Source organism: Apium graveolens, chromosome 2 (genome assembly GCF_009905375.1).
Source record: "Apium graveolens cultivar Ventura chromosome 2, ASM990537v1, whole genome shotgun sequence".
In the NCBI taxonomy this organism is placed as follows: Eukaryota; Viridiplantae; Streptophyta; class Magnoliopsida; order Apiales; family Apiaceae; genus Apium; species Apium graveolens.
Window position 1 is genome coordinate 313,979,673 of NC_133648.1, and position 70,510 is coordinate 314,050,182.

At 35.0% G+C, this 70,510-nt stretch overlaps 3 protein-coding genes across 6 annotated transcripts; 2 read left to right on the forward strand and 1 right to left on the reverse strand.

Annotated features, from left to right (window-relative positions):
• The first annotated feature begins 25,158 nt into the window (after positions 1–25,158).
• LOC141703746 (uncharacterized) lies at positions 25,159–25,605 on the forward strand. The gene has a single exon (XM_074507178.1). It carries the CDS (start codon positions 25,159–25,161, stop codon positions 25,603–25,605), a length of 447 nt encoding a protein of 148 aa, XP_074363279.1.
• An 18,555-nt stretch (positions 25,606–44,160) lies between these two features.
• LOC141708786 (protein SUPPRESSOR OF MAX2 1A-like) lies at positions 44,161–48,851 on the forward strand. Its single transcript, XM_074512564.1, has 3 exons — positions 44,161–45,874; positions 46,501–46,801; positions 46,902–48,851. The coding sequence occupies exons 1-3, from the start codon at positions 44,682–44,684 to the stop codon at positions 48,597–48,599; spliced, it is 3,192 nt and encodes a 1,063-aa protein (XP_074368665.1). The 5' UTR covers positions 44,161–44,681; the 3' UTR covers positions 48,600–48,851.
• A 16,461-nt stretch (positions 48,852–65,312) lies between these two features.
• LOC141708787 (putative alpha,alpha-trehalose-phosphate synthase [UDP-forming] 11) lies at positions 65,313–69,539 on the reverse strand. Of its 4 annotated transcripts, none has more exons than XR_012569666.1 (4): positions 67,428–69,539; positions 67,045–67,318; positions 66,421–66,807; positions 65,313–65,704 (listed from the first exon to the last, which is right to left on the reverse strand). XR_012569666.1 is itself a non-coding variant. In XM_074512566.1 (4 exons), exons 1-3 carry the CDS (start codon positions 69,362–69,364, stop codon positions 66,487–66,489), a joined length of 2,532 nt encoding a protein of 843 aa, XP_074368667.1. In that variant the 5' UTR covers positions 69,365–69,539; the 3' UTR covers positions 65,313–65,704; positions 66,483–66,486. The 4 variants fall into 4 exon arrangements, 2 of the variants coding, with proteins under 2 accessions (XP_074368667.1, XP_074368666.1); XR_012569665.1 differs by having other exon boundaries at positions 66,300–66,807; positions 67,428–69,538; XM_074512566.1 differs by having other exon boundaries at positions 66,483–66,807.
• Between the last annotated feature and the right edge of the window lie 971 nt (positions 69,540–70,510).

Sequence of the window (70,510 nt, forward strand, 5' to 3'; positions counted from 1 at the left end):
GTGACAAAAGAAAAGCAACCAAATTTTTAATATTTCGTCTTTTAATATAATAGTATATATGCACGTATATATATATATGTATGTATCCATGTATATACGTGAAAGAAATTAGGTTATAATTTTCATAATTCATAAAATATATGATCATAATTGTTTATATTAGTGTTTTGTTGTGTCGTCAGAGCGTGAAATAAAGAATCGACTGAAACTAATATTTTTTATAATGATATTTTTCTGTATCGAATATAATCTGAATGCACCAAACATGTTCAATAATGTGTATATGTTAATATTGTAATTGTACGAGGGAGGGAAACAAATACTAAGATTGTGAATATAAAGTGAAGAAACCTTAAATTTAAATAACAATTATAAATAAAATTATATGTGAACAAATTACTATATTATGCAGTAACTCAGTTAATCACAAATATATCTATAATAATCTCCATGAATCGTCTTTAACGGTGGATAACAAAACTGACATTACAAACCTCTTCGTCAAATGTCGAAAAAACCTATTTACACCAATGTCGTCACACCTGAAAGTCTACTCATGTACATAAACAAATATGTTATAGTTCGGAGGGAGGATTATGTGAAATATTATCAATAAGTGCAACTAAAATAACATCAATTTATACAATTTAGGAAATATTAGTGCATTGCACGGATTATAAAGATAGTTTTATCATATATTATAACATATTATATGTAATATCCGGAAAAATTATGTAAATATTATGTGTTAAATAAATAAATATTATGTGTTTGATAGATTTAAAGTGATTATTGTCATGATATTAGATGGTATAGCTGTTATGTGTATTTCTGTGCGGGCCAGAATTTTTTTTCGATTGATTAAAATGTGTTTAAACTGCAATTATATGAATCGATATGCAAATCGAAGCCGTATTTATTTGCATATTTATTAAGGTACTCGTTTTATTTCATTTTACGCGTGTTTCGATGCATTTTATGTGTTATCGGGTTTTTCTGGTAATTTAAGGATCGTTGCTGTTTTTCAAAAAATCATCGAACCGGGACCCCACCGGGATGACAAACCCCACAAAATTCGTGTTTTTATTTTTATAAAATTATTCGTATTTCAAATACCCTTTATTTTTGTATTCTTAAATTATTCGCAATTTTCGGGGGAATTTGACATTAATTTTGTATTTCATCGTTTTTAAAATTATTCCCCGTAATTATTATTTTGGGGCACTAATTATTATAATTAGGAGATAAAAATACCCTAATTTGATTTTAGGGATATAATTTTAGGTTAATATAAATAGCTGATTAAAATCAGTTTAATTCATTTTATTTTAATAAAATTTCAGAAAATAAGTTTATTCAAGAACAAGGTTATTGGGGTGAAATTCAATTCTTGAACTTTATCTTGTGATTCCAAGAGCGTTTATGATCCGTTTTGAGCGATCTACATACCGATTTGAAGCTCTCAACGAGCCCAATCTATTGGTACCAAATTCATTAACTAAGATGTAGTATTTTGTGATTTCGATTTTTGGTAGTTATGGTCTAAATTCGTTCTTGATCTTGGAGGTATTGTTTGATGATTTGGTTGTGTTATACTCGTTCCTGAGATTGTAAGGAGTAGTTTAGCACTTTGTTTCGTTAGTTTTGATTACGATTTATGTTAGTTCGAGTTCTTAATTTTCTTGATTTTTTCTATTTAATTTATGAGATTATCGTGATGTTCTTGATGATTGTGATGCTAAGAATAGCTTTATATTGATCCGGGCTTTAATTCGAGGGTTAAATCGATGATTTTGGTGCTGTTTTTGATTAAATCCGAGTTCGCCGAATTCTGGAACTTGTGGCCGGCTTCCATGGTTGTTCCAGCCGGAATCAACGAACTCCGGTTCGTTTCTGAGAGTTGTTCTGCTGTTCGAGTTACTGGGCTTGTGTTGTACAAATTCGGGGGGAGAAAAGAGCAAAACGAGTGCTAAATGGGGGGGTTTGAGTCGCCGGAAACTTCCGATGTGGCCGGAAGTTGTGGCCGAAATCTGGGCTCACAAGAACTCCGGTGGATGTTCTTGATTACCCAGAAACCCGACCCGTTTATTTTTATTAAAACCCGGGTTCAATCTGTTTTTCCCCAATTCCAAATTCCTGAAAGGGTTTCTTAAAATCTGATTTTAAAAATAAAACAAAATTCATTTTCTATTTTTTTGAAAATCATTTATTTTAATTTCAAAAATCATTTAATAATTATTTTAAATTCTAAAAATTATGTATTTAATTATTTTAAATTACAGAAATTATTTTCTTTAACTATTTTTAAAAATACAATTTGATTTAATTATTTATAATTTATTTTAGTTAATTATTTATGAATTTAATTAATTTATTAAAATCATTTAATCAATTGATTTTATTTATAAATAGTTAAATAAATATAGATTATTTATATTTAATTCAAATAATTTCTAAAAATTATTTTTAAGGTTTTAAAAACTATACTTGGATATTTAAAAATTTTATTAATATTATTATTAATTGATTTAATTCCATTTATTTCTTATTTTATTCATAATAAATAAACCGTTCGTCCGTTTAATACGAAACGAACGCGTATAGACTCAGAAAAATATTGCGCTTTCAATAAAAATACGTTTGAGTCCTAATTTCTTTTGTAGTGCAATGTCATTTGATTTTTGCATCAGTTTGAGTCGGTATTTGATCGGTAAATATTATTAATGACCTGGTTTTCATTCTGAACGCACTGAGACCTACCTTTTAACGATCTGACTTATATGTTACATGAAATATGTGATTACATGTTATACGAATACCATGATTACATGCTATCTGTTTACGGTTTTAAAATTCCATGCTTGATTATAAACGAGCGGGTAGTTGTCAAGACGTATAGTTACGTCGATTGAGTTTGGTTCTGTCAATTAAGATAGTCCTTTTGTTTATAGAATCAAGTAGCAAGGAGTGCAGTCAAGTGCTAGACGGAGATAGTAGCCAGCAGATATAGGCAGAGTCATAGTAAGAGATTATCGAGCATACCAGGCAAGTATTCTCCCCTATTCCAAATTCAGAATAGCTTATTATTTTACATATTCAAATATAAAAACTGTTCATAAATACTCGGATAGCACATTGAATATCAATACTCCTATATTTATTGACATCCTCTTATTCTAGCAATCTTTCTGCTAGAACCAGTCTTTTGATTCGATAGATAGTGAATAACTATACTATCCAGATATACTCTATACAGTGTAACTTTGAATTGAGATTAGCGAATAACTAATTGGTCTGGTTATTTCGCCATCAGTTGTTGAGATAACTCCGGACCACGTGACATGGGGAGTCGAAGGGATAAGGATGTTATTGATCCGACTCCTTTAATCAAAATTATTTTTTGAATTGTTTCTTGGTTAGCGTAAGAGGCCGAGGCACCGGTCCAACGTGAGCTATTTTACAAAAGTGTAATATCTTGTTAGGCGAGTATATGCCTTTTTATGGATATCCAATAGGTACGGTATGGCTGCGGGATATCGATACATATATTTACGGTATGGCTGTGGGATACCGGTGTTGTTTCGTGACTGATCATCAGGAACAACATAGTGCATAATTGTGTTTGATTAAAATGTCGCTTAAACCTTAAAGTTTAAAGCAACTTTGATTTTACTCGGATATTGTTATTGTTGTTCACTTACAAACTTTATATTACTTGTTGAGCATCTCTTCGCTCATACTTGTTTATTAATCTAATCTTTCAGCTAAACCGGAGCAGGCTTGAGTTCCAGGTTTGATTAGAGGTCAAGTGCTTGTAAATAGTTTGGTGTATTTTCCAGTTAGATAGTTTGGGACGCTTGAATAGTATAATGGTTTATAATAAAATTTGAATAAGTTGTAAAACTAATTAGACTTATGGTTTGTAATAACAGTTGGTTTGTATTAGTGCATGTTCCATACTATAACCTGTGATCGATCCAGTGCATTCAAGGGGTCTTATTTATTATATTATCCCGCTGTGATAATTTTATTATAATTTGTGAAATAGATATGTCCTAAGTCCAATCGTGTATGAGGATTTAGGAATAAATTTTATGTAATCTGTTTTGATTTCATTGATATTAATAAAAGACTTGTTTTATTTTTTACTGCGGGCTCTATCTATTTTAAGTGTTTAAATAAGATATACCACAGTTTAGAGTAAAACTTTTTATGGATTGTGATGAGATCATAATAATGAGACCTAAAAGATGATAACTCTAAACTTAAAAAGTTCCTGGTCGTAGGATTACTAACTGGTAATTAATAATCCGCAAAGATCGGTATATACTATGCTTGCTTCATTATGAAGGATGTCTGTTCTCATAGACATTTGTGTGGTGACACTATAGCTAGTATGTAGGTGCTTATTATAGAATAAGTTCACTGAACATGACTCACACAGCTGAACAACTGATGGAGTTCACTCACGTGTCAGCAGTTGTTCACATAGTGATAGTTGTATAAGTATCCTTAGACTTGAGGTCATCATAGTCATCTTGTGTACACTGAACTATGTTTTGGTTTAGTTCTTAGTCTTCAGGGACAATTATAAGGGCTCTACTGGGTATAAGAATTTGTACACGAAGATAGTGTATGATCAAAAAGGATCTACCCCTTCTAGTGAAGGAAGAGAATGTTCAATGCTGATCCACTTATACTAGTTCAAGAATCTCTAGCCAGAGTGAATGAAATTAGAAAGAAGTTTCTAATTAAATTAAATAGAACTAAGCATAGTGAATGGGAAAGCAAGTGATTAAATAAGATATGCTTGACACAAGTTTCATGCCCTGTATTTAATCGTGACATTGTAGGGTAGAAGGAATTAATTGTACGGTAATTATTCACTGAATAGGTTCTTGGTATTCTAACTAGTGAATTCGTATTATCCGGATAGTCGCGATATGCTGAAAAGTATCCCTCACGATGTAGAATAATTATGATTAATTAATTAATCATATTTAATGAATTAGAGAATTTATATAAATAATGATAAAATAGTTTTATTATTATTTATTTCTACTACCGGCTTAATATTGAACCTACAGGGTCACACCATAAAAGAGAATGATTTAATGGTGGAGAAATTAATTAATAATGACTGATAATTATTTATTTATTAAATAAATAATTAATTAGCAAATTTAATAATTAATTAAATGAGATTTAATTGATTATAAATTAATTAAGAAAACAGTTCTTAATATTATTAATGAAGAATATAATTTTTGGAAATTAAATCAAGTGAGAGAATTATTTCTAAAGTGTTTAGAAAAATGATTAATAATTAAAAGGTGTTTTAATTATTAGTGAGAATAATAAAGGGTTAATAATAATAATATTTTACGGGAATATTTTCAGCTGAAAATTTTGCCTATAAATATACTATTATAAACTCTATTTTTGTCTCAACCCAAAAGATTGAAAAACCTTAATTCTCTCCACCTCCTCCTCCTTCATTACATCGTTTTTCTTGGTGGATACCGGTGGAGTGCTTCACACTTGAGGAGCAACTGCTAAGGATCTCCGCTCGTTGTTCTTGGATCGATTTTAAAGGTTAGAAATCGATCCCTCGATTTTATTTACGATCTGTATGCATATTATATGGATTTTATATGTGTAAAATTGTTTTATCATGATTGCGTGATGATTAAAATCCAACAATTTAGTGGCAAGTGACCCCCAAATCTAGACTCGAGGTTTGGAGGGCGTCACATTATATCATGATAAATTGATAATCTTATATTACATATAAAAATATGAATTTTTCGTGTATTCACACTAGATTCCCTGCTCGCTCAGAGTTACACCTATATATTATTATTGTTGTAGATTGGAATGTCCAAAATATTGCTTATAGATTTTTTTTTTAAAATCATTAAAGAGAAAGTATTTAAGGCTTTAATTAGGATTAATATTTTAGTTTTTGTTCATACAAGAATATATATTATGTATCCAATAAATAGATTGGAAAACTGGTTTTCGAAGATTTAATGTAATAAATATATAATTTACATGGACTTATTTGGACTACACAAATACATGTTTTAAGGTTGAGAATTACCCCAATAAAATTATTAGGCTTCGAAAGGTTGAATTTATGTGTTAGCACTTAGCTCCGATTGTTAGCAAAAAATCGGCTTTAACAGTTTTCAATTTATCATTTATGTGTTTGTTTTGTACTGTTTGGTTCACTTTATCTAGAAGTCCAGACTTCAATTATTGTCAAAAAGTGGGAAATCAAATGTTCGTTTACTATATTGATAATTAGTGATCTCATTCTCAGCCATGTCATAGAACTGTGATTTCTCGTTTCCTATTGGCTAGCCAGTTGCTGCTTATAAGTAGTAATTTATATATTACCTTATAAAATACGAATTACTTAAAGATATGATTACCAAGCAGATGTATATGATTTGTTTAAACGAGGCAATCACATGAAGGTTGATCACCGAGATTTTTATTCGAGCCGTGACGAAGACAGCACAGCTAAAAACACGTAAGCTGCCTTCTTTTTATTCTCTCAACAAAAACAAAGCTGCACGAATAACCTCTAAAAGTGCTATTAGCTACCACTTGTTTAACAATTTAATTATTATAATGATGATTACATCACAGATGAATAAACTGTACACAATAACACTTAACTCCTATTATCCTTGTCCCATTAAATTTTATACTTTATTTTTGGTATATTTTTTAATATTCTTTTATAACATAATTTTATAATATATTTTTTTGAATACAAATTTTATGTTTAAATTTTTATTTTAAAAAATACTATGAAATTATATTTTATAAAAGTCTCACAATACATGCAAATAGTAAACCTATAGAACTCAACGAAATGAAAGGAGTATAAATTTAATATATATTGATTAATATTTAATAATAAATATTGATGGAATGCAAACTTGCAATATTTTATAATGCACTTACAATATTTTATTGTGTTTAGTATATAATTATATCAATTTGTATTTAAAAACAAGCTTATATGTTTGATTTTATATTGAATGTTTCTGCATACGCACTACTTAAATCAAACTGACATTACTTTCAAAAATAAATAAATAGAATTGAATGTGACAGTATATTCAAAGCAACAAATGTACAAGCATTTGTCAAAGACGCAGCTTCTTTCTCGTTCTAGAATTAATAATGCGAGGTCATGTTGTTAAGCAATGCCGGCCTTGGTCTTTAACACATATCGAAAAACAGGTGAAATTGTACGTGTAATAATAATTATAAGGATACGAAGTAGCTAGGAACCAGTCGGGGGGAATGATTTACAAGTCGGCTATGTATTTATTACTAATGTTTATAATCCAAAATGATTTTGAAAATATGGAGGGCGTTGGATCTTAAAAGCAAGGTCTTGTCTTTTTCTTTGAATTGTACATAGCTCTCTGCCATTCAATTTGAACCAATTGCGATGAACTACATTTTGAATTAAATTTCTCTAAAGTAAAATGTATATCAGATAATTTTGGACACGACACAATTTATATGACACGAAATAATAAAAAATTTAGTATTCGTGTTTATATTTTTAGTATACAAACACGAAAATACATTATCTAGATTTAATGTCGGTATTGTGTTTTACGTTCGATTACACGACACGACATGAAATATACGACATAACTAAATATTATAATTAAATATTAATATTTATAAAGAATATATGTATATTTATAATAAATATATGTATATTTATTTTTAAAATAATTACTTAATTTTATAATATGTTATTAAAAGTGATCTAACTATATATTTTTAATATATTTCGTAAATTTTTTACCTAAAATCTTAAACAAGATACGAAACAAAAGTACACGGACATTAAAGTACACGAATCCTAAATAATAAAAACCTTCAAATACACTAAACACAGAAATATATAACACTAAAGTATGCGGCCCAAACTAATTGCATGTCTAATGTACATGTTTCACCGCTTAAAGTATGCACTTTGTCTTTAATTGATATTTAGCATTTTGTATATTTAGGATTATCATATAATGCATATAGTGTAATTTCGTTAAAAAAAAGTTAACAACGTACATACTTTACATGATTTCGGAGGTTAATTTGTTCATTTAACATATAAAGGTCACTATTTTTTACATAATTATATTGTATATAACTTTATAAAATTATGATATTCAATTAAAGTATTTTAAGTTACGTAATTTAAAAAGAAAACTAAAGAGTTGTTTTTTTTTCTGATTACAAATATTTTTTATTTTTTTTAACAAATAATTAAAAACAACAATAAATGCACCATGAAATTAAAAATTATCAAAAGAATTAAAAAATTTGTTTGCGTAAATCCCTTTTTTTTAATTATTTTCATTCTTATAAAGATCAAATACAGCATTTCACATGATCCGACGAATGACTTTTCATAAAAGAACTCATGCATACAAATTTATTGATTTATTTGATATGTTTTCTTCCATATATAATAAATATTTTTCAAAATTAGCTGTTATTAATAAACTAAATTTTAATCTTAACTTTCAATAATAAATTGTGATATATTTGTAAACATTTCAGTATGATATTTTTACAATTATAATTTAAATATAAGTATATGAGTTGTTTTAAATGATCAAGTTAATTTTTTAAATTATGCAAAATTTAAGGATGTTAACTTTTTAAGCCGAGTACAGTACTTGCAATCTGCATTGATTTTGTAACTTTTAACTTTTAAGTACACAAAGTACTAAATATAATTTGAGGTAGACAAAGTGCAAAAGTAGTTAACTAATACACAATATGTAATTTATTCTAAATTTTATAGTTAAACATTTTGTCTTGGACCAATTGTAATTATTCGGGTGTTTATGTAATGAAACATTTAATATGAATAGACAAAGTAAATTCTGATTTTAAATTCTTTCGTATTTGTTTAATTAAAATTTTAGCTCTTGATTAGTAAAATAATTTTCTCTTAAAAAATCCCAGCCATAGTCTTCCGTCTGCAGAAACATGGTGTTTTGTCTTTACATTATTGGTCAATTATACCTCCGATTTTCATAATGTACTAACAAGGTTTTGTAATTTTACCTAGGCTTTGTCTCCACTTTTAATATTGATTCCAGAGGGCACTGATTCATCATACAACTTTATTTCTTGTGTTTGATACTCTTAAATTTTAATGGTGGAAAATTCAATGATATCTTATGCGTAAAGTCTCCAATATATAAGTATAGAAGTGAGAATCAAACTACCAGGCATTAGGGAATCAAAAGCACTTAACTTTTTCCTTTGTATGTTCCATCTCAATTATGAGTTGGACATTTTATATTAAGTGTCTTAATCAAGGATACTTAAGAGCACTAAGTGAATATCCAAGAGAAGAATATATTGCAACAATGCGTATCCGCGGTGATTAATTTTAGAGTAACATTAGAGGTTAAAAAAATATATAAAAAATTGTAATAAAATAATGTGACAGAATCAAATAATTTAATATATATTTTTAATGTAAATGCAGATAACTCATTTTTATTTAACAAATAAAAGCATACGTGATAATTTGTAATTATTTTGGTAATTAATTTTATATCCCTAATATTTTTCTTAATTTTATGTTAACTCTTAGCACAAGCGATGTCGGAGATTGTTCGTTAACTTAATTGTTTACTTGAAAATTAAAATGATATCAAGTTATATCATATGATATTTGAATTTAACATGATATCAAAGTTCGATTTCCACGAAATTTTAAGATTTTAGAACGAAAAGATATTTTGCAAAGTTAACGTTTGAGGAGAGATGAATATGAAATCAAACAAGTTAAAGACATTAAAACCCATATGCAAAGGACAAATTAGTAACATGCATATTGTCAATCTAATCAACCCGTGTAGTTAACTAGTTAATTAACCTGATCAATTGTTGCTCCGATTACCCGTATCCACCTTATAAGATACTATCAAATCAACTAAAAAGGAGATTAAAAATGCTTAACAACAACTTACTCAAATAAAACTAGATAAGAATCCAAGGGGAACGGTCAAAAAAGTGAAAGTTGCTTTGAGTGCAAGAACAAGAAACTAGAGTAACCTTTATTTGTGTTGTGGGGGTTAATGATACATAATAATGTGTATATAGCCACTCGCACAGCTGTGAACAATTGCACTTGTCTGTTTGCTTAAAGTATGAACATGATGATATGATTCAAAATTTATAAAGGCGTGGTGGGTCTTGTTGCTGTTTGTATTGCCTTGGTGAAAAGACAGTGGATGGGGTCTCGTAGAATCGTTATATACCATGAATTTAGATTTGGGAGGAGCTTGAGTTTTGATTTTATTGTAGAATTAGGGCATCAAACCATGATATAAACATATATAAATAGACAATTTGAAGGTTGAACATGTGGGAAGGGGCCAACGAGGCCTTGTTTGTGTTGGTCCTCACTTGGGAGGAAAAATGGAAAGGGCAGTTTACTTGCTCTTCCCAATCACTTTTCAATTATATTAGATCAACTTATATTTCATTTTAATCGAGGGATTTCAAATGAAAGTGTTTAAGTTGTCATTTCAAATTCTCATATTAAAACTAATATTTGAATTAAATCCAAATCTAAATTCTCAAAAGACTTGTTTTATCAAATTTAGAATTTCAAATTAAATTTAATTTTTCAAACGGGCCATTAATGACTTAATCAAAAATGTAAATTTTTATATTTAAACTTAATTAAAATTTTATATTATCTAAATTTATTAAAACAAACAATACACGTTCACAAATAATTTAAATTTAACTAATATTAGAACAAGTAACAACTTTGTTTTCACTCTATACACACGGTTGGTTCTATATAAAGAGAGACTCGATTACAGATATGTAGAAATCGTGCTAGCTGGGCAGGTTGACGAGGGGCACTTTGCCCTTTGAGTGGAAGATTTATTAAGCTATTATATACATTTGCTTTGTGATGTGGCTATATGTTTTGGGACAGAAGCAAAGTTGAATCATGGTAGTACCTTTTGAACACCAACTGATCAATAGACTATAGCAGGCAGTGATAACTCCGGTGAGCGGGCGGCTCCGTCCGACGGCGTTCCTGGATCTTCTGCGCGTGAGAGAGGTGTAGCTGCAGGTTGGGCGCCTGCAAAACAACACCGGAAGGGGGGTTTGGCTCCCACGGCGCCTCCGGTGTAAGAATAAGAACATGCTTTGGAGAAGATGAAGGTATATATATATATATATTTATGTAATTTAGAGGCTGCTCTGTATGTGTTTATATGTGATGGCTGCTGTATGTTTTGAGTGTATGTGAGTGTGTGAGTGCAAAAGAAATTATTTTCCAACCCCTAAACCCTTCAGTCTTGGGGGTATATATAGCCCCAAGGTAGGGTTTAGGGGTAGTTACCTCTAAATCTGGGCCGTTGGATCTTGGGAGCGGAGGACGCCTGACTTGGGCAGATTGCTTACACGTGTCCAGGGGAGGACCACCTCCAGAGTGTCCTAACGGCCTCTGACACGCGCCGTGCTTGTCTGGTGTGTTGGTTGTTGATAGCTGTCATAGTCACGTGCCCACGTACCCCTCCTTGGCGGGTTGTGGAATGTGATGCGTCTGCTGAGACCTCTCTAACTGTGGTTTTGGCCCCGATCCGGATCCAGGTAGGCAGGCGGATCCGGATCCGGGAGGTAGGATATACCCGGGCCTGGGCTCCTATGCTTGATTGGCCTGGGAGACGGGGGTCTTAGCAGATCGGTTGAGCATGTCTCCCTTTAGTCCAGGTCGACGCCTATCCGGGTATCTTGTACCCTATCATTTGCCCCCCACTCCCTTATGCAGAATTTCTGGATGAGGGAGTAGAGTTGGGTTGCATGTTTGGCTTAGTAAAGAAAAATTTCCGCTCCTGGTTGCCACCCAATCCGGATCTGGTGTAGTGGATACCAATCCGGATTTAGGTAGAAAAGTTGCTTCAGAAAATTTCCGCTCCTGGTTGCCCCCCAATCCGGATCTGGTGTAGTGGATACCAATCCGGATTTAGGTAGAAAAGTTGCTTCAGAAAAATTTCCGCTTCTGGTTGCCCCCCAATCCGGATCTGGTGTAGTAGATGCCAATCCAGATTGAGGTAGAATAGTTGCTTCAGAAAAATTGGTGCTCCTGGTTGCCCCCCAATCCGGATCTGGTGTAATGGATGCCAATCCGGATTAAGGTAGAATAGTAGAATAATCCTGGTTGGTAATGATCCGGATTTTTGCTATTGATCCGGGTACTAGGCTGTGGAATTCGAAAGGTTTGGGATTTGTAACGTCTTTCAGTTTATTCCCTCCCACGAATTTAAATTTTTGGGCAGTTATTTCCTAAAAACTCGGCCCATAATCATTATGGGTTTAATTTGCATTTATATGTGTGTAATTAAACGTATATATGTATAAAAAAAATTTTGTAACTGCTTTTGGAACCAGTAGGATCCTGCCACGTGGCAGGGGTAGTTCTCCTCATTTATGCCTATAAAAGGCCGACCCCCTTTCTTCCTCTTTTCTTTTTTATTCACCATCAGGAGGAATATCAACAGTCATTTAGTTCTCTCTTCATTTTTCTCATTTTTCTACGAAGTGTCGTGCTCTTGGTTGATTCTTGCCGCCGCGTGTCGTTGGTTTCTCCGTCCATTTTCAATCGACTTGTAAGATCTCTTCTTTCTTGTTTTTTCTATTTGTTCTCCGATTTTGGTTTTTGAATTTTGATGTTGCATGCTTGAGATTCGGTTATATTTCTTCGAAATGGAGATTGAGGTTTTTGGTTGTTTTTGTTGCTTGGCCTTTTGTTTATTTGTAGATCTGTATATGTCTCTGTGTTTTAGGCTCGATCTTTGTTGATTTGTATGGTTTTTCATTTGACTTTTCTGGGTTTTTTCCACCGCTGTTCTTCGTGTTCTTGGGTGAAATATATGTGTGTATAGGTAAAAAGGGTAGATTTTGCTGTTTGATTCTTTGGTTGACTGTTTGTGGGTTAGGGTTTTGATTTTGATCCGGGTTGGGGTGTAGGGTCCGGATTTGGGGGAGGTTTATGGTAGGATTGCATAACTTAGGTTTTTTGATCTGTTCTTGGTTGCTTTTGATCCGGGCGTGGTTGTTTGTCGTTGGGATCTGGGTATAGGGGCTTTGCTTTAAGTTTTTTGTTGTTATGGATCCGGATCTGGGTATTTGCCATGAAGATCCGGGTCCATGGTGGTTTGCTTTTGTGGATTGTAGTTAACATGATCCGGATCGTTGATGTTTTTACGGGTTGGACTTGCATTGGTGGTCCGGATCATTAGGTTGCGATAAAATAACGTACCTGATCCGGACCACTTAGAAGACAAATAAAATCTGTAGGGCCCAGACTAACTGACCTTCATTTTAATAGGTATATGGTCCGGATCAAAGAGCGAGCTATGAAAGTATACAACTGATATCCCAACTTTTCTGACGAGGAGAGTGATCCGGATTCGTCTGGTAGAGAACAGATCCGGGGTGAGATGGTTAGAAAGGGGTCCGGGTCCGTGGGAACAATTACCAGCTTCCGGTTGAAGAGGCTTCCAGAAAACTCTGTTATTTTCACCCCGGATGGCCGCTGGTCCGATATTAAATATCACTTTGTTAGAAAGCCACCCGAGTTTGAAGACAGCATATACTATACCCGAGTCAGATACGAGAGGCACGAGGATGGCCACCCGGGCCTTTATGATCAGGGCGCCCTGGAGGCAGCTTTTGCCTCATTTGGGATCAGCCGAGATCATTACCAGCTGAAGGATTTTTATGCTGAAGCTGAACCGGGTGATATGGACAAGGCAATTCGGGCTGCTTTTCAGTTGACTCCTGATATCGCTTGGAGGTGGCCCGAGCCGTATGAGAGGATCTTTCATCATCCTGCGGATGGTTATGTCCCGGTCTGGCTGGAGCATTTAAGGTCCGGGTGGAGTCCACGCTGCCATATTTTTCTCAAGCACCTGTGTAAGTATGTCTATAGGATATCCCCCATACAGATAACTCCAAATGGAATAAAGTCTATGACTTGGTTCATAGCTTGCTGCAACAAGGTCGGGCTCATGCCTACCTTCAAGTTGTTCCACCAGATATTTTATCTTTCTAGGTCAAGCCAGAAACCTTTTTACGAGCTGAGATTCCAGGCAGCAGAGTGTGGATTTGGTCCGGGTAGGTCCAAACCGGTTATGCACCAGACTTCTTTGAAATATTGGAATGGGGAGATATTGATGTTGAAGGGGTACGATTTGGAGTATCTTCCTTATTTCACAGCTGGGGAGGTTAAGACGAAGTTCAACCCAGAGATCTTAGAGGGGGAGGCTGTAGACCAAATTAGAAAATTTTGTGGTAGTCTCGGGTTCCAGCCAACCCGGGATACGTTTATGAACCATAAACTCCTGTTCCAACTTGGCTGTAAGTTTTTCTTTAATCTGTTCTGTCAGTGATCCGGGTTCTCGTCCATACTCGGGAATCCGGATTACGTTCCCCTTTCTTTTTGCTTGTTTTAGGGAACTCTTTGTTATTTGATCCGGGTCTCTCTGATTTCCCTTATGATCCGGATCCTCGTATATTTTGCTTTTTTACTTTTCGCTTGTTTGCATAAATCGTCTTCCCATGATCCGGGCATGCTGCAGTATTTTACTCCCGGATTTGGGAGTACTTGCATTTTTATCAATCCTGTGCTTATAGTTTTCCTTTTCCATTTTTCAGGTTTGCCGCATTACAACCCTGCATCCCGGGCCATAATGTATTCTTCAGCTTATGCAGCAGCTTTTAACTTATTAGGACTGGCATATAAGACAACAAAAGGGGCTTCTGGGACTGGATCCGGGTCTGCTGACGCAGAGGGTGGAGCCGAGTCTTCGGCACCCCAGAATGTTCAAGATCCGGGCAATGCGCCCTTGGGCAAGGACCCGGACGTCCAGGACATATCTGACGAGGAGCCTCCTTCCAAGAAGAGGAAGTCCGTCCCGGGAAAGCCTCCTCGCGGAAAGGCTGTTGTTGCTGACCGGGTCATATGTGATTCGGAAGGGAAGGGACCGGATGGGGCCCCTATCCGGATAGGGACAAAGAGCCTTATCGATCTGGCTGGGTTCATGTCCAGTATCCCCTCCGAGGAAGATTAGGAGGAGGTTGAGGGCTACAACATGGCTGCTGCCTTGAAGAGGGTCACAGGCCAATGGGGGCAGGTAACTTCTGAATTTTTAAGCCCGTAGTTCCGGATTATGCCCCCCAATCCACTTTTCCCTTGTAATAATATTCTTCTTCTTTTTTTTTGTTTCTCAACTTGGGAGTGCGATATCCATCTGCTCCGATGTTGCCTTCACTGAGCTCAAGGAGGCTAAAAATCGGACTAAGGCTGAGAAGATGCTTTCTGATTCCCTGAGGGGTGAGCTGGAGGAGGCCCGGGAGGGGTTCCGGGTGGTGGAGGCCGGGTTGAATGAGAAGTTGAAGAACTCCGAAACCCGGGCTGAGGGGCTGGCCCAGGAAGTTGAGAGGCTCAAGGCCGAGCTTGCTGCTAAAGAGAATCTGAATAAGGAGGCCATCATTGCTGAGTTTAAGGCTAGCGATGTTTATGACTTCGAGGTTGCTCAGGCCGGGGTTCCCGAGGTGCGCAGGTCCTGGATTGTTGCCGAGCGCCATATAAAGACTGACCCCTTAGCTTCCTGGGAAAGCTTTATTCAAGAGTTCCTTGCTGCAAAGGCTGCGGTTGAGCAGGGTCAAGGAGAACCAGAACCCTATGATGGTCCGAGCCCCAGCTTCCTCTAGATCCGGACCAGCTTTGCAAAGCTTCTCGGGCCCCGCCCATGTAATTTCATTTCTAGGATTTCTTGATTTCGTACTTTGATTTGAACTATATGTAATATTTGGATTTGTTCCGGATCGATGGCGATCCGGATCCTGCTTTGAACCTTTCTTCCATCGTAGAAAATATTTGCTTTTCTTTCATCTGTTGTTTTTATTTTTATGAGCAATCTGGATCCTGGCTATATTGCGCAAATGATCCTGATTCAGGTTGTGGCAATGCCCCCCGATCCGGATGGGCTTGATATCCGGATTATTCCGGGTATAAATTTGTATCCGGATTTGCTGTTGAAATTGTTTTCGATCCGGGTATGATACCCACCTGGGTTGAATTATTATTTTTTGCTTTATGTACTTGGGGAAATACAAGTGCATAATGGTTGTTTGCAACCTGGATTTGAGTGCTAATCCGGGCTGTTTTTTGCTTTTAAATTTGCTTTCAATCCGGGTATATGAACCACCCGGGTTGATGTTTGTTTTTTTTTTGCTTTATGTACTTAAGAAATATGTGTATAATGGTTGCTTGCAACCCGGATCTGAATGCTTATCCGGGTTGTTGTTTGCTCTTTTGCTTTACATGATTGTTGTTTTCAACCCGGATTCGGATTGTTATCCGGGTTGGTGTTTGCTTTTTTGCTTTATGTACTTGGAGGGTTACCTAAGTACATAATGGTTGTTTGCAACCTGGATTTGAGTGCTAATCCGGGTTATTTTTTGCTCTTAACTTTGATTTCAATCCGGGTATGATTAATCCGGATTGGTGATTGCTCCATTTACTTAGAAATTTTCTAAGCAAATAGTGGTTGCCTTTGTTTTGTGCTTCCAACCCGGGTATAAAAACGTACCCGGGTTGTTTTTTGCTTCCATGACTAGTAATTTAAAAGTAATAACTTTCTAAGAAAGGAAAATTCTTTTCATTGATTTGCAAATTTTTTCATACAAAATGCATTGTCATACATTGGTTGCTTGACATAGGCTACAAGTTCTGGTTGCTTTTGTTTGCTTTTTTTTTTACTGGTAAAACTTTCTGAGCCTGAGTCCATGCCATGTATTTGGTACTTCAGACTCATCCATGTTCATGAGCTTGTATGTTCCTGGCCTTAGAACTTCCTTGACTTTGTATGGGCCTTCCCACTTTGGCATTAGCTTTCCAGTGTTGGTGGGGTCTGAAGCTTCCGTGTCTCGAAGGACCAGGTCTCCAACTTGAAAGTTTTTGACCCGGGACTTCTTGCTGAAGTGCTCTCTTGTTTTCTGTTTATACTTTTTCATTTTTGCCACTGCCTGGTCTCGAACTTCATCAATTAGCTCAATATTCGTTCTGAGCCCCTCCTCGTTTGGTATTTCATCAAAGTTGATTGCTCGATGGGAGGGGGATCCTACTTCGATTGGTAGCATGGCTTCAGTTCCATAAGCCAGCTTGAAGGGGGTTTCTCCTGTGCTTGTTCTGGGGCTTGTTCTGTATGCCCAGAGTACATTAGGCAATTCTTCTGGCCATTTTGTTTTGCTTTCCCTGAGTCTCTTCTCTATCCCCCTGAGAAGTATTCGATTAGTTACCTCAACTTGGCCATTTCCTTGAGGGTAGGCTACAGATGACTTCTTGTGTCGGATGCCCCTTTCTTGAAGGTAGGATTCAAATTCTGAACCGATGAACTGCGGGCCATTATCTGAGACAAGTACTCTCGGGATTCCAAACCTCATCAATATGTTGTCCATGAACTTGATACAGTCTTGTTGGTTTATTGTTCTCATTGCCTTTGCCTCTACCCATTTTGTCATATAGTCAATTGAGACTAGTAAGTACCTGAGGTCTCCTCTGGCTCTGGGAAAGGGTCCCATGATGTCAATCCCCCATACGGCAAATGGGATTGGTGATAAGACTGAGGAGGGTAGTACTGGGCTCATCCGTGTCACATTGCTGAAGAGTTGGCATTCCTTGCATTTTTTCACAAACTCTATTGAATCCTGGTGGATAGTAGGCCAGTAGTACCCCTGCCTTATGATTTTGTGAGCTAGTGCTTTTGCAGACATGTGGTCCCCGTAGATTCCTTCGTGAACTTCCATGAGGGAGTATTGTGCCTCTCCTGGGCCTATGCACTTGAGGATTGGGGAGGAAAAGGTCCGGCGATAGAGTATTCCCTCTTCCATGAAGAATTTCGAAGATTTTGCCTTTAACCTTTGAGCCTTGCCTTTATCCTCCGGGAGCTCTCCCTTCTCCAAGTAGTTAATGAATGGAGTCATCCAATTCGGACTGTTTTCTATCTCCATGACTTCCTCAGATTCTGTGCTTGGTTTCTGCAATTCTTCGAAGTAGACGGAGCAATCCAGGTCTGACGAATTTTGAACAAGTTTAGACAATGCATCAGCTTCTGAATTCTCCTCTCTGCTGATTTGGATGACTTGGATTTTTGGTATGGAGGTTAGGTAGCTTTGGACCAGAGCCTGGTACTTGGCTAGAACTGGATCCTTGGCTATGTACTCGCCATTTATTTGCTTTACGACGATCTGGGAGTCGCTGTAGATTTTGAGATTCTGAATCCTGAGTGTTCTTGCTAGCTTCAATCCTGCAATCAAGGCCTTGTACTCTGCCTGGTTGTTTGTTGCTGAGAATGCGAATGAGATTGCTGTTTGGATTGTGAACCCTTCTGGGCTCTTTAGGATGAGCCCTGCTCCCGATCTCTCATTTGTTGAAGAACCATCGACTTTGAGAGCCCAGGCTTCTGTTTCTTGATCTGTGTTTCTCTCAGGGTCAATGCTCATGGGAACGGGCTCTTCTTCTGGGAAATTGTATTCTATGATGAAATCAGCTAGAGCCTATGCTTTGATTGCTGTTCTAGGAATGAAACTTAGATTGAACTGACTTAGCTCAACTGACCAATTTACCAACCTCCCTGAGACATCTGGCTTGTGTATTATCTTCCTTAATGGTTGATTTGTTACAACTCGTATCTCCCTTCCCTGGAAGTAGTGTCTGAGTTTCCTTGATGCTGTGACTAAGGCATAAGCAAACTTTTCTAGCCTCGGGTACCGGGTCTCTGCATCTTTTAGCACTTGGCTCACATAATAAACTGGTTGCTGTTTGCCGTTCTCTTCCCTGATCAAGGCTGCTCCAACTGCCAGGGCCCCTGCTGACAGGTAAAGGGATAGGGGTTCCCCGGGTTGAGCTTTTGTTAACACAGGGGATTGAGAAAGGTACCTTTTGATTTCTTCAAATGCGCTTTGGCATTCCGGGCTCCAATTAACTTCTCTCTTGTTGGTTGCTCCTTTTAACAGGTCAAAGAAGGGTAGGCATCTTTCAGCTAGCTTGGAGATGAATCTTCTGAGTGCTGCTAGTGATCCTGCTAGCTTCTGCACATCTTTTTGTGTTCTGGGGGCCTTCATTTCTTGAATTGCCTTTATCTTTTCTGGGTTGGCTTCAATTCCTCGGTTGCTTATCATGAATCCAAGGAATTTTCCTGCCCCTACTCCAAATGTGCATTTTTCTGGATTGAGCCTGAGTGAGTATTTTCTCAAGTTGTCGAAGCATTCTCTCAGGTCTCCTATGTGCCCGGGGACACTTGTGGATTTTGCAATCATGTCGTCCACATAGGATTCCAGGTTCCTTCAAATCTGGTCCATGAAGATTTTATTCATTGCCCTTTGATATGTTGTTCCCGCATTAGTCAATCCAAACGGCAGCATTACATATGCATAGACCGCCCTGTGGGTGATGAATGCTGTCTTTAGAATGTCTCTGGGATTCATCTTGATCTGGTTGTAACCCGAATAGGCGTCCATGAAACTTAGCATCGCATGCCCAGAGGTTGCATCGATCAATTGACCAATATTTGGCAAGGGGTAGGGGTCTTTGGGGCATGCACTGTTCAAGTCTGTGTAATCGATACACATTCTCCACTTTCCGTTTGGTTTTTTAACCATCACTACATTTGCCAGCCATTCTGGGTACTTGACTTCGCATATTATTCCAGCTTTTAGTAGTTTCTCAATTTCTTCATCGATTGCTTTCTGCCTCTCCGGGGTGAAATTTCTTCTCTTTTGCTTGACTGGCTTCCTCTCTGGGTTGACGTCCAAGCTATGCATTGCTATGGATTCATCCAAGCCGGGCATTTCTTTTGGGGTCCAAGCGAATATATCAGAGTACCCCTTGAGTAGTGAAACCGGGTCTTTTTTGAAATTAGCCTCGAGCCCGGATCCTATCTTTATCTTTTTTGAAGGATCGCTTTTGCTGATCAGAATTGTTTCTGTTTCAACAGCGGCCTCTATCTTGGATTGATCCGTATCTGATAACATCTTTTGGATCCGAGCCTCTGTGTTCTTTTTCATATAAATCTGAGCCTGGGCTGTCATCTCTTTACTGTCTCTTTCTTCAATCATTTCTGGGTTGGTTGCTTGCACAGTAGGGTTGGTTTGGTCAATGCCTAGGCCCAATTCAATCCCCTTTGTGACTTGGTTGCTTTTTTGCTCTTCTGAGCCTTGTTTGGTCGCTTTTGGATCTGAGAGGGTCTCTATGACCTGGACTTCTTTTCTCCCATCATCCCTTGATTGTTGGCGATGTTTCTTAATACTTTGCTGTTTCCGGAGCACGACAGCCTTTCTCTTGTTGTCTTGATGGGTCTCAGCCATTACCAGAGCCTGGCTATAACATCTTTCAGCTACCTCATAGTCTCCCTTGATTTCTCCTACCCTGGTTGGGGTTGGGAACTTGATTTTCAAATGTGATATGGAGGTGATTGCTTGGATCCTGGTCAAGGCTGAGCGCCCAATTATGCCGTTGTAAGATGAGGGAGTATTGATCACGTAGAACTTAATCACATGGGTAACTTGGTTTGGGGCCGATCCAAACATTACTGGCAAGTACAAAGTTCCTTGGATCGGGACCAAGTTGTTCCCGAACCCATACAGAGGGTCCTCTTGGCATTCATTGGAGCGTACGCTCCCAAGCTTCATCCTGTCCACAATATGCTTGAAGAGTATGTTTACTGAGGATCCATTATCGATCAACATCCTTCTTACTTTGTTGTCAAAGATATCAAATGTTACAACCAAGGCTTCATTGTGATTCGGGTTGACTCCTTCATAATCCTTGCTGCTGAATGAGATCATCATCTCCGGGTAGGATTGGATTGAGAATACCTCATCCCCTGAGCCCGGGCTCCTAGGGGGAGAGTGTGAGCCTCCCAGGACCACATTTACCATATTTTTACCTTTTCTTGGCCTTTCTTCTCTCTGATTTTTCTCCCTTGAGATATATTGATTCAGGTTTCCTTTCTTGACTTGATCTTCAATGAAGTATTTTAGAGAGAGACAATTCTCAGTCTTGTGTCCATGGGTTTCATGGTAGTCGCACTGCCTGTTGTAAGGCCTGCTCTCTGGGGGAGTCTGCATTGGCTTTGGAGGATAGTAGAATGGCTTTCCCTTGATCTCCTTCAGTATCTCTTCCCGGGTCCTGTTTAGTTGTGTCCACTCTGGCTCTTGCCTAGGCTCCCTTTGCTGCCTAGGGGGACCGGGATCACTTTTGGATTCTGTTTTAGGACCCAATCTTTGGAATATTGGGGTGTTTTGTACAACGTTTGTTTGCTGGGTTTGGTTGCTTTGTTTGAACTTTTTCTCCTGATGGTAACCCCCTTTCGGTCGGTCATCAGAAGATTTGTTCCTGTTCCCTCCATTCCGAGTAATTCTCATTGCCTGGAGAACATCCGTTTATTTTATGAACCGGGCTGCCATAGAATAAGCAGCGGCCAGGCTTTGGGGTTCCTTGTTTATTAATTCCACAATATATCTCTCGTTGTGTTCTGGATCCAGGTTTCTTCGAAATATGCTTAGAGCCTCCCTTTCATCGAGATTCGAAACTTTGTTGATGGCTTCCTGGAACCTCCGCATGTAGGCTGAGTGTGCTTCGTTATCGTACTGGCGGATTGTCTCCAGGTGGCACATGTGCATTTCATGTGTTTTACTAGCTCTGAATCTTCTAAGGAAGCCTTCTCTGAATTCTTTCCAGGAGTGGATGCTTCTTGATGGGATTCTGCTGAACCATCTTTGAGCCCCCCCTTTGAGGGTCGAGGCGAAGAATCTGGATTTCGTCAAGTCATTGTAATAGTATATATGAGCTATCTGTTCGAAATAGTTGAGGTGCTCTTCCGGATCCCCCAGCCCATCGAAAGAATCGAAGTTGTAGTGTTTGAGATTTTTCTGTCGGGGGATGGCTTCTAGGGAGTGGCTGAAGGGCGTGAGGGTTTCCCCAACTTCCACCCCGGATTCTTTCTCCATTTTTCTCTGGAGCTCGTAGATCATTTCCTTGAGGTCTTTCTGACCCTCCTCTTCGTCATCGGAAATGAGTTCGGGGGTAGGGTCCCTCCGTGCTCTTTTTCCTTTTGTTTTAGCTAGGAGTCTCTCCTCCTCCATCTGCATTCTTTTCTGAATTTTTTGCTCCAGCTTTTCCTCCTCTTTTCATATCGTTTCTCTGATTTCTTCTAGCTTTTTCTTTCTGGTTGCTTCTGTCTCCTTCTTGCTAGGCTCCTTTTGATTCTTTTTTGCCTTAGCCCCAATTCGGTCGAAGACAGATCTCCTGGATTGCTGAGAGTCCCCGGACTCTTTTCGCTCATCATCTTGCTCAAATTCCATCTGAGTCCGGGCTTGTTCATCCCTGTAGAGCCTGATTGCTTCAGCAAGTTCATGGCTTGTTAAGTTGGCCATATGCTCATCTGCAACTGGAACATTTGTGTACTTGTACTGATTTAGCTCTATGACATTTCTAGCATCCCTGATTGGAGTATGCTGTGTCAGTGGTTGCTCCTGGAAGGTTTCCCTGTCTCCCCCAGGTTCTTGAACTTGAGAGGGGTCTTGATCCTGAATGTGGGTACTGGCGGAGGGCCTACCAGCTGTACTTTTTCCTGCTCTTGCCATTACCACAATTGTACAAACAACTAACCAAGATTTGAGGCTACAAATGTGGATCCGAGGTTGCTTTTTTGAATATTACAAAAATTGTCCAGAATAACAGCAAGCAAACTTTCTGGGTTTTGCTAAAAATAATACCAAACAAGAACAGCAGGCTCTTGAACACAAAAGAAAATACGCAAACTAAAACAGTTCTGGGTTTTAAACCAGCAAGACTATTAAACCCCAGGCTTCGAGATTACCAAGACTATCAAACCCTAAACAACTAAAACTTAACAAACAAGAGCGGGCTCACACAAACATGGCCTAAAGCAAGAAGCTCATACAAACGTGTTCAAAATGAAAACTCATATTCAAGAAAGGGTTTGGTTGTCTATGTTCTTACAGGTTTGAAAGTGGACTCTCTCAAGAGTGTGCTGATGAAGATGAATCCAGGGGCACCGAGACCCAAGGATGGAGCCCCCTCCTTCTAGCGTCAAATGATAACTCCGGTGAGCGGGCGGCTCTGTCCGACGACGTTCCTGGATCTTCTGCGCGTGAGAGAGGTGTAGCTGCAGGTTGGGCGCCTGCAAAACAACACCGGAAGGGGGGTTTGGCTCCCACGGCGCCTCCGGTGTAAGAATAAGAACAGGCTTTGGAGAAGATGAAGGTATATATATATTTATGTAATTTAGAGGCTGCTCTGTATGTGTTTATATGTGATGGCTGCTGTATGTTTTGAGTGTATGTGAGTGTGTGAGTGCAAGAGAAATTATTTTCCAACCCCTAAACCCTTCAGTCTTGGGGGTATATATAGCCCCAAGGTAGGGTTTAGGGGTAGTTACCTCTAAATCTGGGCCGTTGGATCTTGGGAGCGGAGGACGCCTGGCTTGGGCAGATTGCTTACACGTGTCCAGGGGAGGACCACCTCCAGAGTGTCCTAACGGCCTCTGACACGCGCCGTGCTTGTCTGGTGTGTTGGTTGTTGATAGCTGTCATAGTCACGTGCCCACGTACCCCTCCTTGGCGGGTTGTGGAATGTGATGCGTCTGCTGAGACCTCTCTAACTGTGGTTTTGGCCCCGATCCGGATCCAGGTAGGCAGGCGGATCCGGATCTGGGAGGTAGGATAGACCCGGGCCTGGGCTCCTATGCTTGATTGGCCTGGGAGAGGGGGGTCTTAGCAGATCGGTTGAGCATGTCTCCCTTTAGTCCAGGTCGACGCCTATTCGGGTATCTTGTACCCTATCAGGCAGTGTTCCAGAAATTGCTAGCATGTTAGGGCGGTGAGGGCACTTTCCAGAGATTAATCGGAACATTAATCGGAAGAATATAAATATTATTTTTAACTTTTATAATTATATAATCATTAATATGTCAAATATTTGTTTAAAAAAAAGAAATTAGAATGGTATTAAATAATATCTACACATTTGACATACGTTATGTACCAAATATTGAGTTTACAATACTAAATATATTTTAGTTCACACTTTTAAAGTAATTACAACATGTCATTTTTATATTTTAAGTGAGAAAATAAATATATTAGATTACTTGTTACTTCCTACCAATAGTTCATATTAGAAATTGACATGATATTGGGTGAAATGATGAAATTAATGAATTAAAATTATAAAACGTAAAAAAAATGTTTTTTTAATTATTTTCCGCCTAAACGGCCTAGGACCGATTTTTGACCGCCTAACCCACCTAATCCCGATTTTGATCCGATTTTTAAAAAAAAATGCCTAAACCACCGCCTAAGTCCGAGTCGGGGCGTTTTATCACCGCCTAGCACCGACCGCCTAAACCGATTTTTAGAACACTGATGATAGTAGGTAGTCAAAAGTTTCCCATTCCCTGTGACCGTATAATCAATAAATTTGATTTGAATTTTGTAATAATTAATATGGAAGATATTTCATTTTTTAATTATTATAAAATAAAATAACATTCTTGTATTATATTTGAATTATGTTGTTAACATTAAATAATTTAATTATAAATTAAGTATTTTAGTAAAAAAAGTATCATTGAATAATAAAATTATAATTTGAATATATTAATATTCATTTCATACAACTACTTACTTTCTCTCCGTCTAACGTGAGAGTCTTGGTTTTTCTCTCCGGCTGGATTTTCAGAATCGTGGGAGTTTATCTTTTTCAGTTTTCAAATGACGAGATACCAGAATATTGATAATTAGATGGCGGGATTGAGTATAGAGGATGAAGATAATGAAGAGTTTATTTTGTAGGGCGATGTTGAAGAAGAAGGTAATAGATATGAGCTCTGTTTAGTGGGACGTTTCCTCACTGAGAGAAATATCAATACGAGGGCCATGAAGACAAAAATTGCGAATGTATGGAAACCAACGATAAGGATAAATATAAAAAAGATTGAGACTGGTATTTTTTTATTTCACTTCTATCATAAGGAGAACATGTTATGGGTGTTAAATGGTGGACCTTGGAATTTTGATAATGTCATGCTGCAAGTGGTCATCATTTCAATGGGGATCGATCCTATAAAAATACAACTATGGTTTCTTAAAATTTGGATTCAAATTCATGACCTACCTAATGGGTTCATGACGGAGGCTGTTGGAAAGCAACTAGGGGATTTTTTTGGTGAATTTCTGCAATATGATGCAAATAATAATACAAGTATTTGGCGTGAGTGTATGAGGATTAAGATTAATCTTGATGCTCGGAAACCTCTGAAAAAGAGGAAAAAGATAACATGTAGAAATGGATCAGATTTTATTGTCACATGTAAGTATGAACGCTTGGGCGATTTCTGTTTCTCCTGTGGGCTTGTTTCTCATACTGATAGGTTCTACAGACGATTCATAGATAGGAGGGGGGAGAAAGGAATGAAAGATTGGTGATCATGGCTTAGGGCAGCTCCTCGGCGTACGACGGGACAGGAGAGAAGTAAGTGGTTGAGGGAGGAGAACGACAAGGAGTGGGAGGCAAGAATTGGTCGCGAAAATAACGGAGCAAGATTTTCGGGAGATTATTCAGGGGCTAACAGGCGGGAGTTATCTGATAGGAGAGACTGTAAGGATAGGGTATCCGTTTCAAATTTCAAAAATAATATGGAAAGTAATAAGGGCGCGCTAATAATGGGTGATGAGTCTTTTAGCAAATCAGATTTATTGTATAGGCCTGAAAGTGAGGAGGATATTGGGCTTAACGTGGAGGATAGGAAAAGAAGGAGAGGTGAGCCTTCATCAAAAGAAACGATGGATACGAGGGAAGGTCTATTGCTTCTAGAGACGTCATGTAATAAAAACTCACTCAAGGGAGCTGTATTTTCTCAACTGGATTATACAGAAACCACCCAAAATGAATTGGCTACGCTTGCAAAGCAAGCTAGCCACTCATCATGAAACTCTTAAGGTGGAACTTTCGGGGTCTGGGAAACCCCCGGGCAGTTCGAATACTGGGAGACTTAATAAAGTCTCACAATCCCGTGTTGATGTTCTTATCTGAGACGCTTGTCAAAGGAGATATTATTGCTGATTTGTGTAGGAAGTTTGGTTTTTTGGATTTTTTTGTTGTAGATAGCTGGTAGAAGTGGTGGCTTGGCAGTCTTGTGGAAAAGTACTGTAAGTTGTAAAGTTATTGGTTCTTCTCGAAATTATGTTGATATTCACATACTTAAAGGAAGCACCACAGTTTGGAGACTTTCCTGTTACTATGGTTTCCTGAAAGAGGACGTAGACAGGAGGCCTGGGATATGTTAAGGCAACTAACTCAAGTAGATTCTATTCCCTGGTGTGTTTTTGGTGATTTTAATGACTTGCTTCTGGCTACGGATAAAAGTGGCAAGCATCCCCATCCGCAGAATCTTCTTGATGGTATTCGAGCAACCATTGATGACTGTAATCTCACTGAACTGGAGCTGAGAGAGGCAAATTTACTTGGGAAAAAAGTAAATGTTCTGATAATTGGGCCAGGGCGAAAATAGATCGAGCTTTTGCAAATAATGACTGGTGGCAAATGTTCCCTCTTTGTAATCTTTCTGTTACGCATACTATTTACTCGGATCATGATTAACATTATATTGGATTTGTTTGATACTTCTTGCTCCCGTAAATAATTTAGATTCAGATTCGAACATGTGTGGTTAAAAGATTCATCCTTTCATGAAGAGGTTACGAGGTACTGGTGTAGCATTTCAATGACCCAGGTGTTGCCCAAATAGATTTCTGTATCCACTTACATGGCCAAATGGGGCAGGAATTTCTTTCATAAGTTTCGTGAGACGGTTAAAAAACAAAAAGAAGTATTGAATGCCTTAATAAACAGAACTGACGAAGATGAGATCCGTGAATACTTCATGGAAAAAAATCGTCTTGATGAGTTGATGAAGCAAGAAGAGGCTTATTAGCAACAAAGAGCAAAAGTGTTCTGGCTCGCTGAGGGTGATACTAATTCTAAGTTTTTTCATGCTCAAGCATCTGCAAAAAAGAAAGCAAATTGTATTGCTTATTTAAAGAATGACCAGGATGATATTGTTGATAATCACGAGGAAATGTGTACGTTAGCGGTTGAGCATTTCAAATATGTTTTTTCTAGTGGAGATAATGTCATGTCTCAGTATAACACTTCTGAATGGAGGGTGATTACAGATGAACAAAATCGCATGTTGACTAAGGAATTGGAATTTGATGAATTCACTAGGGCAATCAAGCAAATGCATCTGGATAAATCGTCTGGGCCAGATGGCTTTAGCCCAGCATTTTTTCAGCATTTCCGGGGTTTTCTTGGTAAGGAGATATGAACTGCAAGAGTTGGCTCCGAGATGTATATTTCCCTCCTGAGCTTAACAATACGACACTGGTGCTAGTTCCTAAAAAATAAAATGTAGAAAGAATGACAGAGGTTCGACCTATTGCTCTTTGCAATGTCCTCTATAAAATCCGGGCAAAAGTTCTAGCAAATAGGTTGAAATCTATTCTTTCTGTTACAATCTCGGAAAACCAGTTTGCGTTTGTCCCTGGGAGAAGTATAACTGATAATGTGTTAATAGCCTTTGAGATCATTCACTATATAAAAATGAAGAATAAAGGTGAAGAAGGAGAAGTTGCTCTAAAGCTTGACATAAGCAAAGCTTATGCTTATGTTAACTGGAATTATCTGAAGCTTAGGATGAAGGTGATGGGGTTGATTATAAGTGGATTAAATGGATGTTCTTATGTGTAACTATAGTGGAATATATGGTATGTATAAATGGTACTATGGCTGGTCCTGTTTTTCCTATGAGGGGCTTGAGACAAGGTGACCCTCTTTCGCCTTATTTATTCCTACTCTGTGTCGAAGGTTTATCTCATGCTCTTAAAGAGGCTACCATGAACAATGAAATTCACGGTTGTAAAATTAGTAGGAATGGGCCAGTTATCACTTATCTTCTTTTTGCTGATGATAGTTTCTTATTCTTTAAGGCAAGTCTAAGTGAAGCTCAAGTAGTAAAAGATTTATTGAACCTATATGAAAAGCTTTCAAGGCAAGCTGTGAAATTTCAGAAGTCTAAGTTGGTAAGTCTAAAAAATGGGTTTTCAATTTTCTAAAAGAAAGACTCTGGAAGCGTATCCATGGTTGGAACAATAAACTTCTCTCGAAGGCAGGTAAAAGAATTCTGGTCAAGAATGTAGCTCAAGCTCTCCCATCTTACAACATGTCATATTTTTTTACTGCCAAAGACGCTCTGCCAAGAAATGGAAAGTATCATGAATGAATACTGGTGGTCTTCAAACAAAAGTTCTAAAAAGGGGATCAATTGGTTGTCATGAGAAAAAATGAGTCTAGCCAAGTGTAATGGTGGTTTGGGCTTTAGATCTCTTTATGGATTCAATCTTGCTCTCATAGGAAAACATGTGTGGAATTTACTGCGCAACCATTCTTCTTTGGTTGCCAGAATTTTAAAAGCAAAATATTTCTATGGTTGCAACATCTTACAAGCTAAGAAAGGTTCAGGAGGGAGCTTTATATGGTCAGGGATATGGGAAGCTAAGGAGCAATTATGTAGAGGGTATAGATGGGTTCTGGGTGATGGCAAGGACATTCGAATTTTTCAGGACCCCTGGTTGAGAGGAAAAGCTGATTATAAGGTGGAGGATCATCATAGGAACAATGTTAGGGAGGATGAAGTTGTTGATTACTTCCGTCCAAACATCAAAGAATGGGATGTGACAAAAATAGAACAAAATTTTCACTCTAATGATGTTCAAAGTATTCTCTAGACTTGGATTCCGCATAATGAAGTAAGTGACAGATTAGTATAGTCGTAGACTCCAAATGGTAAATACTTAGTGAAGTCGGGATATAGGTATTGGCAAGATCACCAGGAAAATATGACTCAAGTTAGTACAGGAGAACCATGGAATAGAATATGGAAGCTGGATATTCCTCACAAACTGAGAATGTTTATATGGAGGTTCTGCAAAAATAATATCCCTGTCAGTACTCTTCTCTAGAGTGAAGGAGTTCAAATTACACTCAATTGTCCAATATGCTCAAGAGATATAGAGAACGTGCTACATCTCTTTTTTGAATGTGATTATGCTCGTAGTTGCTGGCAAAGAACAAATTTAGTTTTTGACTTGAGGGGAGTTGAATATGCAGCAGATTGGCTCCTGGAAAAGCTAGATTCGGAGTCGGATGACAGGTTAATCAATATTACTAAAGTGTTATCAGGGATATGGTTTGCTAGAAATAAAAAGGTCTGGGAGGACAAGTTGATAGAGTCGAGTATGTTTGTGGAGATGAGTTCGAGACAGATCAATAATTGGCAGGTAGCCTCCTGATCGAGGGTGGCTTAAGCTAAACGTCGACGCATCAGTCAAGGAAGGAGACTCAAACTTTACAATTGGAATGGTCATAAGAAACGAGGCTGGTAACTTTGTTAAGGGGAAAATATTAAGGATTGCAGGTTGTGTTAATGTGTTTGAAGCTGAAGCTTATGGTGTCTGGGTAGCTATGAAGTGGATCGAAGAATTGTAGTTAAAGAATATGACCGTCGAGAGTGATTCAAGTCTGGTGGTTCAAGCTTTGCAACAAGGCTCTGAGTATTTGGTCGAAGTTGGGAATATCCTGGAAGCTTGCTATAAATTTATGCGGGAGCGGAATGAATTAGTAGTTAGTCATGTAAAGAAGCACACAAATAGGGTAGCTTATAATCTAGCTAGAATTCCCTGTTTGGTAAGTTGCTACAACTTGTTTATATCTCCTCCGCATTGTGTGTTGGAGATCATTATTGTCGGATGTTTCTTCCCTTTAATAAATTTCTTTGAGTTTCAAAAAAAAATTAATATTCATTTCATATTTGTTACTATCAGATTATTTCGAGAAGCGTGTCACCGAGCAGGTTTTTGATTCATAAACAGGATGATTTTTGATTCATTAACTCATGGCACCGTGCGTTTAAGAATCAAAAATCATCCCAGATACACGTTTCTCGAAAAAATATAACAGTAGTAACAATTAAACGAGTAATATTTAATAAAAAATATAATTTTATTATTTAATGAAGTATACTTTTATTAAATTTATAAATTACTTTCGAAAATTATAAATTTGAACATAAGAGTAAGGTTGTCAAACGGATAATTTGGATACGGATATGCCTATATTTATATCCACATTCGCAATCGCCGAATCGAATACGGATATTATTCGGGTTTTTTCAGATACTAATGCGGATATTACAGACGAATATCAGATTTTTTGAATTTATTTGATGGTCCTACTCTGTTGACGATGATTTTAGAATATTTTTTACAATTAAACTCAAATGATATATTTATATATGTATAAAGTATGTGTACAATCATGTAAATTTTGTAGAAATGTATTATTTAATGCATATAAACACACATTATAAACTAATATAATATATTATAAATTATAAATAATTATACATTTATATAATCTAATTATCATATATGTATTTGATTTCGGGTTTGAATATCTCGGATTCGGATAAGGTTAATATCCAATTTATTTCGAATACGGATAATATCTGTTTTTTTTCGAATACAAATATCGAATTTTGCGATTTTTTTTGACAACCCTACATAAGAGGCCCACCTTAGAAGTTACTTATTTATTATATTTGAATATATATGTGTGTGTGCGTGTGTTTCAAATTTAAATGTTCAAAATTCTCAATTTTCAAAGGAAAATGGTAGAATTTATACTGAAAGTACTTCATTCGTGATTCTGAAGTGTTAAAATATTTTGATACATAATTGTATATTATTCCTCTATAACTGGACTTTATGTCGTAAAGAAAGTATTCTAAAATTTATATTATATTTGTTAATTTTATTTTTTTAGCGTACTTATTTTACCATAATAGAAGGTAAAAACAGCATTTAAAAAAAACTAAAATATGATTTCAAAAAATTGACTCGAAAGGACATGAACAAGAAATCGACTATGTTCTCGCATATCAAATTGCATATCAAAAAATGTATCATGTTATGAAGGCGATGGAATGAAATGTTTGAATTGATTTTATTTTGTATGATGCTGAAACAGATGATTAACTACGTTACGCCATCCGTTTCAAAATAACTTTCCATTTTAAAAAAGATAATTATTTCAAAATAACTCATCACACTTTTAATTTCACTATTTAAATTAAAAAATAAATTTATATTTTCAAGATAAATTTTACGCTGCATACAAATATTGTATTACTAATTTATATTTTCAAAACTATTATATATTTACCATATTCAATGTAGTCAATGCCATAAATATTTACATTAATATAACTTTACTATATGTATTGCTAAATATATGTTCATTTCGACTTTTAAACGGTCAACATGACAAAATTTTGATCGAAGTTGACACATACCATATAATTGGAAAAGTTAACATAAAATATATAGTTAAAAATTACAATTATTCTATTTTAAAATGTAACTTTCAGATTTTAAAAATAACTAATTGTTAATCTCTTATACATATAATAGGAGAACATGCACATAATATTGATGAGAATGACATGCACACTTTAATACCGGTATGTCAATATGTCGTTTGTATTAGTGATCATACAATTAATAGGTACTTGCCGCGTTAGAGTTATTGAATAACATTTTTAACCATATTTAATCAAAAAGAAATTAAGTCGCTACTAAAATAATAATTCTAATCGATATTTTAAAAATAATATTTTACGAAAAGGATATATAAGTTAACACATAACATGTATTTAATTAACAATGTTATACTTGTTACTGCAAACGTTATATTAAAGTTTACGATATTACATATAAGAAATGGTTAATAAAATCTAATAATCATTTATACAGTTATAAGAAAAAATAAATCAAATTTATAATATTTAATGATCATGTATACGTTTATACGAAAAAAAATATATAAAACGTATTTGTTCAATATTGATACGATATTTTTGTTAAGTACTTTTCGATTAAAATCATCAATATAAACCAACAATTATTGGTATGTATATGATATAATATTATATATAATGATAAATTATTCAAATAAAAATATATTATATGTTACCTATACAACATCATATATTCTTAAGTATAGATTACGACGATTATATATACTTCCTTCATTTCTCTCAAGTCTTTACATTTCAGATAGAGTGTTCGATACCAATTTTAAGGGACGTATAAAATATAGTTCCGTTACTTATTTTTATAATTTTTGTTCTGAATAAAATTTGTAACATTCAATTGTTACTTAGAAAAAAAAATGTAAAAATAAGTTACAAAATAATACTTTATATGCACCTTAAAATGTGTGTCAGACACTATTATTGAAATAAAAAAAAATGAGGGAGGCGGAGGGAGTATAAAAAACTTTTAAGGAAAATTAGTTTTAGAGTGTAAACGCTCATCGAGTAAAAACTGCCTTCAATTGTATTTTTTGCACGCTTCAACTAAATTATTAGGGGCGTGGATTTTATTTCTAACAAAACATGTGCCAGTTAAAATTTTAAAAATTAACTATATTGTATTATGAAACATTGCTAAAAAAATGGTTTGTGTCTGGCACAAGTCATTATGCTAATTTTTATTTAATGAGTCAACATTTGGTTAATTTGACCCCTAGAAAATTAAAATAGACATGTAATTAGTGACAAATTTAGTACTAATTTTAGAATTAATTAATTTATTTAATTTTTATTAAAAATGGACAGTTATTTTGAAACGGAAGAAATAAAATTATTCAAAATAATTATAAAACGGAACATGAAAATTTAACTTCCCCCAACATTATACATATTTGAATATGTACAACAGTTGTCGACAAAAAAAAACAGTTGTTAAACTTCGCAAAATTTCAAAAGGAGCGACTGTACGTGTAAAATAATTAATTCAATTTTAACTAAATTCTATAGATATGGACTAGCATAATGCATGCACTTTATAAATTTGTATACGAATTATCAAAACGCAAGCTTAAAGTTGTTAATCACTTCCTTCGCTATACATTTTAAAGTCAGAACTCGCTTTTACACAAAGTTTATCCTAGAATGATAGGAAATAATTCAATGTTGAGTTTACGCGTAGATTGAAAAAACAAGTCAATGCACTCCAAGTCCAATCTATAATTTGTTCATAATAAACTGAGCAGTCTTTATTCAAAACTAAAATACTAAATTGGTGATGTTTACTACTCCAAAATGCAAATGTTTTATTCAAAAGTCAACTGCTGCCAAACAATCCAAATTCTTGCAGTACTTCTAGAATTTTATTATCGTCCGTGTGTTGCACTTAGTGTCGTGAATTTATTCGATTTTTCAAAAAAATGCCAGTAAATTTTTTGTTTATTTTTAAAAAATTATTTGACTCATTTTAAAATCCAAGTTATTGTTGTAAATTTTGAAAAAGAAAATTGATTAAAAAAAAAAACTATCACGTTAATATAAGAATATTCAAAATTATCCGATTCTTGGTCCTATTTATTATTCTGATAAACTCTTTAATCCAAATTCTTAGTTCTAGAAATTTATTATCGTTTGAGCGCAATGCTACGAGAAAATCCAAATTCGACATTTCAAAAACCTTGAATAAGTTTTTGTTTATTTTTAAAAAATATTTAATTAATCCGTACACACATTAATGGTAGTCAAATTTTACTATTTCGGGAGAAACTATCAATACAAGTCTATAGATCCATCGTATTCGACACTATTCTCGACATGATATTGTAGTAAAAATATTCGATATTTTCTCTTCTTTTGTTTTTACGATCGAAGTAGTGTCGTTGAGTGTTAGTAGTCAACCATGTGTTTTTTAGGCAGGAGTACGTAGTCGACTTTGAGAGTCTGAGTTGAGATAAATATCTAATACCGTGTTACATATAAGTCAATTATGAAATATTTGTAGACCTATTTCTTTGTATCGTATGGCTATCCCTTAACTCGTAAGTCGTAGCTACATAAGACACCCGACTTAAATAAATGTGTTTTTCGTGCTATCTTGAATTTGCGTAATGTAAAGATTTGCGGCTAAGCTGAATTAGTTCTGATAATAATGCCATTATTCAGGGAACAAATAGAACATCTACTTCCTTTGCGAGTAGACCTGGCCACTTGTGCTGTCCGTGCGTGCCGGGCCGGGCCGTACACGGGTTGGACACTAGAAATGCTAACACTGAACCGGCCTGTGAATGAACGAACCGGGCTCGGGTCGGGCTTGAATCCTAAAAACTGAAGTCGTAATCGGTATAGACGAATAACAGCACACGGTTCGTGCGGGCTCGTGCGGTTAACCCGCGGGCTTATTTGGTTAAATAATTTTATTATTTTAATTATTTTATAACCATTATGCTCGTCTTATTTGGTTAAATAATTTTATTATTTTAATTATTTTGGTTGAAAGAGTACGACACCTTATATAAATTTTATGAGTTTAAATTTATAAATTTAAATTTATAACCCTTATGCAGACTAAGCTTTCTTGAATGGAGTGTAGTTTGTAAATTAAATTAATTTTTTATTTATAATTATATGATATAAATATGGTAGTTAGAAAAAAAATCAAGAAAAAAACATGTACAATGAAAAAGAAAAGAATGTTTTATCTCATTCTTGTTCAATATTTTGAATTACTTGGAAACTCAATGTCACTTTGTGTTAATATGCCAAGTTTGGTTATATATTCATCTGATTGCTTTGTAGAGATTGAGTAGTGAGATTTGGGGGTTCGCGGGCTGTGCGGTTATTCGCGGCCGTGCGGGTTACTCGCACACTGCGGGTTCTTGTGCGGTCCGTGCGGGCTCGGTCCCGGTTTCTAGTTAACCAACTCGTAGCCGGCTCGTGACGTCAACCGACTTGTGCGGTTTTGAACCGGACCGAACCGGGCCGAATAAATCCAGGTTTTAGGCCGAGCCGGTCCCGGGCGGACGGTTCTAAACCGCACAAGTGGCCACCTCTATTTGCAAGTGGTCCTCGTAAAATTGCAGTCTTATACACGACCATGCAAGAATATTACAGTTTGCAAGGAGTAATTTAGTAAGAAAGCAAGACAGTTTGCATGTACTTTTCCGATATGCCGCCGGAACACTCGATCGATTTGGACACGAAATACACGAAGCATTTTAATGGTTAGTTTCATGTTAGTCATATTTCGAAGTACCGGATTTACATGTTACAATAACTAACTTTGCAACTGCGACAGGGTAGATTTTGATGTCGTTTCGTGCGGGAATGGGATCCGAGAAACATATTTCATAGGGCGAAATATAGACCAAAAATTTTCAATACGAAATTTTAATTCTTCTAAAAAAATCGAATTATATGATTAATAAATGACGAGTTTTGATTTGTAGGCGCATATTTATGCACACGGGATCGTATATTTTTATTAGGAAAGTTGTTATCAACAAAGTGACGCGTCAGGAAAATTTTGGAATTTCTTTTAAAAAAACTAGCATTTCTCTTTTATGTTTGCAAAAATAAAATGGAATTTTGTGTATTAAATCTCAAAACATATAAATTTTTGAATATAATTGTGGACCATGAAAATTTATACATTTACGAGGGGTCAAATATACTCTATAATTACTCCTTTTAGGAGCATATCCGCCGCATGTACCCCTCAAATGTTAATTGTAGTATTAATATTATGTATTCCCATGAACAAATTAAATAATTACATGACGAACAAGTAAACTAATGTTATTTATAATATTAATTATAAGTAATAAATATTAATGTTACTTAATAAATTTATTAATATTTTAAAAATATTATTTATAATATTAATATTACATAATTAATTAAAATTAATATTATAAATAATATTAATTTACATGATGGTCATTAATTTGCCTTCATCATATAAATTAATTAATATTTGATTTTCACGTAAATCAAACATTAATTTGGAATAGATTTAATTTTTAACTTGTTTGTGAATAGATTTATACGGGTCTCCGCAACATTATACAACGTGGGTTAACCAAAGAATAACACTGGTGTAATATGAAGTTGGTTTTAAAAAGGGCTGCAAGTGGCAAAACAGTTGTGTTGTAGTCAGAGATACGTGAATGAGTGATAAATGCGAAAAGTTGAAATTTATTCTCCTTCTCTGCTTTTTGAACTGTTTGATACCCCCTTCTTCTGTCACCCCAGAAAACGTAAAGGCCCTTCCTTCACGCGTTCTTGTCCCGCCCCACTGCCACATGTACATATAAGATGTAGCGCGGTTCAGTTGGAGACGGTTTTTGTCAAAATCGAAACAGAAACTGTATGATCTCGGTTTTTAAAATTAAAAATCGAAATCATTGATTCGGTTTCGGTTTCGATTTTGGTTTCGGTTTCGATTTCAAAAATTTTAATGCGGTTTTAATCGATCGGTTTCGAGTTTAAAACCGCATCACAAAATATACATGGCTTTTATCAAGAGATCTAGACAAGATTTTTCAATATTTTCAAATATATTTATGTCGATTTTATGAGCTAAACTATTTTATTTTTCTAGTAGACATCAGGAGAACTTTTCTCTTATTATTAATTTGTTGTATATTCAGTGATATTTTACAACTTGCAAGTCACTAAACAAAGTAAAAATTAGCTTTTGGTAGTGTAAAACAAAAGCATTAGAGTTCAGCTAGGGTGTTCACAGATTGGTTTGATCTGGATTCTTGTTTTTTTGGAACCGAATCAGTAAGAACGATTTTTTAAAATTCAAAACTAAACCAGACCAATTAAATGCTGAGACCAAACCAAATCAGACCATAAAAAAACGGATTGGTTCGGTTCCGAACCACGGTTTGAGCTTAATCATTTACTTTGTTTCGTTTATATTAAACTTACAACCGAACGGTTATTTAAGTCAATATAATATAAAATTTATTATATATTACATAATAGTGCGTGATATATATATTTACAAATATTTAGTTTACATATGACTTTCATATACTTTAATTTAATTTAAATAATATTAAGTATATGAAGTAGAGTATAACTACGACATATTAACAATTAACCAAATTTTTATTTAAAAAGTAATTTGATATTTTTAATATAATATAAACTCACACACACAAAACCATAATTTATAATCATAACTCATATCTATATACTAGAATTTTTATATATTATTATATAACGGTCCGGTTTGGTTTAAACGGTTTTAATTTATTGGAAACCATAACCAGACCATTTATGTGTAAATGGTCCGGTTAACCGGACCTTTAAAAACGGTTTTAGCGGTTTCGGTTTTTCTTTGTTCGGATTGATATGGTCTGGTCCGGATTCACGGTTTGACGGATTTTTTGAACACCCCTCAGTGCAGCTACAAACCTTCGGTTTTTATTACTCATATATTTAAAAATAAAATATATGTATTTATTAAATTTAAAAATTATATATATTTTATTTATTAATTTATTTTAATAGTCGGATCAATTTCAGTTCTTTTCGATTCGGTTTTAAGATATAAACGGAACCGCACAATCGGTTTGGGTTTCGGTTTTCAATTTTTCGGGCTCGATTTTGGTTCGGATTTATACGGTTCGGTTTTTAGCGGTTTTCGGTTTCGATTTTGTCGGATTTTTGCAATATACAGATAAATTTAGTATTAGTTTTGGGTTATCCTTAATTACACGACACGAATTTATCTTACAATAATCTTTTATATAGGGTTTTTTAATTAAAAATAGATAAAAAATATACCCAAATTTAAAATTCACAAGATTTTACTGCACTTAAGTATTTATGACTTATTTACTTAATATTCAATTAATAAAAACTTAATATATAAATATATATTATATTTATATTTATTTTAATTATTAATTTTTAAATTATACAAAACGAACACGAAATGAAAGTATATAAATACGAAACGAAATGAATTATTAACGATTCAGTTTTGGGTTAAATATAAATTCTCCGACCCGTTATCAATAAATTTCACTTAGATATATGAGACACATTTGTATTGTCTACGTCAAAACTACCCCTTTTTATTGCATATAATATACAGTAAAACCTCTATAAATTAATATAGTTGGGACCGGAAAATTCTATTAATTTAGAGAGGTATTAATTAATCGATAAATTAATAATTATTAATTTATAGAGAATTTTTGGTAGCAAACAAAATTAACTTTTGATTAAATTTTTATTCACATAAATTTAAATAAAATGAATTGTACAATTTATATTTTATACTTAATTCAATTAATTCAATGTATATGAATTTAGAAAGTCAATGTAATGTACAATATATTATATTCAAAGTCCATGTAGTGTATAAGTTAAATTTATTGTATTTTACATAGAAAATATTCAATGTATATTAGGAAAATTCAAAGTACATAAATTAATTTAATTCATTGTATTTTACATAGAAAGTATTCAATGTATGTGTAGTGTTGAAGATGATCTTGAAGACGATACAACACTATTGGAGCTCGTTACACGTAAAGAAGCACTCAAGACATCAAAAATGCTTAATAACTTTTTGATGCAACATGAAAGCACCACACCCGAGCTTTTGGATGCAATAAGGAAGATTAGGAATGAGCTTCATGTTGATTTAAATTATATGAAAAAGCAAACTACAATTGAATCATATTTTACAAAGATGTAATAGTTATATTTTTATGAATATAAGAGAATTATTAATTTATAGTTTTATTGGAACCATATTTTTATACAGGGTTTTCAAAAAAATTATTATCTTATTATCTTATCGAAATTGATCATTTTTTGAACTGGCCCAAGTGGGGACCGGACAAAATTATTAATTTAGAGAGATTATTAATTAATCGAGTATTAATTTACAGAGGTTTTACTGTAGATAGAATAGAACACACCGAAGGAGGTATAATTTGCAAGATTTAAAATTTACACGATGTTAGATTTGACAATTTAGACAAATCTCATATGCAATTTAATTTACGATTTCCGTGACAGTACCGCAAACAGCCCTGTACAACGACGCAATTCACATATTGAACATGAAAAGAAGTGGAATCAATAGGTAGGGTTCAGACTTGAGAGTAAACATGCTGCTGCAAAAGGCTAAAAAAAGGCAGATCCATGAGAATATGTGGAGAGAGAACGATAGAATTACAAACAGCTGTGCTATGCCTATACGTATCCATTGTGAAAAGTTTTGGGTAGGGGAAAGAATAATAATTGAGAAACGCGTAAAACGCAAGAGAAGGCCTGCGTCACCCAAAACGAATACTCTCTCGAACCCATTCTATCCGTTCACTATTTACACGTACTTTGAGTCTTTTATTAAAGTTTAGTTTCATAATATTTTTTAATTTTTTTAATAAAAGTTTAAAAATAAACTTTTATTCAGAAAAAAAATTAAAAAAATATTATAGAGTTATGCTTTAAAGGAGTATTGGAAAACGTGTCAAAAAGTAATGTATAAAATTTAATAAAATAGAGGGAGTATCATTTTTCTAGGGATAGTAAATATTACTGGGATCGAGCATAAAACCGAACCAAAATCGATAATTAAATTATATTGATTAAAATTGAACTAAATTAAAAATGAAAAACTGCATAACAAACTTGTTCCGATTTTGAACTTGGACCGAATCGAAAAACCAAAACCGATTATCGTTTATGATTGCATTTTTAATTTTAAAACCGGAATTTTTGATTTCCGATTTTATTCAAAAATCGAGATGAACCAAATCTCCTCTCTATCTAATATTTTTTTGCTAAACTTAAATCTAACCCCTAATAGTATATAAATACTACAGAAATTAAAAATCATAATTAATTAGGATTAACTGCAGAATAAAAAGGATTAGGAATCCAAAACAGAGCACAACTGTTCCTAAAGTAAATAATCAATAATCATTGACCCACTCCTGTTTCTTCCCCTCCACACTTTCACGGTACAAGAATGTGTACTAATGCAGGAGGAGTAACATTCGGGCATCCAACTTTTTATTAGGAGTTTCATGGGACCTTAATTCGTGTCAAACGAGTTGAGTTTCAAGTCGGGTAAATTCGAGTTAAGATTTTTTGAGTTCAGTTGAGTTAATTTATTTTAAATATTTGATTCTAAATTTTTTCGAACTCGATTCGTTTAATTTTAATAGATAAGTCGAGTGAAACCTTTTTTCTAAATGAATTGATTTCAATGAATCAGATGAATCGGCTTGTTTAATTTTATGACCGAAAATAAGCTAGATCATTTAATTAAGCGAGATAGAATTTCTGTCTGAACTCGCCTATTTTAATTAAATAAGTCGAGTCAAAGACATTTGAGCGAGTTCGAGCTGGACAACGTAGGAGTTGCGTGAATGCTATCAACAAACTTTTATTTTGAATTCCAATTGAGATGTGATTTCATTAAGTAATTGCGCAATTATGAGATCAAGGCATGATTAGGTGAACGTCCCTAGACCTTGTTGCTTCCCCAACATGAAGGGCTTCTGGGCATTTAATTATCGAGTGAAGAATATCTATCTGGTTTGTTTTATTTTTAGTTACAAATAATAGTTGTTAAGAAAAATTATTTTAAGTTGAAATCATATGTAATTAATTGCTCATTACTATTTAATACTTTAAAAGCACGGTCTCACATCCATTTTTATAGAAATTGGTTGTTTTTTCAAAAATTATCAATAAATCTCTAAAAAATCAGTCAAAAGTATTTGTCTAATTTGACCGATTTTCGATTAATCGCCGATAAATCATCCATTTTTTAAAAATTATCTGATAAATCACAAATCGATACATCACCCGAATAATTCCGATTTCCGAAATATATAACAGTTTTTACACAGACATTTTTTCACACGTCATTGCATAAAAGATGTTGTGCAAATATATAACTTTTTTCTTTTTGTTAAATCTACACCAACTATCCTCACCTTAGTAAAATAAAATAAAGTAAATTTATTTCAAGGGTTTTGAATATTAACAAAGAGACAACACCGAGAATTTAATTTATCTCTATATATAAATACAATACAATGATCAATTATCCTTAAAGATTACTCTATATTTTATTTATCAAAATACACATTTTTTATCAATTAATTACACACGCATATATCAGAAGTCATATTGCTGACATCTCGCGTTATAATTTAATGGTAGAAAATAATAAAAATGGATAAAGTGACATGATCAAATAATATTTAATACATAAAGTGAGTACAATGGAAAAAATAGGATAAGTGAGTATAGTTAATTTTATTTTTAAAATTTTTATTAGTTTTAATAAATTTTGAAATATAAAAAATGAGAGACATATCTGAACATAAAATGTATAAAATTGAATGAAACAGAACCCAACGGGTGCCATTAACAATTAGTTGGGGCATATGATTATAAAAAATAGGTTGAGACCGGAGCAGGAAAAAAGGAAGAAAGAGAAAGAGGAGTAAGTATGAAAAATGAAAAGTTAATAGCCGTGCTATGCCTTTTGGCAGCACAGCAGTTGCGTGTTAAAGGCAGAAAGTTAGTGTAAAGGTGAAGTTGATAAAGACTCTAGTGCCACGCTACTTTTAGAGAGCCTAGACATGCTCTAGTACAAGGCGTTATCTAAAAGTACCGATGTGGAAAGTGGGGATAGAATATTTGTAAACACATCAAGTTAAAAGAAATCAATAGCTTAAAAGAAGACAAGTCAGTAAAGTAAATCTATGGAAAAGAATAAAGTTGAGAACTGGTAGTAAAAAGTAAGTAAGAGCAAGCACAAGTATTAAAAAGTGGTTGCATTTATCTTGTTTATTCAATAATCTTCTCAACTCCCTAAAAAGTGGTTTGCTTTATTTTCACTAAAGTTGTGATTCTAGCACTACAATTATTAAAGCTTTTAGGTATAAAGATAACATTTAACTATGTCATAGCAGCTTTCTAATCAAATTGCAAAGTAAATTTGATAGATCGGAACAGGAACAAGAAATAGGCTTGTAAATGTTTATATTATGTTTATATGGCAAGAAAAAACCTTAACTAAACTTTATAATTTATTAAAATTTTGGTAATTTGTTATATATGAATAAAATGTCTTTTGACTAATGAATCTGTTCATAAGTTACACAGAGTATATCAGACTCATATATAACTCTTTAATACAGTAATTTAAAAATTTCCGTTTTAACGGATTAATTCTCGATTAATTTCCTGTAAAATATCTGATCAATTTAATTTTTGAAATTTAATTAATACTTACGAATTTTCGTTTATTATAGTATATATAATTATTTATTAAAACACCAATATTCCCCGATTTTCGATTTTTTTACAACACTGGTCTAACATTATTTATTTTATATTAAAATTTAACAAGAATATTTCTTTTTATGAGTTGAGACTTGAGAGTAAGTCAATGATAGAGCTATTTATGGTAGAAATGTTCAAAAAATCCAAATCCCAAAATTCGATCCGATCAGATCCGAAAAATAGCCCGATCCGGAAAAAAGTCGGGGCCGGTTCGGCCCGCGGGCCTTAAATGTGCCTCCTTTTTTCTCGAAAATCTGACACGACCCGAAACCCGAAAAATCCGAATAAAAGTCCGGATTAAAAAAAACTCGGATATAAGTCCGGATCTAAAAAAGTCCGGATAAAAGTCCGGTTCGGCCCGGATAAATGCCCATGCATTTTACAAAACAAGATTAAAAACCCGATTTTTTATATAAAATTTGAAAATATACAATATTTTTTATAATTTCTAAAATATTATATTATAATATTAGAAGCAATTAAGCTATATATGATTATTTATATATTATATTAAAAAGTAATTATTTATTTCAGTGTCTAAACTACTCTATATGATATATTAAGATATTATTTTTTCCGGTATTTAAACTACTCATTATTCGACTTATAAAATATTAAAATAATTTGTAATATATAAATAAAAAGCGAGGATAATACCTGGTTCGGTCCTATTTGGTTCAGCCCGACCCGATTTTTAAAAAAGCCTGGCCAGATTTATTGTTAAAAAACCAATTCTTTTAAATTTCGGATAAAGTCCGGTCCAATAGATTTTTTGTGTATCTCTGATACATGGATCTTCCCAAATTTTTTAATTTAATTCTTATAATATGTCGAAATTTATATTGACAGATACCAACAAGTACCCTTATACTTGATTAAAAAAATATTTTATTTAAAAAAATAGTCAAAATTACTGAAAAATCCATATTTTCCTTTTTGACACACGTATTTTAAGGGAAACTATGTATTTACAGGAAAATTATTTTATATTACATATCAAGCATCATGCTGATAAAATAACAAATTTTTAATATCGCATCTTATTTGTCTTTTTACATCTTCACAACTCATTTAAAGAAGCATGCAAATTCCAACCACTTCATTTATACTTGCCATATACTTCAACTACATTTACAGTAGACCGTGTTAAGTGATTTATACTTAATAATTGTTGCTATAATCGTTAGAAATTACCATTATTGTATAGTATAAATTTAGTAATCTACCTTCACGGACCAAGTCATAACACAAGATCAATAAATTAATGTATGGTTTACTTTTTTGGAATTTTAAGTTTTCTAAAAATTTCAAATCTTAAAAGAAATTTTAATTTTGTCCGATTTCACCACTTTATACTGTCTCACCTGGCTTTCAATTAGTTTTTTGGAAACTTATAATTTGATCCTATTTTCGATTAATCAAGACACTACCCATTCAAAATTCGAGTAATATACCGATCAAAGATGTTTTAGAACGTGATAGCTAGATCATGGTACTTGTAGTCCGCTATACAACTACTGTCCAATTAAAAAAAATGGAAACGGAGGGTAAGGTTGGTCTGCCCAAAAAGCATAATTTTCCAGAAATCCTTGCAACTTAATATGAAAAAGTTGGTTTTGTTTTCTTGTTTTTTACTTTGACATTTCCATTATTCCAACCCCTAACAAGTCTATAAAATAATAAATAAACATGACAATACATAACTACACTTACATAATTGTGGTTGAGAAAGAAGAAAGTAAGTGACGAACGCTACTTGTTCAAGTTGTAACAACACAACACCCACTTTATCTCTATCTTCCTTTCTAGTCACAAAAATAAACAAGAGTTTGAACAACCCTCCTTTGCTTTCTTATATATACACACAGCTTTTGTAAACAGGAATGTGTGCTAGTTATACAAGGCTACAGTAGTGTTTGGATTTTCTTCCCTTTTTGTGTTTTGTAGAGTTGGCCTTTCAATTATTTGGTCGGTTTCCCTATATATCACAAAACTCCCGTGAGGAGCGAGGATCAAACCCAGTCCGTGGAACGACAAGATATCTTTCTTATCACTTGAGCTATCTGGTCGAGTTACATAATATATATAAAGTTACAAAAACACCACTTCTTTTTTCATTACCTTTCTGCAACCCTGTCTGAAATTTGTAACCTTCAAGTATATCCCATAATTCACTTCTTTATTCAGACATACATATATACTTATATAGATATATAGACAGATTTTATATGTGCAAAGATGAGAGCTGGACTTAGTACAATTCAACAAACGTTAACACCGGAGGCTGCAAGTGTTTTAAACCACTCAATCTCGGAAGCTGGTCGGAGAAACCACGGTCAAACGACGCCGCTTCATGTAGCGGCGACGCTTTTAGCTTCACCATCTGGATATTTACGACAAGCATGTATTCGTTCACATCCAAACTCATCGCATCCGCTTCAGTGTAGAGCTCTTGAGCTTTGTTTTAGCGTTGCTTTAGAGCGTTTACCAACCGCTCAAACACCGGGGGCGACTGAACAGTCGCCGTCGCCCCCGGTGTCTAATGCTTTGATGGCGGCCCTTAAGAGGGCTCAAGCCCATCAAAGACGAGGTTGTCCTGAGCAACAACAACAACCGCTTCTGGCGGTTAAAGTTGAGCTAGAACAGCTTATTATATCGATTCTTGATGATCCGAGTGTTAGTAGAGTTATGCGTGAAGCTAGCTTTTCGAGTCCGGCTGTTAAGGCCACAATTGAGCAGTTGTTGAATTCGACTCCTCAAGAAAATATTGGGTTTCGGGGAAATCCGAGCCCAACGCAGATACAGATGCCTGTATCTTCTGTTCAAAATCGGAATTTGTATCTAAATCCACGGTTGCATCAGGCCAATTTGAATAATTCGAATAGTCAGCCGGGTGTTACGAGAAATGAGGATGTTAAGAAAATAATTGATATATTTTCGAGAAGTTCTAAGAAAAGAAATCCTGTTTTGGTGGGTGATTCGGAGCCGGAGATCGTGATCAAGGAAGTTTTGAGGAGAATTGAGGGAGGTGAATTAAGTGAAGGGGTTTTAAAGAATGTTAAAGTGATTCATATAGGAAAGGATCTTTTATCGGATAAAACACAAATAGCAAGCAAGATTGAAGAATTACGGGGAGTTGTCGAGAGTGAAATTGGGAATAAAGGGATCATTATTAATTTGGGTAATCTGAAATGGCTTGTTGAGCAACCGGGGATTGGAGTGGCTGGCCAACAGCAGCCTGGTTCGGAGATTGGTCGTGCAGCGGTGGTGGAGATGGGGAAGCTTATTGGGAGATTTGGCGATAGGAAGATTTGGTTGACCGGAACTGCAACATGTGAGACTTATCTGAGGTGCCAAGTTTATCATCCATCAATGGAAAATGATTGGGATTTGCAGGCTGTTCCGATTGCTTCGAAATCCATGTTTCCAAGGTATAATTTGCATTTCATCTTTCATGTTGGTATGAAATTAGTCAAGATTTAATTATTAATTGTGTAAATGATATAGTAATCCTGATAATTTAGCTCAAGGTAAAGAGGCCGTTCTACACCTAAAAGCGGTAGCTTTCTTATTTGTTAGTTGTTACATGATTTTCGATGCATTAGATTTTTGAGTATACAAATTGCCGCTTTGATATCAGCTAATCTTACTTGCAAGTGATTGTTAAAATCCATTTTACAAAGATTTTAAAATTTCATACTCTATGCATCCTTGACAAAGTTACCTTTGTTTTGGAAAAAAGATATAATGACATAAGTATACATAAGATACAATACATGAGAATAGTGAAATTCTCATCATTGATAAGTATATCAGAGCCCAGATTTTAGGTAACATGTTTAATTCAAGTCATATACCTAATACTGTTTCTATTTTTAAAAACTGGGTTATTCTATTAAAGATACACTTTACACAGAGGGAGGACCTAAACTTGTTTAATCTGAAAACCTCTAGGATCTGCATATGGTTAAGATCTGTTGTATAAATTTGATTATCATTATTTTTTCTCTTTTCCTTTTATCTGATCTATACGGTCATTTCTTCTCTTAAATTATAGGCTTGGGGGCAATGGAATTCTTAGCAGCTCAGTTGAATCATTAAATCCATTAAAGAGCTTTGCAACCTCGGGAACTCCTGCATCCAGGCGTTTATCAGAGAACACTGACCCCGCTCAAAAAGTGACATGTTGCTCTCAATGTTCTGAGGCTTATAAGAAAGACCTTGCAAGATTAGCATCCAAGGAGTTTGAGAAGTCATCTTCTGAAATTCAACCGGAAGCAACTCGACCCGGCTTACCACTGTGGATGCAAAATGCCAAAACTATTGATAGTAGTATGAAGACAGTAGATCAGTTACAGGTACCGTCACTTATTAAACTTAATTTAATGTGTAAAAAGGCCCTCCGAAATTCCATATTACTAGTTTCACTTATCATGAGTTATTCGTATTGCTTTGCAGCCAAAGGATCATCAATTGGAGTTCAAGCAGAAAAGTGAGGAGTTGCAAAAGAAATGGAATGATACATGCTTGCAACTTCATGCTAATCATCACCGTAGTCTTGTCCCTGAGAGAATCACTCCTACAGCTCTATCTTTGACCGGATTGGGTTTGTATAATCCAAAGTTACTTTCTAGGCAACCTTTCCCGGGCAAAGCACAGCAAACAAGAAATCTTGAGAGTCCTCTGCAATTGACCCCTCATCAAATTTCTAGTGAATCTTCGCAACTGAAATTGCAACAAACTAGAAGTCTTGGAGAGTCTCTGCAGTTGCATTCAAATCTTTCCAGTAGCAAACCTTCACAGCATGCAAGTAGCCCTCCCCGTAGCCCTGTCCGGACAGACCTAGTTCTTGGGCCCACTAAAATTGCTGAAACAAGCCCTCAGAAAAAGAACAATGAGCCCGTGGTTAAAGACTTTTTGGGATGCCTATCTTCTGAACCGCAAGCCAAATTCAATCAATTGTTAAATAACAAGTTTGCTGACGCATTGGATGCAGACTCGTTTAAGAAGCTCCTTAAAGGTTTGATGGAGAACGCTTGGTGGCAGCCAGAAGCAGCTTCTGCTGTAGCAACTACTGTGACACAATGCAAATTAGGTCATGGAAAACAGCGTGGTGCTGGATCAAAGGGTAACATATGGCTACTGTTCACAGGTCCAGATAGGGTTGCTAAAAAGAAAATGGCATCTGTTCTTGCCGAGCATGTATGCGGGACCAGTCCTGTGAGAATATGTCTTGGGTCTCGGCGTGAAGATGAAGAATTCGATGCAGGCATTCGTGGTAAAACAGCACTTGATCGGATTGCAGAGGCAGTTCGGAGAAGCCCATTTTCTGTAATTATGCTGGAGGACATTGATGAAGCAGATTTGCTATTACGTGGGAGCATCAGACGTGCTATGGAGAGAGGGCGACTTACTAATTCTCACGGGCGTGAGATCAGTCTTGGGAATGTCATATTCATATTAACTGGAAATTGGTCAGCAGGAAATTTGAGAAACATTGATAATGGATGTTTTCTGGATGAAACTAAAATTGCTTCAACCAGCACCCGTGGCTGGCAGTTGCGTCTAAGTTTGGTTGAAAAGAGTGTAAAGCGGCGAGCAAGTTGGCTTCATGACAAAGATAGACAGACAAGGGCTAGGAAAGATTCGGGTCCTGGCATGTGCTTGGATCTAAATCTAGCAGCATATGCAGAGGATGACGGTTCGAATGATTCAAGTGATCTAACCAATGACCAGGAAACTGAACTTGGCCTTGATAACACTCAGTTCTCTGTTACCTCTGTGCCTCATGAGTTGGTCAATTCTGCTGATGCTGCGATCACCTTTAAGCCTGCTAATTTTGACCACATGCAACGTGAGATTGAGAAGACAATCACGAAGACTTTCTTGAATATACTAGACGAGACGCTTTCCTTGGAACTACAAGAAGAAGCTCTTCAAAAGATACTTGGTGGATTGTGGTTTGGTCGAACGAGTCTGCAAGATTGGGCCGAGAGAGTTCTAGTTCCTGCTTTCCACCAGCTCAAGTCGCGTTATTCGTCCAATGAATCAATGGCTGTTAGGCTCGAAGCCGATGAAATGTGTTCTGGTAGAGGGAGTGATGAAGAATGGCTTCCCAGTAAAATTTCAGTGATGGTGAATGGAGTAACAGTGTGAGCAGAAGAGAAATTGTTGGTATTTTTGTATTTTGTCATGGGCATAGATGTAAATAGGTTGTACACAATATAGCAAGGTAAAAAGAGAAAATTATATAGTGTTAGTGGGGTAGTGGGTAAAGAAGAGGATACTAGTAGACTATGTTATTCCTTCTCATATTTTTTCTAGATCTTGAGGTCATTTATTAATCTCTCAAAGTATTAATATGCAACACTAGGAACCCCCTTATATAAATGTTTATGTTCTATATTATGTGGAGATCAACAATAAGCAGAGGTATTCCTCACCTGTTTTGTGCAATCTATTATAGTATTTGTGCTGTTTCCATTTGTACGGTAAGTTGCTTATACACCAAAGACCTCGTGTTCTGGGTATCTTCCTCGCTCTACATGTGTCAAGGGTTCGTGTTCTGGGTATCTTCCTCGCTCTACATGTGTCAAGGGTTCGAAATTTATCAAAGACAAGGTGGTGAGTGTGTTGATTAGAAGGGTTCGAAATTTATCAAAGGCAAGGTGGTGAGTGTGTTGATTAGGAAAAAAAAGAAGCAAAGTTACATATACCAATCTATAATGATGTTGAAAGTATTCAACTACATATTGCTGCAATTTTGCTCATTTGAGAAAATAACGAATTCAGATTGGCTTATTAAAATCTCAATTCTATTTCATTGGTTTACAATTGCAGTTTTGCTCATTTGAGAAAAATAACGAATTCGGATTGGCTTATTAAAATCTCAATTTTATATCATTCGTTTACGATCCTATCATTTGACTGGTAAAATCAAAACATCAGCTCGATTCCGTTCATTTCATTCGTTACGGTCCTATCATTTGACTTATAATACCAAAACATCAGCTCGATTCCGCTTATTTACGGCCTACTCGAAAAGGATGGATTCAAATTGTTTTGCAATTTGCAAAATGAAGAAGCAGACAGACCCTGGTGTCCATTTGTTGGTATTCATCACATTCATAACCCACATACTTGGTCCCTTGTCCCATTATAGCCACCCTTGAAGATCTTATCCATGACTGCTCATCTACAACTCGCAGTAGTCCGTATCAGATACAGATGCAGTGCAACTGTTAGTACTTGATGCAATTCTTATCACAATCATACACTTAACTATTTAAACGATATGTAGAGAGAAGGCAAATTTTTGTATTGAACCAAAAAGTAGAAATAGAAATGGTTGGTTTTACTTTTACCTAATTAGTTCCGACAAATAAATGACGACTGATTCTGGTACGTCAACTTTACCACCATTTATAGCATGGAGTACTAAATTTTGTAATTTATTTCAAACCCTGTATCCGGCAAATATGCAACTACCCACCTATTTAATTTCTATTTAGCTCATGACTCATGAGTGACAACAGGGTGTATCTCATGATATTATACTATTTAACATTCCCTCTAAATTTTATGATATTTTTCGTTACAATTGACAATAATAAATACAATCAACAATAATATCAATACTAACAATAAATATTTAAATTAAATATTTAAATATTTAAATTGACAATAATAAATAAAGGTGGGAAGACTCGAAATCGAGTCTCTACTTGTACCGAACTCTGATACCATGTTAAGTGCACTAAAATCTTAAGGTGGTATAGTAAGACCCGAACAGAATTTTAAACCTTTTAACAAAAGTAGATTAATGTACTTATAATATAATGTTTACAAATATCTTTGATTATATATAATATGAAATTTTTAGTCAAAGTGGAATCAATTTGACCGCAAAAGTCAATGATAAATAGGGACGAAAGGAGTATGTTCGATTTTGATGTCGTCACCATTCATTTACATTGAAAAAAAGTTAAAATAAATATACATACAAATCAAGGATTTTCATAATTTTGATTCCGACGGTACGATTTTTTATTATTGAATTATTCATCTTTTTTCCAAAAACAAAATATTCTATTACTCCCTCTGTCCCGTTAAACGTTTTCCCTTTTGACTTTGTGTACTGTTCACGGTAAGCGATTGACTACTAATTTACGTCTAATTTATAATATCAAACATAGTGATGAGTGATTTTGTTGAATTCGTATTCATGAGTATTTTTTTTTTTGAAACTTATTCATGAGTATTTTAATACATTGAAATTTTTATATTTAATACTACTACGAAATTAAATATATTAACAATTAAAAATGTGCATTGACAAACGTATTTAACACAAATAGGAAATGTTTTTAGGCCCGGAGGGAGTATAGTTTTTATTCAACTAATCTTGTTAGTTGTTAGTTTAAAATTAAAGAGATATCAAAATGAGGTTAACATCCTTTATGTGATGGGTGAAGTGACCTTGTAATTAAAATACCTAAACTGCAACAAAGAGTAAAGACAAAGAAATACAAAGACTTTTGTTTATATAACAAACAAATAGAGCTACGCAACCTCAATTTGGGGGATCTTAGAGGGGGACCAATCACAAAAACTGACCAAACATAAATCTAGTGGCTTAAGACATTTTAATTTAGTTAGCTTTGATTTCATCTTTAACTTGATGGTTGACTTATGTATCTTTTAAAGTTTGAAAATTTACGTGATAATGATGTGTTTGGTTGCCATGAATTTTTTATATTAATTAAATCGACTCTGCGGTCGAACCCGGAATCGCAGCAGATAGTCAGATTCAATGTATTATGGATTTATAATTTGAAGCAGAATGGTGAGCATTGCCAGCTCCCCAACAACATAATTTGAAGTGGAGGTAGGGAAGTAATGCAAATGAGCTATTTTTGTACATCCTGGGCTTAAATTAGGATCATAAATCTTTCGGGGCTAAAATAATTTATCATTAATTTTTCGAGATTTATCGGGACTGAAAGTAAAATTCCTACAAGTTTTTAACAAAAAATGTGCTTTCATAAATATTTTTATATTAATGTATCAAAATTATTAATTCATGTAATTTGTATTTATATTTTAATTTTATTTCAAAATAAAATGTTTATTTTATAAGTTATAATTTACCAAACACATTGTCAACTAATAAATAATTTATACTTCAAATTATCCAAACACCTAAATAACTTATAATTTACAATATTTATATCACGTACATAACACTTTGTAACTTTAAGCCATAAGTTCTGGTCATTATTCGTTTTTGCCGCAGTGTTTCCGCCGCCCCTGATCAAGGGGCCATACAATTTGACCAAATTTGTCTGCTTTGCATTGATGTTTTGAACAACTTGACAAAACATTGATATAAATCTGTATAGGAGAAAGATATATTGGGCCTACTCCACGTGGTATAATGCGTGATGACATTTTGTGGGGAAGTCGCTGGACCTGTTTCGCTACTTGCTATTTATGGACTGATCCAGAAGTAGATAGTAGTAACTAGTAACCATCTTTACTATCTCCCTCAGGATGTTGACCGATTACGTTGTGTTTTCGTGTTTCTTTCCTTGCCGACGGCAAGTAAATTGAACATTAGTGATCCTCTAAGTTGAATGGTAAATTCGGATTCCGACCGGGGGGTTTAGTGGCCGTCAAAATCCGACTGAATTTCTGCTTACTGCCAAGTGTTCCATGTTCAAAGATTTTTTACAAGAAGTTGCGGTTGAGCCCGTTTAGTTGCGGTTGAGCCCGTTTAGTTGATTTTTCTTGCAAGTCATGAAGAAATGACCTTTGACTAACTTTCATGACTCGCAAGTCCAAAATGTTATAATTTAAGTACGTGCGAGGCACGGACCTCCACATATATTAAAATATTATCTCGAACAAATTTATATCTATACATAAATAATTTTTGAATACGATAAATAATTATTTTAACTTTTTACTGAATGTCTTACTTCTTTTTTTTTTCATACATACTATTAGAGCTGCATTAGATAACTTTAGTGGTGAGAGTTTATTTTCTATCGTATAGTTCGATTTTGACTTAACCGGAAAATTTTGAGGTTGAATATTTCTTAAAAGCTACATTATCCAAATAATAAAAAAAAATCAAAACTATATCATCATAACAAAAATATTTGAAATTATTTGTAGGGATATGCATCAGGTCACTTCGGGGTCGGGGATTCCAATCCCCACTCCTGATCCCAGAACACACCTTGAATCCGAAACGAAGTTTTTTTTCATTATCGATCTCCGCCAGAACGGGGATTTCCACGAGGATGCGGGAAATAATTAAAAATATTTTTTTTTGTATTTTTTGTATTTTTTTAAAAAATAATCAACTAATTTGTAATATATATAAACATTGATAATATATCATATTTTCAATATCAAATCATAATAAAACTGATTTATAATGTCAATGAATGACAAATTAAAAATATATATTATGTTATAATATTAAAAAAATAGGTCAATAAAATTACAGATTATTTTAATATTATTATAATTTTTTGAATACTATTTTTTATAAAAATTTATTTAATAAAATATATAAAAAATATATACCTCATCCTGATATATACATATACATATATATATAACAAATCGGGGTTAATTAAGAAAATTTATAAATGTGAAGTGAGTGAAACAAATTGAATATGAATATGAGATTAGTGAAATAAATATTAGGTGGTGTCATTTTTAAAATTTTATAATAAAACTATAAAAACTAAATAAAAAGTAGGCACGCAACTAATATAAACCAATATTTTATTTTACTCAAAAATTAAAGTAATAAAAAAGAATTTGATAAAAAGATGGGACGTGAAATATCTAATAAGAATTTTAAAATTAACTCAAGAAGTGATGTAGTACAATGGTAATGATATGAAATGTTTGAGTAGGAGATTTACGGTTCGATTCTTAGTAGATACAATACTATAACTATTTTTAACAAAAATTCTATGAGGATGACATTTTTATAACTTCCCAACATAAAAGGGTAAAATTGTAATTTGGCAGCCATTAAAACGGCTCAATTTGTCCCTAGTCCTCTTTTAATATATATTTTAATATATAGAAGAAGACTTTAGTAATACTAATATTTTTTTTACTAATTAAGCTTAGAACATCTCGAGTAAGGTGTTGTAGTTACCAACCTTGTCAAATCATCACATATATTAATATTTTATTTTTAGTCAATTTTATACGATATTGACAACATTTTATTCCAATAGTTAGCATTTCCCAACATGATCCCTCAATTAAATTATAAATACCACATAAATTAAAAAGAAGTATTATTGATATTCAATTTTTACACTTGTAGATGTATTTTAACCGTTTTGAAAAATTGCTTTGGCAACCTGATGAGAGTCACTAATATATCAGCAGAAAATTCTACAACAAATACAAGAGTCAACTCACAAAAGGACAAAGAGATTTTAGAAGAAATTATTGTTAGTACCAGCTAAGAGTTTGTTATAACCTGTAGTTAAATAAGCATTTAGCTGATAGGTTAAAACATAGATCTGATTGTAACATTATATCATTCTTCTTTTTCTTTAATAAATACAACATTACAGTTTGCTTGATTAAGCTCCATTAATGGAGCTGACATGGTATCAGAGCATAGATCTCTGTGTCTATGTCTATACGCATTCCGCTGTTCATATCAATTATTTTCTAATTTTTTCTCTTTATCTCTCTCTTTCTCAATCTCTCTCAATTGAATCTTAATTGAATCTCTCTCTGATTACTATATGCAATTACAGAGTACTTGCTGAAAATTTGATCAGTTTCTGAAATCAAACAATTCAACAATGGAGTCATCTTCGTCGTATTTACATGTTGCAACTAACACATTCACAAGTGTCATCGTCGATGCTAATCATCCGTACTTTCTTCATCCATCCGATCATACAGGTTTAATCCTTCTTACTATTACGTCAACTGAGCAAAACTATAAACAGTGGATGAGATAAATGAGAATTGCGTTACCGTCTAAGCTAAAATTAGGTTTTATTGATGGATCATACACTAAACCTGCGACTAATGCTACTTTTATTCTACACTGGACTCGATGTAATAAAATTGTGATTTCGTGGATATTGAACACTTTTTCTCCAGAAATCGGTCAAAGTGTAATGTATATGAGTGTCGCAAAAGTTATTTGGGATGATTTTGTTATCAGATTTGCTCAAACAAATGTGCCTAAACTGTTTAATCTGAGAAAAGAAATTGCTTCTTTGAATCAAGGGAATATGTCAATCTCTGCTTAATTCACTAAATTTAGAACTCTTAATGATGAAATGGATGTTCTCTCTGCTGCCCCACGCTGTGATTGTGGCAAGTGTTCATGTAGCATTAATACAAAGCTAGATGATTTTAGTTAGAGTACAAAATTGTCTCAGTTTCTCATGGGATTAGGGGATCAATATACAGCTATAAAAGGACATTTGTTACTTATGAATCCTATTCCTAGTCTGAGCTCGGCTTATAACATATTGATGCAAGAGGAAAATCAAAGGGAGTTTGGTAATAGTGTTGTTCAAATGGACTCTGTAGCTTTAGCTGTTACTCATGGAGGAAATGCATCTACATCTGGTGGAAATAATCATAAGTTTAGCAAACCAAATCCTTGTAAACATACTGTAACAAATGCCTATGTTGTGTGTGAAGTATGTCTTCTTTCAGGACATAGTAAGGAAAAGTGTTTTTGTGTTCATGGTTACCCTTCCTGGCACATACTATTTCGGAAACCTAAACCGAAACCTAAATATTCAGTAAAATATGCTCATGCCTACAATGTAATTTCTGAGAATACTGATCAAAATTCTATTTCAAAATCTGGTAATGAATCTGTAGGTTTTACTAGTGCTCAATGCCAACAACTTATGAACATGATTCAAAGTGGCTTAAATGAGCTATCTGCTCTTGCTTCCTCATCTGCTGGTTCTTTTTGCTGATAAGAGTCAAGTGTCAACTATTCTTACAAACTTTTTAGCCTATGTTCACAAACAATTTTCGACTGATGTCAAAGTCCTTAGAACGGATAATGGTTCTGAGTTTTTTGAGTACCAATTTTCAGTCGCATTTGACTTCCTTTGGTGTCATTCATCAGAAAAGTTATGTTTATACTCCACAACAAAATGGTGTTGCGGAGGGAAAATATCAAACTCTCCTTAACACAGCTAGAGCATTAAGACTTCAAGCATCACTTCTCATCCATTTTTGGGGTGATTGTATTCTTACAGCCACATACCTTATCAATAGAATCCATGTTCAAACTCTGCAGGGTCACTCTCCATATCATATCTTGTTTAATAAACCTCCATCGTATGATCATATCAAAGTCTTTGGTTCTCTGTCTACAAACACTATGCCTCATAAAGACAAGTTCAATAATAGGGCACACCAATGCTTATTTCTTGGATATCCTTTTTCACAAAAGGCTTACACAGTTATGGACCTTGACACTCGAAAGGTGTTTATTTCTCGTGATGCTATTTTTACTGAAAGTGTGTTTTCTTTTAAATCCATGTCTGCTAGTACTCCTTCTCATTTATCAAATATTGATCTTACTTGTTCTTCTGATCCTCTATATGAGTCTGATTCTTCTGCTCCTGTTCTTATTGATCAACCCATTTGTAATACACCTCAATCATCGGCTTTTAATATTATTACTCCAGAATCAACTCTTATTTCTAATATTCCTCAATACACTGATACTCCTCCTGTTCCACCACCTCCACCATCTCTCAGACATAGTACTAGAGTCAAACATATACCATCTAAGTTTCAAGATTTTGTTGGTCTACCAAAACCTGTAGGTACCACTGTAAACAATTTGACAGTGTTTTAACCTCACTATCAACATTTTATAGCCAATATTTCTCAAGTTCATGAACCTGTTTCTTATAAAGCTGCTTGTCAACACTCAGTGTGATGTAAGGCTATGGCCCTTGAATTAGCTTAAAGAGATATGTCCTAAGTCCAATCATGTATGAGGATTTAGGAATAACTTTTATGTAATCTGTTTTGATTTCATTGATATTAATAAAAGACCTCCATCTTTCCATTAACGTAAAGCTTCTTAAGGTAAACATACTGAACTACGAATTAAATATTATTTTTCGCATGGATCCTGCGGAGGGTTACGTTTTTTTTAAGATTTAAATTTACGTTTTCGCTGCGTTTATGTGCTAAAACCCTTCAAAGGCATCAGAGCTACTTGCGAAAAGTTTTTAATTCGTTTATGTGTTTAACTGTTTTCGATATTTGAGCATGTACGTGATTCGCCATGATTTGATGTTGATATATTATGCTTATATATGTATGGTTTTGAATATATGATATTCATGTGAGTTGTATAATCATAATATGATTATGTAATCTGTATATATACTGATATATACATGATTTATGTTTGTTCTAATTATGAGAATCATATTAGATACGGATTCTGAATTGGCTGCTGCAGATTTGCTGAAATCTGGGTCTGGTGTCCAATTTACGCAAACGAGCGTCTAAACAAAACTGATAGCTAAAGCTATCAACGACTCGTTTCTAAGGCGTTTGACGTCGTTTACTGCCCGTAAATAGTGATTCTTGTTTTTCTGATTTGATTATGATTTTTCTGATTTTTGTCATATTTTCTTTTTATGATTAGATCATGGATAATATGATATGTTAAGATCAGATTATGTGTTTTAACACGCTTTTATGTGTTGTATGAGCATGGTGGATGGTTATGGGCTTTCGACCTTAGTGTAATGGTTTTGGTTTTGGATTTAAATACGACTTGCATGTCGTCAATCTTTGTAATCATAAATCTCGAATGTAACTCGAGTTATTCTTGTAAGTTCATTAGATTAGTTTTACTTTCAATCATGTAATGTAATTGAAGACTCAAGAAGGTTATCCAATGGAGGTGATACAAAGAAGAAGACGAGGCATACAAGAAGTCTAAACAAAGAAGAAGCCTTATGAAATAAGTAGTTGTATTTATTTCCATCACCATATTAGATTGACCTTGATCTTTATCATGAGCTTGATAAAGATCACATAGGATGGGGCCATAACCAAACATATTTACTTTATTGCACTTTACATTTACTTGTTTATTTAATTTTATATATGAGATATATGCCTATGTTTACCATGCGATGATAGATTTAGGTGAACTTAAATCAATATAAGGTGTGCTCTAGAAAATCTAAAATAGGAATCGTTCCTTGCCTTAACAATAAATATTATGAATACGATCATGAGATTCTTGTGTTTATGAAACACGTAATTGAATATGAATTTTCAATATTGAGAGAAGGGATGATTCTGTCAACAACAGATTTCTATCTGTAAGAAAGGGTTATTAAGTGACGCCTCTTGACAATGCTCCACCCGATCTGTGAATCATCTGATTATCGATTATTGATTTGAAATATTTAATTTAAAAGGAAAAATCTCTTTATAATATGATTATGATTGTAACGTAATATAATCCCTCTAAAATTAAATAATATCAAGTAGTAATTGGTCAATGACACATCGGGCTTGTGTCGGTCATAGCCTTCCAACATGGTAGAAAGTGGTTCTTATTTTTAAATCATTGTCCTTTCGTGCTACAGCCGAGGGCTTTTATTTCGAAATAAGAAATACTTGTCTATTACATAGAGATGTGTACATTGAATTAGAATCTAAAGGTCGGTACGTGCTACAGCCGTGGGCCGTTGGAGACTGATTCAATTGTACGAAATGTTGGGTTAGACTTGACTTAGAATATTGAGTTTGTCGTGCCACAGTCGTGACTCAATTATTCAAGAGGCCAAACTTATATTAGGGAATAACATAAGATGTAATTGACAAGAGTTGTCTGCCTATTGAACATCACATGACGTTTCGTGCCATAGCCGAGGTTGTGTGATGAAATGTAGGATCCCTATTCCCACTAGCATTATGAATGCTTAATTTTCACTTAGGGGTTGAAAAAAAATTAGATAAACTAGTGGGAGATACTTATGAATAAAGATCCGATTCATATAGTGTTTTGAAATGAAATTTAATATTTTCTAAGTGTTGTTATGTGTTTATCATTTACAGATTTACTATATTCGTCATGTCTTCTGCACTATCACTTCGGAGCATACTAGATGCTCACAAGTTGACTGGTCCTAATTTAGCTCTTTGTTTTCACTGTAACAAGTTGGGGCACTGGAAGAGGAACTGCAAGGTTTACCTTGCAGAATTGAAGAAGAAGAAGGGTAGTAAGACTACCGCTTCTGATTCAGGCATGTTCATGATCGAAGTTAATATGTCACTAGGTCAAATTTCTACTTGGGTATTAGATACCTCCTGTGGTTCTCATATTTGTAATTCGGTGCAAGGACTAAAGGGAAGTAGGACTCTTGAAAAAGATGAGGTGATTCTACGTATGGGCAATGGAGCAAGGGTTGCGGCCATATCTGTAGGATCATTTAGTTTACATATGCCTACGGGCAAGACTATTATTTTGAATAATTGTTATTACGTTCCCTCTATTGTGAGGAATATTGTTTCTATTCCTATGTTGGATGTGGATGGTTTTTCATTTATTATTAAGAATAATGAATGTTCTATCCTTAGAGATAATGTTCTTTTTGGACGTGGCATTTTAAATAATGGTCTGTATGTATGTGACGTAGAGCATGATTTACTTCAGATTGAACAAACTAATAAAAGAAAATGGGGTGATGAAAAGCTGACCTATTTATGGCACTGTAGGCTAGGTCATATTAGTGAAAATAAACTGCAGACATTGCATAAGGAAGGGTTACTTGACCCCTTTGATTTTGAATCATATCCTACATGCGAGTCTTGTCTATTGGGTAAAATGACCAAATCTCCATTTAGTGGACATGGAGAGAGGGCTGCAGATTAGCTAGGATTGGTACACACAGATGTATGTGGACCAATGTCTACGCAAGCCATGGGTGGATTTTCGTACTTCATTACTTTCATAGATGATAGATCTAGATTCAGATATGTGTATTTGATGAAACACAAGTCTGAAGCCTTTGAAAAGTTCAAAGAATATAAACATGAAGTGGAGAAACAAACCAAACACAGTATTATAACTCTTCGATCAGATCGAGGTGGTGAATACTTGAATGGAGAGTTTCTAGATTATCTCAAAGAAAATGGTATAGTCTCCCAGTGGACTCCTCCATATACTCCACAGTTAAATGGGGTATCTGAAAGGAGAAATCGAACTTTGTTAGACATGGTTCGGTCCATGATGAGCTTTGCGAATCTTCCAGTATTCCTATGGGGTTATGTATTGGAAACCTCAACGTATTTACTGAATATGGTGCCTTCCAAATCTGTTCCTCAAACACCATATGAGATATGGAAAGAAAGGAAACCGAGTCTTAAACACGTTAAGATTTGGGGATGTCCAGCTTATGTCAAGAAAGTTGACCCAGATAAGCTGGAATCTTGATCCGTAAAATGTAATTTTGTGGGATATCCTAAAGAGACTTTGGGGTGTTACTTTTACACCTATCATCGGGTGTTTGTCTCTAGACATGCTACCTTCTTGGAAAAGGAGTTTATCCTTGAAGAAAACAGTGGGAGAAAAATTGAACTTGATGAAGTTCAAGAAGCACAAACTACTACGGATCAAGTGGAAACACCTGTACACACTAAATAACCTTCTGTGAAACATACCATTCGTAGGACAGGGAGAGTGTCTCGCCAACCTGAGAGGTATTATGGCCTTGTCATTGAGAATGACAATGAGTTGTCAATCATTGATGATGACGACCCTGTGACCTATAATGAGGCTATGAGTAGTGTTGACTCGGAGAAATGGCATAGTGCCATGAAATCCGAAATGGAATCTATGTATACCAACCAAGTATGGACTCTGGTTGAGGCGCCTGAAGGTGTTAAACCTATTGGGTGCAAGTGGGTATACAAAATAAAGATTGGAGCAGATGGCCAGGTGGAGACCTATAAGGCCAGGCTCGTGGCAAAAGGATTCAAACAAAGGCAAGGGATTGACTTTGATGAAACTTTTTCACCTGTAGCCCTGTTAAAATCAATTCGGATTTTGCTTGCGATTGCTGCTTACTACGACTATGAGATCTGACAAATGGACGTGAAAACGGCCTTCCTCAATGGGGAACTTGAGGAGGAAGTGTATATGACACAGCCAGAGGGTTTTCTTTACAAGGGAAATGAACAGCTAGTGTGTAAGCTGCTGCGAACCATATATGGTTTAAGGCAAGCTTCTCGTAGATGGAACATTCGTTTTGATGAGACAATCAAAGAGTTTATTTTTATCAAAAACATAGATGAACCATGTGTCTACAAGAAGGTTAGTGGGAGCGCGGTAATATTTCTTGTATTGTATGTAGATGACATACTTCTTATAGGAAATGATATACCGATGCTACAATCAGTCAAAGTATGGCTATCAAAGAACTTCACCATGAAGGACTTGGGAGAAACATCCTACATTCTCGGTATGAAGATCTATAGAGATAGATCTAGAAGAATGATAGGTCTTACCCAGGGTAAATACATCCCAAAAGTGCTTAAAAGGTTTAGCATGGAAAACTCCAAAAGAGGTCTCATACCGATGAGCCATGGAGTGTCCCTTTCCGAAAAATGTCTCCTAAGACACCTGAGGAAAGAGAGCATGTGAGTAAGATTCCTTATGCTTCAGCAATAGGATCTATCATGTACGCGATGTTGTGTACAAGGCCTGATGTTGCTTATTCAATTAGTGTGACGAGCAGATATCAGTCCAATCCAGGTAAAGACCACTGGAAAGCAGTGAAAAACATCCTTAAGTACTTGCGAAGGACTCAGGACATTTTTCTTGTTTTTGGTGGTGAATCTGAGTTGAAAATAGAGGGTTATACTGACTCTAGTTTTCAATCAGAAAGTGATAGCAAATCCATGTCAGGGTACGTGTTTACTCTAAATGATGGTGCGATTAGTTGGAAGAGTTCGAAACAGTCTAAAACGGCTAACTCCACAGCGGAAGCAGAATATATAGCTGCAAGTGAGGCTGCAAAAGAAGCCGTTTGGATGAGGAAATTTATTTCTGAGTTGGGATTTGTTCCTAGCGTTGAAGAGCCTATTGTGTTGTATTGTGATAACAACGCATCAATAGCACAAGCCAAGGAACCTAGGTCTCATAAAAATTCCAAACATGTCATGCGGCACTTTCATCTGATTAGGGAGATTGTTGAAAGAGGAGATGTCAACGTCGAGAGAGTTGACACACATAACAACGTAGCAGACCCACTCACAAAGCCACTTTCTCAGAGTCACTTTGATCGTCATAAAGACAAGATGGGTATTAGATACCAGAGTGATTGGCTTTAGTACAAGTGGGAGATTGAAAGAGATATGTCCTAAGTCAAATCATGTATGAAGATTTAGGAATAAATTTTATGTAATCTGTTTTGATTTCATAGATATTAATAAAAGACTTGTTTTGTTTTTATTGCGGGCTCTATCTATTTAAATGTTTAAATAAGATATACCACAGTTTAGAGTAAAGCTTTTTATGGATTGTGATGGGATCATAATAATGAGACCTAAAAGATGATAACTCTAAACTAAATAGTTCCTGGTCGTAGGATTACTAACTGGTAATTAATAATCCGCAAAGATCGGTACATACTATGCTTGCTTTATTATGAAGGATGTCTGTTCTCATAGACATTTATGTGGTGACACTATAGCTAGTATGTAGGTGCTTATTATAGAATAAGTTCACTGAACATGACTCACACAGCTGAACAACTGATGGAGTTCACTCACGTGTCAGCAGTTGTTCACATAGTGATAGTTGTACAAGTATCCTTAGACTTGAGGTCATCATAGTCATCTTGTGTACACTGAACTATGCTTTGGTTTAGTTCTTAGTCCCAAGGGACAATTATAAGGGCTCTACTGGGTATAAAAATTTGTACACGAAGATAGTGTATGATCAATAAAGGATCTACCCTTCTAGTGAAGGAAGAGAATGTTCAATGCTGATCCACTTATGCTAGTTCAGGAATCTCTGGCCAGGGTGAATGATATTAGAAAGGAGTTTCTAATTTACATTAAATAGTGAATGAGAAAGCAAGTGATTAAATAAGATAGGCTTGACACAAGTTCCATGCCATGTATTTAATCGTGACATTGCAGGGTAGAAGGAATTGATTGTACGGTAACTACTCACTGAATAGGTTCTTGGTATTCTAAGCAGTGAATTCGTATTATCCGGATAGTCGCGATATGCTGAGAAGTATTCTTCACGATGTAGAATAAATATGATTAATTAATTAATCATATTTAATGAATTAGAGAATTTATATAAATAATGATAAAATAGTTTTATTATTATTTATTTCTACTACCGGCTTAATATTGAACCTACAGGGTCACACCATAAAAGAGAATGATTTAATGGTGGAGGAATTAATTAATAATGGCTGATAATTATTTATTTATGAAATAAATAATTAATTGGTAAATTTAATAATTGATTAAATGAGATTTAATTGATTATAAATTAAGTAAGAAAAGGTTCTTAATATTATTAATTAAGAATTTAATTTTTGGAAATTAAATCAAGTGAGAGAATTATTTCTAAAGAGTTTAGAAAAAGGATTAATAATTAAAAGGTGTTTTAATTATTAGTGAGAATAATAAAGGGTTAATAATAATAATATTTTATGGGAAAATTTTCAGCTGAAAATTTTGCCTATAAGTATACTATTATAGACCATATTTTTGCCTCAACCAAAAAGATTTACAAAACCCTAATTCTCTCCATCTCCTCCTCCTTCATTACATCGTTTTCTTGGTGGATACCGGTGGAGTGCTTCACACTTGAGGAGCAGCTGCTAAGGGTCTCCGTTCATCGTTTTTGGATCGCTATTAAAGACCTCCATCTTTCCATTAACGTAAAGTTTCTTAAGGTAAACATACTGAACTACGAATTAAATATTATTTTTCGCATGGATCCTGCGGAGGTTTTTTTTTTTTTTAAGATTTAAATTTAAGGTTTCGCCGCGTTTATGTGCTAAAAACCCTTCATTAACTGCTCTTGAGGCCAACAAAACTTGGAAGATTATGCCTCTTCCACCTGGTAAACGTGTGGTGAGTTGTAAATGGCTTTACAAAGTTAAATTCAATCATGATGGCACTGTTGAGGGGTATAAGGCCCGTTTGGTAGCCAGAGGTTTCACCCAAACAGAAGGTCTTGATTATTTTGATACTTTCGCTCTGGTGGCAAAAATGTCTATTGTTCGAGTCTTATTGTCTTTGGCTGCTGTTAGTGAGTGGTCTGTTACTCAAATGGACGTTACTAATGCTTTCTTATACGATGATCTTGAAGAGGAGGTTTATTTGTCCATACCCCAAGGTTATTGCCTCCCTATTGAGTTTGCAGGTTATGATTCTACTGTTCCTATGGGTTTAAGCAATCTCCTAGAAAGTGGTTTATCAAATTCAAATATGTTCCGTTACCTTATGGCTTTATACAAGCAAGCTCGGATCACAACTTGTTTGTCTTAACCACATCTGCTAGCTTTCTGGTTGTTTTAGTATATGTAGATGACATCTTAGTTGTGGGTAATAATAAGTTGATTATCTCTGATTTAAAGCTCATTTAGCTAGTCATTTTAAAATCAAAGATTTGGGACCGATCAAATATTTTTTGGGTATAGAAGCTGCTCATTCAGATAAAGAGATTTATCTTAATCACAACAAGTACATTCTGAATATCATTAAAGATGCTGGACTATCAAATGCAAAGGTTGCCACTGTTCCTATTGAACAGAACCACACTTTGTTGAGCAACATTTTGTCTCCATTTCTGATAGATCCGGCTCCTTACAACCGTTTGGTGGGTCGACTAATCTACCTTACTATTACATGCCCCGATCTTTCATGTGCAGTTCATGTATTGTCCCAGTTTCTTACTTCTCCACGACAATGTCACTTGGATGCTGCTCATTGTGTAGTTCGCTATCTAAAGCATACAGTTGGTTAGGGTCTGTTGTTATCTGCTTCAAGCCCACTGCAATTGACAGCTTATGCTGATGCAGACTGGGGGTTGTCCCAACACTCGTCAATCATTAACAGGGTATTGTGTTACTTTGGGTTCGTCTTTGCTGTCCTAGAAATCAAAACGCTAATCTACGGTTTTTCGTTACTCAGCAGAGGCCGAGTATCAGGCACTTGGTGATGTTTGTTGTGAAATTACATGGGTGTTAAATTTCTTTCGTGAACTTGATGTAGATAAATTGCAGCATGTTACGCTGTTTTGTGACAATCATTCTACCCTCTGCATAACATCTAATCATGTGTTTCATGAACGCACCAAACATATTAAAATTGATTCACCTTGTGCGTGAAAAACTTCAAAAATATGTTATCTCTCCCACTTATATTGCTTCGAAAGAACAATCTGCTGATTTGCTTACAAAGACCATTCCCTCTTATTCCATGTGTTATCTTTTGTCTAAGCTCGTAGTGCTTAATCTTTTCACGTCTCCAAGCTTGAGGGTAAGCTCTTAGCTTTTGAGACATCTTTTAGCGCTCAGTAATGCTAGCGTTTTAGTCCATCTTACAGCCAACCAAGTGTTCAGGTTTTCACCGGAGGTTTGGAAATCTAGAAAAGAGAGAGAGTACTGGTGCAAGGATGTCTTGTGATGGGCTTTTTAGTGGCAAAACATGTTTCCTTTTTTAGGGCCTGCTGGAATGTTTTTGCCATAAAATACAAGTTGAGGGAGAAATATTAGTCGTTTGAATGACGTTCTTGTTTGGGCCCAAGATGATCAACTTAAAAAAAAAAAAGAAGAACAAGTTCAGAGGCTCCATTACAAGTCTAATTAGCGTGTATGCATTTACAAGTCTATTTAGCATGTCTGCATTTCATGATTTCATCCAGATGACAACTCCAAAGATGCTTCATTTACCATATCGTTTCCAGGTGCCTCCGGTATTCATCGCCTCACCGGTTCTTTAAGGAACGTAAATGACTTCCATTTCTTCTGTTCCAGCTCGCTCAAGAACTAATTTTGGCCGCTACCAAATTGAACGGAAGCGTTAATACCTGGCACAGCCCTCCAATTCCAAAGCAGCGTCGAGGAAGGATCATATGGCTAGCTAGCACAGTTGATTATACGGCGAACGCTTGAATGCTTTCAAATGAAGTTGAGAAAATCTATCTGCTCTTGCTGCACTTGCGAAACCAATCCGTTATTATGCTACACTTCGACAAAATTTAAAATGCCAAGCTCAACACATATAAAGGTTTTGATTACATGAATGACAATTAAAGATGTTCTTTACTACCCTTCTTAGTTCATAATCATATGCTGCATCTATTAATTTAATTTTAACATGCCTGGGCAATAAGAAAATATCTACATCTATCTTTAGCAGTTCAGCCCCTGATTTTCAAAGTCTTATATCATAAAATACATAAAAGAAAGGGGACGGCTTAATTCCAAAATTCCTGAAAGGATTCAAATTGCACAAAAGTATAAACTTGTCTTCATCTACTGAGGGAGATTTTCATTCCATAACATAACATGCTAGAAAAAGAACTCGGGCAGAACAAGACAAGACGAGTACTTACAAGTATCGTGATTCATGTATCAGAAGACATTGAAATTTCAGGTATACATTAAAAGAGCTAAAGAGACTAATATTTACAAAAGACAAAGTTAAACTTCCTAGAGGGACGGAGAAAGTTCGCATGTCAAATGGTAACTGTAAGATCCTCAATCAAGTACTACAGTAAATTTCACGATTGGATTTTAGGTGAACCTGTAATGAGAGTATGTTTTGTACAAAGCTCCGTTTATACCCCCCCCCCCCCAACTTTAGATTAGAGCCCCCTTCTTCTCAGACACTGACCAGCTGTAAATAGCAACTGCACTAGTCTAACCTTAATTTCATTCACTGAAATAGAAACAATGATTGCTCAATTTAAACCACTTGAACAAGTACCATCTCAACAAGATCCTTCAAATGAGGCATGAAAATTTGGAGACTTTGGAAGCTGCACAGTTGCAGCTGAGAGACCTTGAAGCATTTTAATGACGTCATCAGTATCATCTAAATAGTACTTGGCCATACTTGGTTTTTGACCTACAGTGCATGCAAATACTTCTGCTATGGCAGGCGAGGATGGGTTGGCTATAGAGCATGCAATTTTCTCAAACATGTCTTCATCTGAGCGGTCATCACCTATGCAGAGTACAAAATCTGGTGGTGTACCAGCAGCCTGCATGCTTGCTATTAGACTCTCAACAACTACACCCTTGCTTACACCCTGCAAAACATATAAAGCATCATTACAAACATGATTGCATGATAAAACATATTGAATCTTGTAGTCCAAATATAACATGACATACACATCAACGAGACATGACAGTATACTGTTTGGAATCCTATATTCACTATAATAAACATATGACCTTTAATACGATGTGCAAATCAAATGCTTCACTAGTATTCCTACACATGAAATTTCTAGCCACGTATAAGCATTACATATTTAGTATACCTGTGGTTTTACTTCAACAATATGCTGTCCCCTTTTAACAACTACCGGTTCATTGGCAAGCACATTTTCAAGATGATTATGCAGCTCTTTTGCCTGCGCTGAACCGAAGTCAGTGTCTGCTTCTTGATGGTGCCAAACCAGAGCGCTTTCCTTCTGCTCAATAAAAGAACCATCAGTGGCCTCTGTATAATGCTCCATTACAGGCAGTGCCATCTTCTTCCACTCAAAATCCACAGCCGACACACCGGATTCCCATGGTGAATCCTTTGTCCACCTAATAAATTCAATAACAATCAGATAAATCATGGAGAAAATATGTACAAGATTAAAAATCACAAAAGGAGGTGCTTTCCAATTGCAGCAAAGGAAAGTAGATGTAGTACCTTGTAAAATAACCATGTTCAGCAGATAGACCGAGCCTCTCACATGGAGAAAACCATTTGCTTAAAGATTCTTTGTCTCTGCCACTCACTATAAAGACGACATTTTTTGGATCGTTGCATAATTCATTTAGTACTGAGATAACTTCATTGCTCGGGGTCTTTTCAACTGAACCCTGTGGCATCACGGTGCCATCGTAATCCAGCAGAATAAGACGGCTACTAGTTTTTTTATAGGAAGAGACAATGTGCTCCACAGAGAGTTTCCTAAAGTTAGGACCCAATGCAACAATTCTGAAACCCAAGCCAAACCCAATTCCCCAGCACCTCTTACTGTAATGGTCTCTGCAAGCTCTCTCGAGGTCTTGGTCAAAACTCCTCGCCCAATAAGCAACATCATGAGAACTGACATACTTATAATGCTTCTCATGTCGCATTTGTTTCTCATTATCTGACATTGTGACAGCCAAAGTCATTGCGTCAGACACGCTATCGATATTCCAAGGATTAACCCGGATTGCTCCACTGAGAGATGGAGAACAGCCTATAAATTCAGATACAATAATCACACTCTTCCTTGGAAATTCCGTCCCATCGACTCCCATCGCCTTGTCTATTTCAGGACTACCCTGCCTCGAAACCGTGTACTTATAGGGCACCAAGTTCATCCCATCCCTTACAGCATTCACCACAACGCACTCAGAAATTGCGAAGTACGCCACTTTCTCTTGAGTTGAAACAGGACCATTGACAAAAACAATCGGCTCATATCCAGGATGACCAAACTTTTCATTAATCTCACCCGCAACTTTATTCGTCTCATTCTGAACTTCTTGAATATCCTGCCCCCGACTTCTTGCCGGATTCACAATCTGCACCAAAACCACCTTCCCCCTCAACTCCGGATGCTCCTCCAAAAGCTGTCCCATAGCTAAAAACTTCAAACTTATCCCCTTAAACATATCCATATCATCAACACCAAGCATAACAATTTTCCCTCTATACCTCTCCACCAACTCCTTAACCTTATCCCCAGTCTCCCCCAACGACTTAACCGACTCAATCTGATCCATATGAATACCAACCGGCAAAATCTTAACACTCACAGTCCTCCCATAATACTCAAGCTCAATATACCCTCTTTTCGACTGATAATCCAACCCAAGCAATCGACTACAACACGACAAAAAATGCCTAGCATAATCAAAAGTATGAAACCCCACAAGATCACAATTCAAAAAAGCCCTCAAAATCTCATCCCTAACAGGCAATGTTCTATAAATCTCCGACGAAGGAAAAGGACTATGCAGAAAAAACCCGAGTTTTAATCTATGAAATCTTTTCCTCAACAAAGTAGGCAAAACCATAAGATGATAATCATGAATCCAAACATAATCCTCATCAGGGTTAATGACTTCCATAACTTTATCAGCAAAAATCTTATTAGCTGACACATAAGCCTTCCATAAAAGCCTATCAAATCTAACACCATGATGTGAAGTAACAGGCAACATATAATGAAATAAAGGCCATAAATAATGCTTACAAAACCCGTGATAAAATTTGTTCAATAAATCAACAGATAAAAAAGTTGGAACACATTGAAACTTATCTAACAACAATTGTGCCACTTCTTCTTGATCATTCGGGTCGATTTGAACCGATAAAGATCCGATAAAAACAAACTGAACATCACTATTAAACCCATCTTTAAGCTGTAAAACAAGCGCATCTTTATCCCAATCAAAACTAAACTTCTGGGTATCTTTATTTAGCTCAGCTTTGATGGGTAATTGATTAGCTACAATGATTCTACGTTGAGGTGCCGAAACGACGTCATTTTGGGGGTCAAGCAAATTCATGATTCTTGGGATTCGAGTTTTATCAGGAGACGTGTAATCATCGAGATTTAGAAGATTAAAATACGATCTTGACAACATTTAAGCTAAAAAGATTGAATCTTGAAGGAGAAAAATGGTGGGTTTGAGAGTTGTGTGTGTTTTAGTGTGTGAAAGTGTAGATACAAAGGGTGTGTGTAAGTATAGTTTAATGTATATATGGTTGAAGGGGAAAGAAGGTGATGGGTGGTAATGGATAAGAACGAAAGACGAGACCGACTAACTAATGTTGGTGTTTTTTTTAAGGATTTGATGGACGGTCTGGATTTGGGTTTTGACACCTCATTCTTATCATGCTCATTCATCACCACTTTCTTATCTTCCTTTCCTATTTTTGTTAATTTCAATTATAGAAATGCTAAAATAAACTCCGAATTTTAAAACCGTTCCCGAATACTAATATCACATTTCAAAATAATAATGATAAAAGGACATTCCGTGTACATATGTAAATGTTCATGAATTAAAACGTGATTATTATTAGGTTGCTTTTTCGTCGTGAAAGATTTTAAAACGGATTGGATTTTCTTTTATTTTTGTCAAATATGACTTATAATTTTATAAATAAGTACTTGTTTTAGAAAAATTCGGGATTGATAAGGATCAAACCCGTGACTTAAAACGATACATGATAAACTTTTAAGCACTTTGATTAAATTATCTTTTAATAAAGTAGTGGCATGAATTTATTTTATTTTTGGCAGTTGAAAATTACTTAATTAAGTATGGTTTTTATTTTTAAAAGAAAATAAATTATGGCATGTTGAAAATATTTTAATGGGGATAATTGGATTGTTAGTAGGTAATCGGTGGGTGGTTATATTGGAAACATTAGAGTAGACTGAATTATGGCGAGAGACGCGTGGCATCCCTCCACTAAGTCTAAAGCTTCGTATAATTTTGTTTTTGGTAAATTTTATATTGAAAATAATTAATAATAAATTGAAAATGAAGGAATACTTAATACTCATTTAATAAACTAATTATTAACAAATATGTAAATCTATTTTTATATTTGAAGTTGGCAGAAACCCAGAAATGAAGTTGTAAAGTGAAACTCGAAATCATTATTATTAGTATATGTATTATAATTATACTACAATATTAAACTAACACCATATTTGACTTACAATTTGTACACATGTTAATAAGCCAATCTTGACTGTTCCCGGTTGGATTATCATTAGC

Bases quoted from the DNA above. Each gene is read 5' to 3' on its own strand.
- LOC141703746 (XM_074507178.1), top strand. From the start codon at position 25,159: ATGTTATGGGTGTTAAATGGTGGACCTTGGAATTTTGATAATGTCATG.
- LOC141708787 (XM_074512566.1), bottom strand. From the start codon at position 69,364: ATGTTGTCAAGATCGTATTTTAATCTTCTAAATCTCGATGATTACACG. The intron at 67,319-67,427 runs GTACTACATCTA...TGAATTTATTAG, and splicing joins GAACATGGTTATTTTACAAG to GTGGACAAAGGATTCACCAT. The intron at 66,808-67,044 runs GTATACTAAATA...TATGTTTTGCAG, and splicing joins TTGTTGAAGTAAAACCACAG to GGTGTAAGCAAGGGTGTAGT.
- LOC141708786 (XM_074512564.1), top strand. From the start codon at position 44,682: ATGAGAGCTGGACTTAGTACAATTCAACAAACGTTAACACCGGAGGCT. The intron at 45,875-46,500 runs GTATAATTTGCA...CTTAAATTATAG, and splicing joins TCGAAATCCATGTTTCCAAG to GCTTGGGGGCAATGGAATTC. The intron at 46,802-46,901 runs GTACCGTCACTT...ATTGCTTTGCAG, and splicing joins AGACAGTAGATCAGTTACAG to CCAAAGGATCATCAATTGGA.